The sequence below is a fragment of the Prionailurus viverrinus genome, chromosome B4 (assembly GCF_022837055.1).
Source record: "Prionailurus viverrinus isolate Anna chromosome B4, UM_Priviv_1.0, whole genome shotgun sequence".
NCBI lineage: Eukaryota > Metazoa > Chordata > Mammalia > Carnivora > Felidae > Prionailurus > Prionailurus viverrinus.
The window spans coordinates 110,857,372-110,929,460 of record NC_062567.1 but is presented as its reverse complement, the minus strand read 5'-3'; the positions used below and the strand labels follow the sequence as shown (position 1 = coordinate 110,929,460).

Below are 72,089 nucleotides of genomic sequence, written 5' to 3'. Positions count from 1 at the left end.
TGATATTGGATACCCAGGGAAGAAAAAAAAACCTACAACATATCAGACCATTCCCTACAACTGTTTGGACAGGGTGAGAAATAATTGGTATTTCCATAACAGAGTACATGAAATAGATTGTGGATGTTTTCTGCCACTCCTATGTATGACAACATCCGTAGAACAGTGATTTAGAACTTCCCAAGGAGAAACTGCTTAAGTTATTTTATAAACTATATCTTCTAGGAGTTAAATAAACTCCTATGCAATAGGAAAGAACATGAAAGTTATTTTTTATGATTTTTTGAGATTGATCTGTATATTTCAGTCCTCAAAGAAACCTAGAGATACTTGAAGACATAGAAGAAAAGTCTACAACCTGTCAAAGAACAGATCTTAGACCTAACATGATTCAACTCCATAATTCACAGAAAGCTCTCACAAGTTGGAACTAATTTCCATATATAAACAAAAAGAAGAGCAACGTTTAGAAAACATCCTTTGCCTTTGAGATTCACCAGCTTTCATTCTGGAGTTTTGGGGTTTATTAGACGGTAAAACTATAAGTGCACAGCAGAGGCAAATAGATTAGCTACACAGGTCGAACAATATGGATAGAACGCCTGTAAATTTATTGATTATGAAAAAGCTAATATTCTAGAAACGAAGTTACAGAATGTTGGGCTAGAAACACTTTCCTACCCAGAATAAATTACTCCCTATTAGGCTGCTTAGTATGATTGTCTAACAAACCTATTGGAAAACCATTAGACAACAAGCACGTGAATATTTAGCTAACTTAATTAGTAATCAGATTACTATAAATCATGACTACCAGGAAATGTCATTTTACATCTATTTGATTGAAACAAAACTTTGATAATATCAATTGTTGGAGAGAGACAGATCGATGAAGCCTGATGTAGATCCCAGTAGCTGTACTGTTTTATTCTCCTCTATTGTTGGTAACCAATTTGGAAAACGATTTGGCATTGTCTTGTGAAAAAGAACATTCACATATCCTGTGACCTATCGGTTCTTCCCCTAGATAAAAATTCAAGCGGCATACTTGCTTATGTGCACAAAGAGACATGTATAAGAATGTTTATAGAAGCACTCTTCATAAGAACAAAAAGAAAATTTAAACATCTGTAAAATGCAAATAATCACCAAGAGGAGAATAGATAAAAAGAAATCGTTAAAATTGTGACATTACACAGTAGTGAAAATGAATGAACCACAATATACAGCATGGATGAATCATACCTAGTTTTGGGTAAAAATAAAACCTTAGAAGTTGTATAGAACATAACTTTGTATATCACTTTCTTTTAAAAAAGTGAAAAAACAGCTCCATATAAAACACATTGCTGAAGCATATGCTATATGTCAGAAGACCATTATTGAAAAATAGGGGAATAAAATACAAAATACTTGGGTGCAAACTGTAGGCAGGAAGACAGGATGGGACGAGTGCAGAGATACATGCAAACACTTGTCCGTGTTCTAGTCCTTGGCCTGGATTTTGGGTTCACGGATGCTTATCAGTTCTTGAGATAAATGAATAAATAACTAAAAAAGTAAAAGAGGGTCACGCGTGGATCAGTGCTGATCGTGTGTTGTGACCCATGAATTAATTCAAATCTGTTTCCTGCAAGTTCATTTTAAAAGCCAAGCAAGACAACAAAGGAAAAGAAAAAAAAAGCTATTGATTTTTACTGTTAATTTCAAAATACTTTCAGCTGAAGAAACAAAAAGTACAGTGCATCTAATTATATTTGCGTATGATATATGAAAATGACATTTGCGTATGATGTATGAAAATGACATATGATATATGAACATGACATTGGATATTTGTGTTTGGAGGATTTACAACCTAATATCATTAACCGGTCACAGAGTGTGTGGCACACAGCTAGGCTCCTGACTCTTCTAAATCCTGATATTATTAGGGATTTGTTTTGGAAGAGAAGACAGGAATGTACACTCTGAGAGAGGATATTTCATGAGCATAATATATGGGTCATTCTGTCAACAGGGATTGGTTCTGCCACGTGGTAATGTTAGGTTTGTACCTTTTAATGCTGATTTTATTACTTATAACTTCATGTGAGCTCCACTACGATTCTTTTCTTTTCTGTATATTTTCTTTTCTGTATATTTTCTTTTCTTTTCTTTTCTTTCTGTTTCTTTTCTTTTTTCTTTTCTTTTCTTTTCTTTTCTTTTCTTTTCTTTTCTTTTCTTTTCTTTTCTTTTCTTTTCTTTTCTGTATATTTGTCTTTCAGCCTGTTAACAGAATCACCACAGCCTGCATGAAGGTGACATTATAATTATTATCGATATTAAGCAATCAGGATCTGTGGCTACCTGGACTAAATGAAATAGAAGAACTTGTCGGTTGTCCACCTTATGTAATTTAGATCATCTTGATCTAGACAATTGAAGCTTCTAAACTGAAGCTTAAAGCCATATCTCAATAGGTAGTTGTGTCCTTCTTAAATATAGTTCAGGTCCTCTAGTCTCCCATCTTGAATGGTGAGAAAGACCAGGGCAGTAGACATTTACAGTTGGAACAGACCTCAAGTGAAGGGTCACAAAGATTAGGGTGTGTGTGTGTGTGTGTGTGTGTGTGTGTGTGTGTGTATTTTGGGGGAGTGGGTGGGGCAGCACTCGACAGATATAGGTCAGAATAAGCATATCTGTCCATACTTTGCCCAAGTAACTCTATCATTAGAAACAGAACAGCACTTTTTTGTCTCCTTCGGGCTTTTATTACAAATTATAGGATTTTTAAAAATCTCTTTGTTTCATGTTGTTTTTTGTTAGTGTCCTATATAAAAATAGTGGAACCCCAGGGTGGGGTTGTCGCTCACCACTGTACAGCATATATTGCTGTGTCAGCTCCAAGACCAGAAGTAAATATTTGTCGAACGAGTGACTCGGCTCCCATTAGGCCGTGAGGCTGCTTTAGCAATCTGTCTCCTTAAATGGCTATATTTACTTGCTGGAAACATGCTTTCTACATTGGCTGCGACCTTTAATTTACATAGGCCCGCTGCCACTCTGCTGTGACACAGATCCCTTTCTGAGTGCTCTGCAGCTTTTCTAAACCAGCCTTTTCACATTGAGACACGTTGAAAAATGCATCCATTTTAATTCAAATTAAAGGTAGCGCTGCCTTGCCCTACCCCATGTCTCAGTTGCAGATCTTTGATTCTTTACTATAGATCTAACATGCTCCAACCTGGTGTGTGAGTTCCTAAGTCCTTAGCTTTCGATTAGAAATAGGGTTGCAATTCAAGTAGAGTCTTGCCTGCCTGTTTACTGGACTGTTTTAGAGATTGTTCAGACCCAAACAGCCAGAGGAGAGATGGAAACTTAATTTGTTTCAGGCTTCAATGCCTGGAGGCAAGGCAGACTCTCTGTTTCCCATGAGCGGACTACTAAATGTTATCAACTTTGGTAAGCAGCAGAGATTGCACAGGACATACGGAGATTTTCCAAGCACAGATTGCACTCAAATGACAGAGTTACCTGTCAAATACTGAATGAGACCCACCTATCCAGGGAGTTGAGCAATTCTTTGCTTGTTCAATACTTTAATCCTCAACTCAGTTAAGCAGAGGCCCCGGCATACCTAGCGAAGTACAGCAAACACTCCATGAGCCAACATGACGGGGCTTTTGCCTGCTCTCTTTGGCCCTCACCTGCACCAATCCCTACTGGAATAACGAGTTTTAAAGTTCTTTCTGTTGCCCTGGAAGCTGTTATTGTGGAGATAAAAAACTACAATCAGAGTAAATGCAATTGTTACACAAGACTGAAGCCAGCTGTTTGGAAGAATGAATTTCAGGCAAGAATTAAGTTTGCAATTTCAGCGTTAAGTGACTTAATACAAAAGAATTATTGTTTTGTTAACTATGTAGAAGGAAAGGTGGTAAACTTAGAAATCTCAAACAATTCAATTTAATTCAGTTCAGTAATCATTTATAGACACCAATCATCAAGGCTTGAAATGGACTATATCTGAGACATTGAATGACATTCCTCTCCTTAAGAAACGCACGCTTTGGGAGTTGACTGATTTGCACAGACCAATGATACTAACCCAGAGCCCAGCATGTAAAAGGCGTTTAATAAATCTGGTGCCATAGTGTTATTACTGTGTTATGTTATTATTAATGTGACAAAGTATTATATTACTAATACGTGTCAAAGATTATAGGAAGACCTGAATGTTTTCATTATTCCTAAGAGAGGTTTATTAGAGAAAACAATATGTGAACAGTGATCTTTGCCGATAGGAAGCAGCAAAGGACATTGAGACAAAGGGAATGGCGTGAACAAAGCATCCATGGCGTAAAATAACTTAGCCAGTTTAGTGGTAAGAAGTGTCCCAATCCTTCTTGGTGGACCAGGACACACTTGGCAGGAGAACTGTCCAGTTTAGGCTTAGTGCTCTTTGTCCAAGTCTAGACCAGACCAGGATAGCTTAAGGCAGTGTAGCCACAGGGAGGATGTGAAACACAGTAAGATCATGCAACCAAGGTAGACAGAAATCAATGCTTGTGGTCAAGTTTGAAGAGCCAGCTGAAGCCGTGGGTGGGATAATGAGTAATGTAGTAAAAAGGCAATAGGAATTGGAAGCAGGTCCAAATGTAGATCTAGAAATAGTTTCAGGGGTGGGGGCGGATTTCATTTGGATCATCCTTATGGCGAGAAGGCAAAGGACTAGTTAGAAGGCGTTACAAAGGTTAGAAGGCAAAGGACTAGTTAGAAGGCATTACAAAATCCAAGTAGATAATAAAGACTTGAAATAAGGCAATGGCACTATGCAAGAAAACTTAGGAGACAAAATGCATTGCACTTTATAAACAATGGAACATGATACTGAGAAGACAGATATGGAAAATTCTACAGTGGTACTCAGAGACAACACCTTACAGAATGTAGATGTAGGTTGAACCTGGGACTGATATACGTTGACCCAATAGCTAGAACACAGAAGTCTGGGAACTGATGGGTGGAAGTATCATTAATCTCTCATCATCATTCTTAATGACCAACCCACTTGCGGATTTATGTTTCTCATCACCTCTAAGTAACCTTAGTTACTGCCTGATTAGAAGTTCAGATTCTCAATGGTGGAATGTTTCCATCAGTGGACACATAAAGGATCCACTGAACTTAAAGCCTCCATGTCACTGGGAAGTCCTCTTGCTAGTGCCTCTGCAGGCAAAAATTCAGGAGAAAATGACCCTGACAATAAATAAAAATGGAATGTGATTGGTTCCAAAAGGAAAATATAAAAGGAGGCCCTAGAAGTCTAGAAAATGGAGAAATTGGTAAGATTCAGAAATGCACAGATGAAAAACCTAAAGATAGATGATGTGTAAAAGTGATAAGGACAAATGATAAAATCAGAAAGCTACATATTATTTTATTGAATGAAAATATTTAGAGATAACCTCTTGAAAGTGTCTCTGTTGGATAAATAAAGGTGCATTTGTATGTAACTAGATAGTACAGTTACTCAGTGATATTGTCTAATCATAATTTTAAATAACAATGTAGGAAATTAGGAAATACATAACCTCTGATAGCAAAATTCTAACATGTTTTTTTTTCTACCGCCATGTGGAGAATAACTTTTCTTACATATCTGCACCTCATTATTTAGAGTTCTGTTACCTTAGGTATTCAACTATTTTTTAGTTAATAATAAACTTAGAAGGGTCAAATAGATTCAACTTTACTGTCTTGACTTTGTGGCAATTCCCCCCTCATCACTGCCCAGATTCAGATTCATATTTCAGTCTAATTGTTTTTTTTCTTTAGAGAGAGAGAGAGAGAGCGAGAGTGGGGGATCAGGGAAGAAGGGAGGGGAGAGAGAGAGAGAGAGAGAGATAATCCCAAACAGGCTCTATGCTTAGTGTGGAGCCTGACATGGGGTTAGACGTGGGGCTTGATGTGGGGCTCAATCCCAGGACTCAGGGATCATGACCTGAGTTGAAATCAAGAGTCTGATGCTCAACCAACTGAACCACCTAGGTGCTCCCATATTTCAGTCTACATTTGAAGAAAGTCATATGATAAACCAGTACAAACTTCAGCTTAACTTGAGTTGTCCAACCTCTTTATGGATGGTTGATATTTCTGCTTCCATTCTCCAGTGGAGGTAATAATTTTGCTTAAGTGGTGTTATGTTGACAATCAGTATAGTATTATAACTAAAAGCATGAGTTCTGGGGTTAGATGCAACTGGATATCAAAATCTAGGCAAGACACCCACTGTGTTACCATATGCAAGTGAATTAACTTCTCTGTGCCTCAGGTTCTTCCTTTATAAAAGAGGGTTAATAATAGGATTATCTACCTCTTACAATTTTTTGTGAAGATTACGTGAGCTAGTAAATTATTGGCCCAATTTCAAGAATATGGTGAACTTCTGCTAGCATAAAGCCTCTAATTAATTCAGTAGTATTAGTATCTCTTGTAGTAGAAATTATAAGAATAATAACAATAGTAGTAACAGTTTTAAAAGGTAATTTTTGAAAAACAGTCAAATCACGACTTTTACAGAGATATAAAAGGAACACGTGTCAATTTTTTAAAAAAATATTTATTTATTTTGAGAGAGAGTGCACATGCAGGGGAGGGTCAGAGAGGGTAAGAGAAAATCCCAAGAAGGCTCTGTGCTGTCAGCTCTAAATCCAACACAGCACTCAATCTCACAAGTCATGAGATCATGACCTAAGCCAAAATCAAGAGTCAGACACTTAACCAACTAAGCCACCCAGGTTCCCTTGGAACATATGGTAAATTTTATTTAATTTCTTAATCAGTGAAGAAACCAAGCATATGCTATAACAAGTTCAAAAGGGAAACCAAAGAATATACACATTTATTTTTATTTTATTTTACTTTTTTCACTTTGAGAGAGAGAGAGAGAGAGAGAGAGAGAGAGAGAGAGGGAGGGAGGGAGGGAGAATGCTCAAATGGGGGAGAGCGGTAGAGTGGGGAGAGAGAGAATCTTAATCAGGCTTACTGCCCAGCATGGAGTGGAAATCAAGAGTTGGGCGCTCAACTGACTAAGCCACCTAGGCACCCCTACATACACTAATTAATTAGGAATATCAAAATGAATGTGAAAAAGGGGCCAAAACTGGCCTCTTCTGGAGGAAGGGTGGAGGGAGAATAATTGAATGCCTGCTGGGTAGAGCTTACATATCTACAGAGGAGATCTTCTTACGTTGCTATGTTATCTACAGCTTATAAAATAATAAAACAGCTCCATGGAATCAAAATTTTAAAATGAAGAGCCATGTGCTAAAGATTGTATACTTTTCCACTGAAGTACAGTTTTCTCCTACATGGTAGTAGCCGTAGTGGTAGTGGTAATATTTCTGGGTCACAAGTAACATGTGTGGTGTAAACATCACTAAACAGATTAAATCCTGAAAAATCTGAAAAAGAGCACGGTGTGTAAATTATTTGAGAGGTTCTGGTGGTGAGAACGCTGGTCCAGGCATCAAGCAAAACTGGATTCTAGTCTCACCTTTTCAGCATTTATCACATGATTGACCTTGGACAAGTCTTTTAATCTGGTTGAGTCTTATTTTCCTCATCGTGTAATTGGGCACTGGAGCAAATGCTTTCTAAAGCGTCCCTCTAGACTTACATCTGCAGCCAAGAAGAAATGACTGTTGATGTGAATTATAACGCAATGTCTTGTGGATCATCTACTGATGGGTAATTGAGACTTGGCTAAAAATGGGCAATGCCATCACAGTTACTGACCTAAACAATTCCAGTAAATGACAAGTCATTAGGGCCTTTGAAATGTCACCAATTTTACCGTGTATATTTAATGAAATGCTAATGTAATTTTGCTAAACATGCATTACTTATCATTACACATGATGGATTAGAGATATGAGTTTCCAATGGTAGTAAACTGTCATAGAAATAGTGATTAAGCACAATTATGGGAACACCCACCTTTTATATTAAAAAGTCATTTTTTCCCCAGCTTGTGTCAGTTAAAGTGGTAAGACACTATGAATGTGAGGCAAAGAATGTGTGTGGAAAGTACAGCTTAAGAACACTTATCTCAAACTCTATTTGCATGATGTCATCTGAGTGGGCAATGCCTACCTTATGTAACATGGCCACTACACATGACTTTCGTATGTCATTCCCCAATTCTGTATGCGAGACAACCTCAGCTATTTGGGCAAATGTTAGACTATAAATGGCTTTCTTTTATAAAATAATTATTCATTGTAAAGTAAAATTTTAATAACCTCTGCCCTGTATTTTAATAACTTTCTTTAAAATTTTCAGTTTTCCACTCAAATATGCATTCTTAGGCACTGTATTTTGCCTGCTTTTCATTAATGTGCTATGTAAGTCTTTTTCATCTAAACATTCTTCCTCTAACTTTATTCCTTTTGAAAATGTTTTTTAAACATGGGTCATTTGATCCATAGAAATTCTTGTCTGGATTTTGGGTAAATTGGTAGTTGGATAGAGATTTGACTAAATTCAAGTTCTTTTTTTGGAAGGGAGGAAAAAAAACAAGTTGTGATGTATTCTCCAATTGGAGGCATAAAATGAATGACCATCTCTATTTTTGTGATGGTGCCAACCATTGAAAGTCCATGGCTCAGACTCATGAATCTATGAGGACGGTTTGGGGCTTGATTTTCTGTAAGGAACTATTTAAAATGCATGCATAAGTCATTAAATCATTGACTGACTATTGGTTCTTGTTTCGCTATTATGTTGGTATTATTGAGGTTTGGAAACCTTACTTCTCTAACACTAAGTACAGTAGGTTAGTTAGCCTTGTCGTTTTCACTCCTCTGTGTAGCTCTATAAAGGCTCTGTGTTTTCTCAAAGATATTGAGAGAGTTCAATTTAAAACTGCTGAAAAATTGGTGTCTGAATTGATCTTTCACATTTATAACTGGCTAGGATCATTCATTCATAACAAGTCTTCCTAACAAAATCTCTTTCAACAGGTCTAACTGGGGCAATGAAGTTTGAGCCAAGTTCTGAAGCAAAGACCAAGTTTATTACTGTAATGAATGAATATGGTCTGGATTAGAGCACTAATTCGCTGAGCACTTACTTTGGGCAAAGGAAAGGCCCAAGCTAACTACACTAGTATTTTTGAGTTAAGAATCTTCTCAGCTGAAGGCTCTAGATATCACAAAATATAAATGTTAGGAGAAATGTTTACCATGAGCTATTCTTTATAGGATTTTCACTGATTCAGGTCTGATTCACTAGCAGATAGTATTCTATTTTATACTAATTGAGGGAAAAATGAATTATTTTTAGCTTTCTGACCTTAACTATGAAAGTACTATATGGAACTAAGACTTTTTCCAGGTCTGAAATAATACGACTGTAAGACAGGGTTTTTCAATTTGGGAGTGTTGATAACTTGGGCTGTGTTGTGGGGGCTATCCTGTATACGGTAGGATGTTTTGCAGCATCCCTGGTCTCCACCCACTAGATGTCAGTTGTGACAACTACATATGTTGCCAAACATGGCCAAATATCTAGCAGGTGAAAGTGATCTTCCTTGATTGAAGACTATTCTAGGAAGTTCTTAAGGCATAAATACTCATGGGGGAAAGAAAGAACCTGTCTGTAGTTTGCATATAAAACATCTAACCTTTTGCTAAATCCCGGCAGTGGTTTGACATGACTACATTCTATAACATACTAGAGGGAAGTAGATGGAGCTATGTGTACATGTCATCTTTATACAATTTTAGTGTCTCCAAATACTTGTAATTTTTGAACACTAGTGTCTTCTTGATTATATTACTCATACATAGTTGTTATGTAAAATGCAGAAAAAAGTCAAAGAAGATAAAAATTATCTGTAATCCTATCCTAAAAATCTAGCCAGCATTTATGGTTGAGGTTTGTCATAGCTTTTCATTACTCTACCCATCTACCTATATCATTTGAGGTTATATTACATATATAGACATGTAACATATAAAGTATTTTGCATTGTTTGGATCATTATATAATGCACATGGCCACATTTAAAAAATCTATTTTCCCATATACTTCTGCCTTTTTGAAATATTTTGAACCAAATCTTGGACACTGTTTCATTTTCATCCACAAATAGTTAAAATATATTTCTAAAGGCTAAAGACTTTAAAAGAAACCCACAATACCATTTATCTCATCAAAAATTAATAACTCCTATTCCAATGTATGTGTAAACATATAATGATAAATTATATGCATATACTACTGTATTAATCACTTATATACCTTATAAATCATGCAAATGCAAAAAATTAATAATTCCTTAAAATTATTAACGATCCGGTCACTGTGAAGGGAAAGGACAATGTGAATTCAGTGAGTGAATGAAAATGTACTGAATCTACATTTTTATGCTAACCTATATTTTACTGACAGAATGACTTTACACAGCTATAGTACTGTCATTTAAGGAAAGCCTCTGGTTTCTGAAAGGTGATATTTTTCGTATTCTAGCAATCCATACAAAGGTTCCTTGACAGAATGAGGGGGGACTCTTAAGAGTTCTTTCCAAGCTTGCCCTTTCTCATGAAGGCCCCCTGGTGGTCAAAGGACTTTGCAAATGTAAAATTGTGTGTGTGTGTGTGTGTGTGTGTGTGTGTGTGTGTGTGTGTGATTTTGAAAAGAGAGGAGGGAAGAGACGTTAAGAGGGTACAATGGAGTAAATGCTAACATATTTCCCCATAGACAGAAATACTCTGAGGTCCACTGGAAGCTGTTATATTAGTTATGGTCTTGGCTGTAGTGAAGCCAGAGATCTTAGTCAAATGCAGCCAGGTATAGACACCAGAAGACCCTGCCCCAAGTCCTTGATAGTCAATTCTATAGGTCTATTCGGGTTTTAATTTCCTATCTTATAGGTCTATAAGCTATAATGAATGAACTTTCAGGCCGCTTATAATCTTCCTGACTGTATAGTTCTATAAAATAGAAACTCTTTCATCAATAGCTCCTCAGAAGGCAAGGATTTGAAATGCTTGGAGAAGAAACAAGCAAGTTCCGTTCTCTTCTGATGAAATAATTGCAGCACTTTTTTCTAAAAATTAAATTTATAGGGGTGCCTGGGTGGCCCAGTTGATTAAGCGTCTGACTCTTGGTTTCAGCTCAGGTCATGATCTTGCGGTTTCATGAGTTCGAGCCCACATCGGGCTCTGCGCTGCCAGCACAGAGCCTGCTTGGGATTCTCTCTCTCCAGCCTCGCTCTCTGCCCCTCCCCCACTCACACTGTCTCGGTGTCTCTCAAAATAAACTAAAAAATTTTAAAAATTAAATTTGTAAATATTTATTCATTCAAAAAAATGTTGCTGAAAGCCTACAATAGACCAGCTATACTGCTAGATTTGGGGGTAGATAAAAGGAAGGGAGATCAGAACAGAAAATAGTACATGTAATCTGTCTTAAAAGAGTTCATAATTTGTAGATGAAAAGATTAAAGTGACTCACTTTGAAAAAAATTTGAATTTGACAAAATAAATACATCATGGGCAGAAATATGAGGGTTATGCTTTCACAGTGTTAACCTGCATGAAACAAGGTAATTAAGTGCGCAAACACATTCACACACATTCTCATGTGCAATCTGAGTTCTTTACCTATTGTGAGTCCAAATTAATAGTATTACATTGACTGAGCTAGGTGCTTTAGATGTATTATCTCATGTAATCCTTCTAACAATACTATGAGAGAAGCATTATTATTATCTGCATTTGATTCATTTATTTTTCAAACGTTATTAAGAAAATTTATTTATTTATTTTGAGAGAGAGAGAGAGAGAGAGAGAGAGAGAGTGAGCGAGCGAGCAGGGGAGGGCCAGAGCGAGGGGGAGAATCCCAAGCAGGTTCTGCACCTTCAGCTTGGAGCCTGAAGCGGGGCTTGAACTCACGAACCATGAGATCATGACCTGAGCCAAAATCAAGAGCTGGATGCCTAACTAACTGAACCACCCAGGTGCCCTGTTATTTACATTGTATATCTGAGTAAATAAAGATAAGTTGCTCAAAGGAAGAAGCCAGTAAGAGATGAGATTGACAGTTGCCGTTTTAGCTTGAGCTCTTAACTGTTCAACTATATATGGTCTGATCTCTTGGTTTGACTGTTGTGATACTCAGATCAAAGACCACTATTTAGGGGCTAATGCTGGTCAGAGAATACTACATTTTGACTTTCTTTAGTCCCAGGGTACTAAAATAGCAAGGCACTAAAAATATTTCCATTCTTTCAAGTTTTTTTTAAGAAAGTACTAAATACAAGAAGTTTACAAGCAACCAGATCTACTATTCATTATTATTATTAATAATAATTCTGTGTGTAGTAAAAAACACCTAACATGAAATCTATCTTTTTATCAATTGTTTAAGTGCACAGTATAGTAGTGTTAACTATATGCACATTGTTGTACGGTAGATATCTAGAACTTCTTCATCTTGCATGACTGAAAATCTACACCTATTTGAAAAGCAACTCCCCATTTCCCCCTTCCCAGCTCCTGCAACCATCAATCTACTTTCTGCATCTATGAGTTTGATTGTTTTAGATATCTCAAGTAAATGGAATCATATAGTATTTGTCCTTCTGTGACTACCTTATTTCACTTAACATCATGTTCTTGAGGTTCATCAGTGTTCTAGCATATGAAAGAATTTGCTTCTTCCAAAAGGCTGAATAATACTCCAGTGTATGTATATACTCTATTTTCTTTATCCATTCCTCTGTCAACGGACATTCAGATTGTCTCCATTTCTTGGCTATTGTATAGAATGCTGAAATGAATGTCAAAGCGCAAATATCTCTTGGAGATCTTATTCCCAATTCTTTTGAATAAATACCCAGAAGTGGGATTGCTGGATCATATGGTAACTCTCTTTTTAACTTTTAAGGAACCTTCATACTGTTTTCCATAGAGGCTTCACCATTTTATGTTCCCCCACATGGTCCACAAGGGCTCCAGTTTTTCCACATCCTTGCCAACACTTGTTATTTTGTTTCTCTTTCTTGCCTTTTTTTCTTTTTGTGTTTTATTTCTAATAGTCATTCTAACAGGTGACCTCATTATGCTTTTGGTATGCATTTGCCCGATGATAAATGATGTTGAACACCCTTTTATATAACTGTTGGTGATTTGTATATCTTCTTTGGGTAAATGTCTATATTAGTGATTATTTGCTTTGCATTTTGAAGCAAAGTTTATTCCTTTTCCATGAATAAAAAATAACTTAATTCCTTGTAAAGAGCATGCACTGAACATATGTTGTAAAAGATACATGAAGCCTACAAGGATGCACATCTCCCTTTTTTGAAAGGCAGTTTGCATCATAGAAGAAAACACGTCACGTGTTTTCAAGCCCGAATATAAGGAAAATCTAAAATAAGTTAATGATGGTACTGGTTACAATGGGGATATGGTGAGGGGAAGGGAGCCAACATTTATTAACCAGGTACCATCACATAAAAATCTGATTGGGTAAGGATCATCATCCAAGCTATCTGAGGCTCAGAGAAGTTAGGTTATGTGCTCGGGGTCACCAGCAGTTAGATCAAAGAATCAGCATTTGAACTGGATCCAAACTCCATAATCTTTTCTACTACAACATGTTGTATCTTCTTCTTTGGGAATTGAGGAAACTTCAGAGAAATTTGACTTTAGAGCTGACTCTCAAAGAACAGATCAATACTAGTGTTAGAAGGGAAATAGTCTCACTAACTCTTCTTCTGTCTCTGTGATCTGCCTCAGAAGTGAAGTGAAAATCTGAGAAATAACACAGGATCTGAAGAGAAAATGGGGGCAGACAGTCTCTGAAGTATGAATTAAAAAGCCCCCACGATCTCGCGGTCCTCGCGGTCCGGGAGTTCGAGCCCCGCGTCAGGCTCTGGGCTGATGGCTCGGAGCCTGGAGCCTGTTTCCGATTCTGTGTCTCCCTCTCTCTCTGCCCCTCCCCCGTTCATGCTCTGTCTCTCTCTGTCCCAAAAATAAATAAAAAACGTTGAAAAAAAATTTAAAAAAAAAAAAAGCCCCATTCACCCCAGGGGTACTGTTGAGCTTACGAGGGCCTCCTTATTTTAGAGACTGAGGTTTCTAATTAGTTAGTTAAACATAACCCTTTCTGATTGTTCTGACCTGTTCCCACTTCCTAGAGACCTTAGGCCCTCACTTCCACCCAGAGTAAATGCCCTAAAGTGAGCTTCTCATAACCATGAGTTTTTTTTTTTCTCTTGAGCATCAGCTATTTCCTAAGTGTCAAATGCAAACGAAATGTGTTGATTCTGAGGGCAATTCTTTGGGCTGCACATAATCAAAATTATGAATTCTGATCCAAAGGCAAGATCTGTAACATCACCAAGATTCAACAACTAAGGATATGTTGTAATCAAAATTTGGGATCTCTGAAAAGAAACCATCTTTGCCTAAGGGAGGCTGGCCTTGGGTGGTAGAGGGGCTCTGTGGCCCCTTGTAGGATCCTGAGTGTGTATTTACATCTGGAATTGTTGGCTGAGATGTTTCTAATTAGAGTCAACTGTAGGAATTCAGGAGTTTTATAATGTCTCCATTTACTCACTTTTAGCCAACAAATATTTACAGTTTGCAGAACATTAGTAGAGACAGCATAAAGTTGTAATGTATCCTGTCCTATTCAGAAGAGAAAGGAGATGAGGATTGTGTGGATACCCTTGGCCATGCTGCCAGGCCACCTAATTGCCTACAGTGGCCTCAGAACTGACCATAGCCCAAGGATGGCTCATCTCCTTACCTGAAACATAGGGAACAGATTCAGCCAGGTGGATGCCACTGTGAAAATGCCCAGTCATAGACTTTAGCAGTTTGTTGCCATCTTTTCATAAACTGAATGTTAAACTGACAGGTTGTTTCCAACTATCACTTAGAGCTGTTCTTATGAAAGTAGTGTTGTATGGTGGGAAGCACGGACAGAGACCAACAGATATTGTTCTAACTTCTGACTCTCTCACTGACTGTGTGATTTTGGACAGATGACTTTACCTCCTTGGATCTTTATTTTGTCATTTGTAATCTGGGTATATTAACACATGGGTTTTGCAAGTACTAAATTAGATATATTTTGTAAAAGTTTCTATTACATTATTTGGCACTTGATATGTGCCTAGTGAGTAGCATTTTCCTTTTCCACACTGTACAAGATGAAAGGAAATTTTAGGTAGTATATGTATACATTGAAGTAAAAATCAAAGAATTTCCTCCAAATGAAGATAAACCAATATATACTTGGGCAATATTAAAGAATGTATAATGAAATTGGGATTATTGTCAGAAAATAATAACAATCTGCATATTTGGAAATGAAGTGAAATTAAAAATTTGCCAGTGCATTCATTCAGCAAGCATTCTTGGAATTCTTACTATGTTTCTATAACTAAACTGAATTGGAAACTAGGTGGTGCGGATGATTAAGGTAACAGAAGAATATGATCAAAGTAATAACAATATGACCCAAGAGAAGTAGGCAGATAAAACAGAATTGGGGGTTTTAAGGAAGAAGAAATGAGTGAAATTAAGACAGACTTTATGGGTGAAGAAACAGTTTCCAAGCCAGACTTCAAAGTACAAATTGAGTTTCAAAGGATAGAAACGAGGAATGAGGCATTCCAAGGAGGACCTGAGAGAGGGAGGAGAGTGCCAAATGTGTGAGAGGCTGGCGGATGGGCTGGTTTAGTTGGAGGCCAGGTCAGATTCCCTGGTCATATGACTTGTACAGCTACACAGGGCCCTACCCTTGGCTTATTACCTTGTGGTTGCCATTTTGAAATCTGTAATTAGTTTTGGACAAGGGATCCTAGATTTCCATTTTTCACTGGCCCTCAAAAATTATGTAACCAGTCTTGACTAGAGAAAGTGACTAAAATGAAAATCCTGACATCCTGTAGGATCTTAAATGTCAGTGTAAATAACCTAAATTGTCTTGTGTCAGGGAATGAGGAGACCTTTGAGCAAGGGAGTGACATGACCAGGATTATGTATTAACCATGCAAACCGTATGTACATTGGGTAGCAAAAGACAGAGGCCAGAGGTGGGAAGGAAGTGGTTTTTGCTGGGATCACCATACTTCTCTGTTTGCTTAGGACTGCCCTGGTTTATGGCAGCTATCCCAGTGTAATTATTAATAGTACCCTCTTTCACTCTCAAAAGTATCCTAGTTTAGATGATAAATTACATGGTCACCCAAGTTATTTTGATAGTCAATGTAAATTAAGCCCTGAATTTGAATGAAGACAGGTGGTATAGACCAAGAAGCATAAATGGCAAGAAATGCCAAACTTTGAGTCCAAATTTCCCTTATAATATCAATAAACTCTGCAAATGCCTATGTGCTGGTAGTTGAACTTTTGGAATCTGTTGCTTGAGGAAATCCATGATGGCATAAAATTACTCTGAATCTAGTGTACCCTGAGATAAACTGGTATTTTATTAATCTCTAGGCATCTGAATATTTGTGTTACATATTGAAAGATATTCATCCTGTCTAAAGTCACTGCTTCCCATGCTTCTAGATGGGTGGACCTCTTGCAAAATTCCAGGTGTCCCTCCACAACTGAGTATCCATCCATGGCACTGAAGGGCAGACTCACCGATTTGTAACACTGAAGTTCTAATTACTTATCATGACATTCAAGGCATTTACCAATAAGGAGAGAATCTAAAGTGGAGCCTGTGTATTATCGTTTGAAGAATCTACCAACAGACAGCCGAGTGTCCGCTATGTGAAGAGGTGACGGTGTGTGTGTATGGGGAAAAGGGATGTGGACTAAGTGGATGTGATTTTATGAAAGTTATACTTCCATATAACTTCATTTCAATAAAAGAATGATCTGATGTTATCTCATTTATATACTGGGCATCCACAGGATATTTCCTTTGAGACATTTTTGAAATCCATAAACATGGCAGAAAAAACATTATGAAATTTCAGGTTTAAATCCAAGTCTTACAATTTACCAGTTCTGTGAATTTAAGCAACTCTTTGAAGTTTTCTAAGCCCCTCTTCCTTCATTTATAAAATGGGGTTAATGGTGCCACTCCACAGGTTGTCATGATGGTAAAGTAGATACAGTGAGTGAAATTCTTTAAAAATTCTAACTCTAAATAGGTAAATAAATAGTCAAACTCAGTGGTTCTCAAATTTTAGCATACATTAGAATCACTTAGGAGGCTTGTTAAAACAGATTGCTGGGCCCTGTCTCCAGGGTTTCTGATTTGACAGAATTTACATTTTAGCAAGACCTCGTGTTTACGGACTGAATGTGTGTCCCCCTAAAATTCATGTTACTATCCTTAAAGTGATGGTATGAGGACGTGGAACCTGTGGGAGGTAATTAAGTCACAGGGTGGGGCCCTCTTGAATGGGATTAGGACCCCTATGAAAAAGACCCCAGAGTGTTCCCTAACCCTCTTTCCAACTTGGGAGAATGCAATGAGAGATCATTAGTCTGAAAGCTGGAAGAGGGTCCTCAACTGATCATTTTGCACCCGGACCTAGCACACTAACCTCAGTCATCTGCTACCAGATAAATAAACTTTCTGTTGTTGATATGCCACCAGTCTATGGCATTCTGTTAGAGCAGCCTGAACAGACTAAGACCCCATGTGAGTTTAATGCTACTCCTTTGGGTGCCATACTTTGAGAACCACTGCTCTTAGAAAATTTAAATCTTAGCAGAGTTAAAACAATAACTCCCATCTGCGTAACGGATAGGTATTTGGGGGAAGGTTGCACACTATAAAATAAAAACGACATTGACAAAGAAATGCACCTGACTAGATATTCTACCAGAGAAAGAAAATCTTGGCTATGTGGAGAAAATAATAAAGACTGGTATGAATCATCTATTGGTCTCATGCAAACTAAAACCAAAGATTATATACCCAGCTTAATTTCAACTTTATAATGATTTCCTTTAATTACTGTATAAGACCAAACATGAAGATGCAGTAGTGTGAAATTAATACTGACAACACCAGGCTTGCCTGGGCTCTGCAGATTAACCAGCATTTTACTGCATCAATAAAGGAATGAGGAAATAAAATTAAAAACTGATAGTGAATGGAATTACTTATTTGAAGCTAGTGATTATGTCAAACTGTCACTCCCACAGATGGATTAAGCACAGAAAGACAACCAGATAAATTATAAACCACTCTACAAAGTCCGTATCCATCTAGTCCACAAGCTTGGTAACAATGGAAATCTGAAATCGACTTGGTCATGGCAGATTTGGGTTGCGTGTTTAGCATGTCATAGACTCCTAGCATCTTGAAGAGCAGAGATCAAAAAGACCTTAGAGGTCATGTGAGATTAGATTTCACTTTTTGAAGCATTACACTGAATTATTTAATTTAAAATGGAAAAAAACTAAAGAGGTTTCTTTCCTTTTTTTAAATCACTGACATACAATTTAGAGAAAAACAAATAGTGCCAAACAGCATACCTAATGCATGTAAAACATAGAAATTGCATTAAAATATAGCAAAGTTAGTTACTTGCACTTTTGAGTTACTTGCACTCTGTTTACTCAGGCCGTAGATTTTATTTAAGTTTCCCTTTGTCTTTGTTTTCCTTTCCCACTCTTTTTTTTCCTTTTTACCACTATTCCTTTATTATTCAAACTTAGGACACCCAAAAGTCTCCTTAAAATTCACTGGAATACCCTTTTTTACCAACTGATTTTTAGGCAAACTGTGTCTTGCTTTATTCAGTCCTGCCTTCAGCAGAAGTAAGGCTGCATTTTTCTATATAGTTGAAAGTAATTATAGAATCATGAAATATCGGGTCAAACATGATTTTAGAGAAGCTCTCCTAATTCAAATTGTGGCAGGACGTGGTTCTTTCTTGCCTATGCTTCTTGCATTTTCACTGTTGCAATGGAAAGCTTTCATTTATTTATTTGTTTTTTAAATCATCCTCAAGGATTAGGATTTTGCTAAAAGAGGTATTCGATGATTTTGTCTGTTTTGTAGCCGATCCTTTCTGAAGAGGGTAAAGATGTAACATATTCCTTTCAGCATGGAACTTTAATCAAAAAGTACTGAAGCATGATGGAGTCTGGACTCTGAAGAAAAGTAGAAAAGGAAAAAGAGAAGGAGATTATGGGACTACAGGCATCCAACTAAAGATTGACTCTCTGTCCACTCTGATGAGTTGTGGATGGAGATTAATTTCTTTCAGGTTATGAACAGAATCTGACCACCCTTCCAGCCAGCCACTGGGGCACAGTGGCTAGATTTTTAACAAACATGGTAAAACTATAAATCTTAACTAAATACATTTCTAAACCTGCTGTCACAGAGCCAAGTCCTTTTTGGCTAGGAATCCCAGTAGAAAAAAAAAAAAAACAAAAAAAAAAACCCATTACCATTGGAAATCTTTTTTAAGGATTTGTTATCAAACAATTTCCCCTATGTGCCAATTTATCCTCTGAGTCCTCTGACTTTCCCCTCTAACAATCTCAAAACCCAGGGAAAATCATCACATCTTCCAGTTAGAAGGGTTCTCCGGTCATCCAAGAAATGGCTGATCTGCTGTGGGGTTTATCTCTTCATTATCCATGACAAAAGTCCATTCAGATTTCATTGAAGCCTTTTGGTGATGGAGCTCTGAATGTGTTGCTTTTTTTTTTTTTTTTTTTTTTGCACAGTTTTATTGTTGGAGCATTCTTCCAAAGGAAAAAAAAAAATCAACCCCTAGGTCTGAGAAGTGGAGTTAATCTCAGACACTAGTGGATTAAGTCTGACTTTTATGAGATGCTGTGAATCTTATATAGTAGCTAATACACCTTAGGACATACTGTCAATAAATTCACACTACACCCTCACAATAATCTAGGTACAATTGTTATACCCATTTGATAGATGAAGGAATCAATGTATAGAAATATTAAGTATATTGCCCACATGGGATTTAAATGAAAGATCTAGTATTTACAACTAAGTGGTCTTATTGCCAGAGTCCACGGCATTAACCACTAGGCAAACGACCTTTGATATGCTGATGGAAAATGCTTTTCTGCATCATCTCTATCCCCTGCATGTTTCTACTCTCTTAATTGAAAGCTGCCACGGGATTTCCGATTAGACCCAGGACCTTTGATATATACAAAAAGGTGATCTTCTCTCTCTCTTTTATTGAAGTATAATAACATACGTTGTATTAGTTTTAGGTGTACAATACAATGTTCAACAATTCTATCCACTACTCAGTGCTTATCAAGGTAAGTGTACTCTTAATCCCCTTTATTTAACCCACACTCTCACCCACCTCCCCTCTGGCAACTACCAGTTGTTTTGCATGTTTTTTTATTTATTTTATTTTAATTCCAGTATAGGTAAACCAGTATTGTATTCGTTCAGGTGTGCTATATAGCAATTCAACAATTCCATATATTACTCAGTGCTCATCAAGATAAATACTTAATCCCCTTCACCTCTTTCTCTCATCTCCCCCCTCACCTCACCTCTGGTAACCACCTGTTTGTTCTCTATAGTCTGTTTTTTGATTTGTCTCTCTTTTTTTGTTGTTGTTCATTTGCTTTGTTTCTTAAATTCAACATATGAGTGATAGCACATATTTGTCTTTCTCTGCTTATTTTGCTTAGCATTATACTCTCTAGATCCATCCGTGCTGTTGCAAATGTCAAGGTTTCATTCTTTTATTATGACTGAATAATATTCCAGTATACACACACGCGCGTGCGCGCGCGCACACACACACACACACACACACACACACACACACACACACATATCCACACAAACACATACCACATCTTCTATATCCATGCATCTATTGATGGACACTTGGGCTGCTTCTGTAATTTTACTACTGTAAATAATGCTGCAATAAACATAGGGGTGCATCTATCCCTTTGAATTAGTATTTTTGTATTCTTTGGATAAATACTCAGTAATGCAATTACTGGATCATAGGGTAGTTCTATTTTTAATTTTTTGAGGAACCTCCATACTGTTTCCCACAGTGTCCGCATAATTTGCATTCCCACTAACAGTGCACAAGGGTTCCTTTTTCTCTACATCCTCACCAACACTTGTTATTTCTTGAGCTTTTGGTTTTAGCCATTCTGACAAGTATAAGGTGATATCTCATTGTGGTTTTGATTTGCATTTCCCTGATGATGAGTGTTGAATATCTTTTCATGTGTCTGTTGGTCATTTGTATTTCTTCTTTGGAGAAATATCTGTTCGTGTCTTTTGCCCATTTTTCAATTGTATTATTATTATTATTATTTTTTTTTTTTTGGTGTTGAGCTGTAGAAGTTGTTTATGTATTTTGGATAAATTAACCCCTTATTGGGTATGTCATTTGCAAATGTCTTCTCCCATTCAGTAGGTTTTCTTTTACTTTTGTTGATAGTTTCCTTTGCTGTGCAAAAGTTTTTTTATTAACCCCAAAGTTAATTTTGCTTTTGTTTTCCTTGCCTCAGGAGATATACCTAGAAAAAATTTTCTAAGCCTAAATATCAAAGAAATTACTGCCTATCTTTTCTTTTAGGATTTTTATGGTTTCATATTTCATATTTAGGTCTTTAATCCATTTTGAGTTTATTTTTGTGTATGGTATAAGAAAGTGATCCAGTTTTATTCTTTTGCTTATATCTGGTTTTCTCAGTACCATTTGTTGAAGAGACTGTCTTTTACCCATTGTATATTCTTGCTTTGTTTGCCATAGATTAATTAACTATACGAATTTATTTCTGGACTCTCTATTCTGTTTCACTGATCCATGTGTCAGTTTTTTTGTGCCAGCACCGTACCATTTTGATTACTACAGTTTTGTAGTATATGTTGAAATCCAGGATTGTGATACCTCTAGCTTTGCTCTTCTTTCTCAAAATTGTTTGGACTATTCAGATAATTTGTGGTTCCATATATTTTAGGATTATTTGTTCTAGTTCTGTAAAAAATGTTGGTATTTTGACAGAAATCGCATTAAATCTGTAGATCACTTTGGGTCCTAGGTATATTGTAACAAAACCCTAAAGACTTCACCAAAAAACTACTAGAAGTGATAAATAAATTCAGTAAAATTGCAGTATACAAAATTAATATGCACAAATCTGTTGCATTTCTATATACCAATAATGAAGTAGCAGAAAGAGAAACTAAGAAAACAATCCCATTTACAATTATATCAAAAATAATAAAAAAAAATTATGAGTAAACTTAACCAAGGAGGTGAAATATCTGTACTCTGGAAACTGTAAAATACTGATGCAAGAATTGAAGATGACACAAACAAATGCTCAGATATTTCATGCCTATGGATTGGAAGAACCAAAAAGGCAATCTTAATATTTAGGCATATTTCTTAATGTCATTCAGTAAATTAATTTTAATACAATTAAATACACTTCCTAATGAGGTAAAGGATAAATGAAAGTCAATGGGAGATACACTTTGTAGAATAAGCAGCTTCAGAGCTTACAAGTGATGCATTAACAGGTTTTTATTCAATGTCATTATAAGAAATTGATCTCAGATGCTAGAAAATGGAACTGCTTATGGAAATCTCAGACTCATCCATACCAAGCATATATTTTTCACAGTTCTTTCCAGCTGGCCTCCCACTTACTGTCAGAGCAATAAGAAAACATGCAAATGGAGAAGAAATGTTGTAAGCTCTTCAAAAAGCATTCAGACTCAACTGAGGGAGACGGATTTTTTTTAAAGCTTTTAACCTGTGCTTTCTGGGTGATCTGATGATAAACTAAAAAGACCAAAAGGATTTTATATGCAGAGGACTTGCTTTCTGCTTAGAACTAGCATTTTTTTTCTCTCTCACTCTCTCCGTAAGGTATATAATATAACTCATTATTACTATTCATGACTGTTTCTAAGATTCTCAAAATTGTTTAAAAGAAATAATTAGTATAATGTATTTTAAAATTCAGTGGAAATGAAAACAGAGGCAGCAATCAGATAAAGTAAACCAGGTGGTTAACGCTTAAAAAAAATAACAATAATTTTTGTCAAAGTTAAAGGAATCACAATGATGCAAGTAATACCAGAACCCTGAAAGTACTTTCTCAAGTCCAATTGGTGTTGTGAATTTTTAATGTAAATATGTAAACTCAAGATTTGTTAGGAAACTAAACAATAAATAGAGGGAAATAAATTTGTTCCTTTGTTATATATTCACCACAAGTCCACTGGGTAAGAGTTAAGAAAGAGAAAAAATAGTGTTGAGAATGGATGCAATTTTTCTTGCAAAGAGATGTCGATTTAGGTGGTTTGGACATTTTCTATCTTGGGGTTACTGCTGGACCTGGTGGAGATGTTTGAGGATTACTCTACATTTCCACAGTGATGGAATATTTCTAAGACAAAAATCTAAGAAACACAAAAAATAACTAAGACAAATATCTCTGAGATTCTGAAAGAAAATAATGCCTTTAAATATTTAGCCCAAATACAGTTCATTGCGAATATTAAAAACAAAAGCATATCTGAGAGTTTGTTTATCATCTAGTAATCTTTGCCATAAACTCTAATAAGGATAAACTATACTGAATCAGTGCTGGTGTGTTTGGCTCATCATGGTTAATTAATAATTAATTACTCATTGGAAATTAGAGATTGGTAACTAATGTCACTATTGAATATAAACATCATATCACATACATTGATGCTAGGTTTTTATGTAAGATCTTTTTCAGAGGGAGGGGTAAATAAATGAAAGCTCACAATATGAAACTGAGAAGACATCTGTCACAGTGGCCAAACCTCTAGTAGGCTGGATAATGATTATGAATCTATTACTGTTGATATATTGCATAAAGCTGTGGGAATAGAAAGCTTTTCAAATTACACAGAGAGTAATCAACAGCCAACAGCAATAGCCCTGCTCTCACACCTGCTGCGTGCCTCCCACGGGAACATGTGCATCTCCAAGCCTGGAATTATTGGCAAGACAGGAGTTTTCTTTCACCTTTCGTTTGGCTTTCAAATTATAAAATAAACCATTGGTCAGTCTCTCTCACAATAGGGATGATAGGAACCATGCTGTTCAAGCACGGTTAATAGAGGCATCCTCTGCCTTCTATTCTCAACATCTCGAGCTCAATTACTAAAGCTTGCTTTCTTGTGATCTCTTTCTCTCTTTGGTCTCTCTCTACCACACATATCACATATTTTGAGGTAATTCAAAGAAGTTCTAAAAACTCCTAATTTACATCAATGATAGGGAGAGGCAGATGTGGGGGTGGAAACTGGGGGGTTCTTTAGAATTATGAATAAAATTCTAAGACAAAATATTTTTTTAATTATGAGAATAGAAATTTTAGCTATTATGAATCAGATTGTAGGTTAAGAATCTGTTTAACCAAAATTGTAAGCCATCAAGTGCTGGTTACTATAGTTAGGTGGAAAACTTGGTGGTCTGCATTGATTGCAGACAAAATATGAAATGTCTGATTTCATGCCTAGCACATAATATATTGTCCATACTTTTTTTTTTTTTTTAAGAACCAGGGGAGGGGGCATGAGTTACTGACGGTGGCCGCATTACAGCAGGGTGTCTTCATCCCAAGCTGTCTTTCTTTTTTGTTGTTGTTGTTGATTTTTGGGGGAGGCAGGAAGGGGCAGAGAGAGAGGGACAGATGACCCTAAGCAGGCTCTGTGCTGAGAGCGGAGAGCCTGATGTGGGGCTCAAGCTCATGAACTGTGAGATCATGTGAGATCATGACCTGAACCAAAGTCGGACACTTAACCAACTGAGTCACTCAGGCACCCCTACGTTGTCCACTCTTGACAAACGGAGTTGTTAACATTGATCAGAGGTTAAGATAACTGGGTTTCCTTTATAATCTCTAGTAGCATTTGCATTCTACCTATACAAAAATGGCAACTGGTACCACTCGAGCCTATCAACTTGACATGAATTTGAAAAAGACACCCCATCCTCAACATATGTTATTACCTGCCATAAATTTGTAATCAGTATACAAATATATTATGACTAACATGTGAAGTGCCCTCTAGGCAGTACATCATTCATACAACCAAATGCAACTATTTTGGTAGGTGGCATATGATTGCTTCCCCATAATTTCAACTGATGGGTTCTTGGTCATCCTGCACTATGCTGTATTTACCTAGGTACATCTTGATCTTGTATTTTTATCTAGCCTGACATCTCCAGACATACCAATTTGCACATTACATGATTCTTACACCAGCAAAATTTGTGGCAGACTTCCTGGGCCATCTCCGCTTACTCTTATACTCACACTTGGGTTCTGATCCCACCCACTTCCTGATTCTTGACTACATCTCTTATTTAGGTCTTTGTTTACAGAATGTTCTTGATGGTAATCAAGCTATATTTCTTGTCACACACACATATACACAAAAGGTCACTCTGATGTAAAACTGGTAAAAATCAGAATAAAGAAGATGAAAGCATCCCTCTGAAAAATGATACCTGTCAAGAGATATTTGCAAATATTTTATTGCGGAAGCCTAGGAAATACTCCAATAGGATCACAATGGCACCCTTAGGTCTGGAATGTAACGAAAGCAATTGCTACTCAGAGGAGGCAGACTGCATACAAAAGGGAGAAGAACAAGAGTGTTTAGTTTATACTACACTACGTAGTGGACACTGCTCCCTTGTGTGGATGGAGAGGTCTGCCCTACCTATTTAGATAGAAATGTCCTTTTCTTAGAGAGAGGACAATTCACCTGTTAATGATTACCTGATGTGACTTTTTTTTTTTTTTTTTTTTTATCAAGCAGTTGATCTATAACTTAGTGTCCTGGGAAGTCTTACATACAGGATCAGTCACGATCTTTGATTCAGGCCTATTTGTCATTGTATTAAATCGGGGCTAAAGTTTTATTTTATTTATTATATATTTTTAAACTGTCTCCTATGAGTTAGCTTAATGTTAATTCCCTAGAACCTGAAATACCATATATAGATAACAGGATCAAGAGTAGCTTCTGATCAGAAAACCTGACAGTCTGACCCAAATACACTAAAATGATAGCACAACACTAGAGACCAACATCGGAGAATGTGTTGAGAGCAACTAGCAAGATTCTTTTTTGAATATTTGATATCTCAAGTGCACGATTCTTTAGATAGATGTCCACCACAGTCTCTGCCTAAAATTCTGGAAATTATCACTCCCCATGGTAACAGAAGGGCTTCCAACAGCCACCTCGGTTCTGTGCGGTGCACAACCATAGAGGAGATGGTGGAGTATGAGTTAGACATAATCACATAGCAGCACACTGTTGATTGGAGCAGGAGTTATCACCTGACTCAATCTGGACAAAGCTTCTTCTCCAGGAATTTGAAATTTGAACTGAAGGAATTTTAATTGCCTTTTGTGACCAGAATTTTAACAAATTGGGTTGTAAGCCACTGATGACCACGTGAGTTGGGAAGCAGAGAGAAAAAGAATAAGGTCACAGCTAAGCACCAAGGATAATTTGAGAAACAGGAAAAATCTTGTGACACTCCTAGAAGCTTTTCTATTCTTGATTCTCATCCTTCCACAGGTCTGGCCACCATCCTACCCTTGAGTCTGCAAGATAGTCCAGGAAATACACTTTTTCTCTTTCCTTTTCTTTCTTTCTTTCTTTCTTTCTTTCTTTCTTTCTTTCTTTCTTTCCTTTTTCTTTCTTTTTCTTTTTCTTCTTCTTCTTCTTCTTCTTCTTCTTCCTCTTCCTCTTCCTCTTCCTCTTCGTCTTTGTCTTCATCTTCTTCTTCTTTGCTTAAGTTAATTCATGTTTCCAGTACTCACTACAAAAGTCTTTTTATAAAATTTTTTAGCGTTTTATTTATTTTTTTGAGACTGAGAGAGACAGAACATGAGCGGGGAAGGGGCAGAAAGAGAGGGAGACACAGAATCTGAAGCAGGCTCTAGGCTCTGAGCTGTCAGCACAGAGCCTGACGCAAGGCTCGAACCCACAAACTGTGAGATCATAACCTGAGCCAAAGTCGGACGCTTAACCAACTGAGCCACCCACGTGCCCCCTTGCTACAAAAGTCTTAACTCTTATAAGTCTATAATACACCTGATCTTATTCATTAGCTCAAGCAATGGCATTTTTATTATAATGTATTCCAAGGTCATATGTATCCTAGGGCAAGTCACTTAAGATTCTTAGTAAAATGGTGTGAAACACTTCATAGATTTGTTATAGGAATGAAGTGAGTTTATATATAAATCCTGAATAACAGCACCAGGCAAGCATACATAACAACAAATACATTTGAATTTTGTAATTATTTACACTAATATGATTAACTATATTCTTTTTATGTTATCTTTTTATTTAAAAATGTTTCTTCATTTTTTTTTTTGAGAGAGAGAGGCAGAGTGCAAGTGGGGAAGGGGCTGAGACAGAAGGAGACACAGAATCTGAAGCAGGTTCCAAGCTCTGAGCTGTCAGCACAGAGCCCAACATATGGCTTGAATGCACCAACTGTGAGACCATGACCTGAGCAGAGGTCAGATGCTTAACCGACTGAGCCATCCAGGCTCCCCTATTCTCTTTATGTTCTTTCTATTCAAAAAAACATTATTAGGAATGTCTTTATGTTTTAGCTTAGCATATTTCCAAAATGGAGGTTTTGTTCTTTTTTTAATGTTTATTTTTGAGAGAGAATGAGTGTGAGCAGAAGTGCAGAGAGAGAGGGGACAGAGGATCTGAGGCGAGTTCCAGGCTGACAGCAGAGAGCTCCATGAAAGGCTTGAACTCACAAACTGGAAGATCATGACCTGAGATCATGGCCTGAGCCGAAGTTGGACACTCAATCGACTGGGCCACCCAGGCGCCCCCAAAATGGGGTTTTAGTCAGTACTTACTGAGTAAAAGTGTGAATATTTACATGTGTGAGTATTTACTCCACACATGTATTCATTCATTAATTACTATCCTCATCCATTCAAGCAGCAAGTTATGCGATACTTCATATATTCATGCATATCTGTTCATAGAAAAATAACTACTAAGCTATTGGTTAGAAACAATCTTCTTATGTTGTTCAACTTAGGATTTTAATTAATAAGATGCTTTCTCTTGAGTTACATCTTATCTGCATTAATCATCCTTTAGCTTCAGAGGAAAAAAAGAACTGGGGAAAGATGTCTTTGAAGATATTTCTGTATTATACAGTTAGATGTCAGTGTTTGTTTAATAAATAAAAGGAGTACAAAGGTGAGTATATTTTAAGCTTTATGATTATGCAGGTGATTGAATTATTAAGAAGATGGATAGAATCCCATTAGGGATGGCTACATATCTTCATCCTGATCATCCTTTAAAAAGAGGGTTCTTTGATGCCCATGAGAATTTGTTTTAACTGGCCCAGTGAGTATTTAAAGCTTATTCAAAAGGTCACATTTTTGGGCAAGACTTCAGTCATATAGCGCAGATGGGCTAAAATACAAAGGAATGTAAATATGTCAAAGTTTGAGCTGCTAATACTGGGATTTCTGGACTGATTTTCTTATATGCCACTTTAATTTTAAAGAGTTCCATTTGGAAATGTCACGAATAATTCTCCAGAGACTGACATGGACAGAAAGCCACCATTACTACCAACAACATACAACGGAACCCTGCCGCAGACAAATATCTTGGAGAAGCTTCTCCTTGAATAGTTTGAAATGGTTCTCCTAGAAACTATTGAAAATACCACTGAAATCAACATTTGCTTCCCTGGCTCACTGAGAGACTCGAGAAAGTCAAGCTATTAAAACAAACCTAGGCACAACAACTTGACATCAGTAGCACATAAGCTGCTATCATAACCATTGTTGGACATTTTCTAGTTTAGGAGTTTCTAAGACTCAATCTTATGCTTTTCTACCCTAATGCCTTCTTCATTTCTTACCCTCTAGATCTCAGTACCTTTTATAAGGTAAAAAATATTTTTATAACAAATATTTTATAGTATATATACTCTTTACCTTTCTGGAATGAAATGAATAGATGACAAAACTACCAACAACATAATTTAAAAGATCAATGTTGTATCCTAGCTTTCACATTTTTAAAAACCACAAGGGCAGTAATTCTACTAAAACAATGTGCACAACCAGAGCATAACATAAATGATTCCATGTGATGGCTGTACCTGAACGTCTGGGAAGATATTTAAGTTGAATGGGACAACTCTGAGCATTTACAGGACCTTTAACATTTATTGCTCTCACTCATGAAATGCCTTTCCACACTCACTATTGATATAACCAAAAAATGCCCTCCAAAAAATTCTGAAATTCCCCTTACTAGCCAGTACTACTCTTGTTGCTAACCATTACTTGTACCATTTCTAAAAGGAAATCAAATCATAATTCCAACGGACAAGTTTAGTTTATAATAAAACAATTTATTAATAGTTGTGTTTTCTATTATTTGCTAATATCATACCACCATCTTTTAAAATTCTACCAATAGGTGCACCTGGGTGGCTCAATCTGTTAAGTATCTGACTCTTGATACAGGCTCAGGTCATGATCTCGTGATTCACGAGTTTGAGCCCTGAGTTGGGCTCTGCCCTGACAATGCAGAGTGTGCTTGGGATTCTCTCTCTCTCTCCTCTCTCTGCCCTCTCCTGCTCACTTTCTATCTATAAATAAATAAATAAACATTAAAAAAGATGCTAACAATTCTATTAATAATTCCCAGCTTTCCAAAATACAGGGACAATTATTTCTAAAAAGTTGTTTATTTGTTATTTTTTATCTGAAAAATTGACAGTGGTTTTGGGCACAGGAACAATGTAATAAAAGAACGGATTTTAAGGAAATGTTAAACTCTATTGCAAAACTTTGGGAGATTATGCAAGTCTTGACGTACCACTGTGAGTTACAGAATTTTTTAAAGGGCATGAACTCTTAAGTGGAAACACGGGTTACTACTGAGAGTTTCCATGCATGGGTCTAGTCCTGTTTCCAGATAACCCTGATGGTAAAAGCACCTGAGAGGTCCACACATGAAGAAAAATAATCCTGATGGAATGTATAATCAAAAGATTCATAAAAAGAGACTCATCCCAGGTGTCCACGCAGTTGCTCTGCATTATAACCTGACATAATGGAGCATGATGAGCAGTTTTAACTGTAAGGTTGAGAGATGTACATTTAAATTAAGACTGTTTTCAGACTCTGATTTGGTTATGATTGCAAAAATGCAATTTCCCATCTTCTGGTTTAGGGAGTTGCACTAAAGTCTGTGTTTATGTCCATATTTCTGCCTGTATTTATAACTATTTATTTATTTTCTTGTGGTAGCACACGGGATATTTTAGTGCCTGGAATAAACAAAAATGACCAACTTCAATCATGTGGCCTCAATATGCTTTCAACAATATAGTTTTGTAACTTAAAGTTTAGTCAAAGTCAACTGAAGTTTTAACAGGCCCTGGACAACTCTTTCTATTAGTCAGTTATTAACTAATATACTATTTCAACAATTCCACACAACACCCTGTGCTCATCATGACAAGTGCACTCCTTAATCCCCATTCACCTACTTAACCATACTCCACCCCCCTCCTTTCTGGTAACCATCAGTTTGTTCTCTATAGTTAAGAGCCTGTTTCTTGGTTTGCCTCTCTGTCTCTCTCTTTCTTTTTTATTTTGCTCATTTTGTTTGTTTCTTTAAATTCTACATATGAGTGAAATCATATGGTACCTGTCTTTCTCTGACTGATTTATTTTGCTTAGCATAATACTGTGTAGTTCTGGGGCACCTGGATGGCTCAGTTGGTTGGGTGACTGACTCTTGATTTCAGCTCAGGTCATGATCTCAAGGTTCATGGGTTCGAGCCCCATGTCATGCTCTGCACTGACAGCATGGATCCTGCTTGGGATTCTGTCTCCCTCTCTCTCTCCCTCCCCAGCTCATGCTCTCTCTCTCAAAAATAAATAAATAAACATCAAAAAATATTTTGTAGTTCTCTCCATGTTGTTTTAAATGGCAAGATTTCATTATATTCTATGACTGAGTAATATTCCACTGTGTGTGTATATGGGGGTGTATACCACATGTTCTTTATCCATTCATCAGTCGACACTTGGACTATTTGTATAATTTGGCTATTATAGATGCTGCTGCTGTAAACATCAGGGTGCATGTATCCCACTGAATTCATATATTTTTATTCTTTGGGTTAATACCTAGTAGTATGATTGCTGGATCATAGGGTGGTTCTATTTTTAGCTTTTTGAGGAACCCCCATACTGTTTTCCAGAATGGCTGCATCAGTTTGCATTCCCACCAACAGTGCAAGAAAGTTCCCCTTTCTTCACATCTTCACCAACACCTGTTGTTTCCTGTGTTACTGATTTTTGCCATTCTGACAGGTGTGAGGCGATAGTTCATTGTAGTTTTGATTTACATATCCCTGATGATAAGTGATGTTGAGCATCTTACCATGTGTCTTTTGGTCATCTGTATGTCTTCTCCGGAAAGTTTTCTATTCATGTCATCTGCCCATTTTCTAATTGGATTGCTCATATTTTGGGTGTTGAGTCTTGTAAGTTTCTATATTTTGGATACTAAACCTTTATCAGGTATATCATTTGCAATACCTTCTCCCATTCTGTTGGCTGCCTTTTAGTTTTGTTGATTGTTTCCTTCACTGTGCAGAGGCTTTTTATTTTCATGTAGTCCCAATAGTTTATTTTTGCTTTTGTTTCCCTCGCCTCATGAGTCATATCTAGAAAGAAGTTGCTACAACCAATGTCAAAGGTTACTGCCTGTGTTTCAGGTCTCACATTTAGGTCTTTCAACTATTCTAAATTTATTTTTGTGTATGGTAACAGAAAGTGGTCCAGTTTTATTCTTCTGCATGTTGCTGTCCAGGTTTATCAACATCACTTGTTGAAGAGACTTTTTTCCCCCCATTAGATGTTCTTTCCTGCTTTGTTGGAGATTAATTGACCATATAATTGCGGGTTCATTTCTGGGTTTTCAATTCTGTTCTATTGATTTATGTGTCAATTTTTGTGCCAGTGCCATACTCTTTGGATTACTACAGCCTTGTAATAATAACTTTAAGTCCAGAATGGTGAGGCCTCCAGCTTTGTTTTTCTTTTTAAAGGTTGCTTTGGCTATTCAGGATCTTTTGTCGTTCCATACAAATTTTAGGATTGTTTGTTCTAGTTCTGTGAAGAATGCTGGTGTCATTTTGATAGGGATTGTATTAAATGTGTAGATTGCTTTGAGTAGTAGACATTTTCACAATATTTGTTCTTCCAATCCATGAGCATGGAATGTCTTGCCATTTCTTTGTGTCATCTTCAATTTCTTTCATCAGGGTTTTAGTTTTCAGAGTACAGGCCTTTCACCTCTTTGGCTAAGTTTATTCCTAGGTATCTTATTGTTTTTGGTGCAATTGTGAATGGGATTGCTTCTTTATCTTTCTGCTGCTTCATTATTGGTATATAGGAATGCAACAGATTTCTCTATGTTGATTTTGTAGCCTGAGATCTTACTATATTCATTTATCAATTCCAGTGGTTTTTTTTTTTGTTTTATTTCGTTTTGTTTTGGTAGAGTCTGATTTTCTATATGCAGTATCATGTCATCTGCAAATAGTGCAAGTTTTACCTCTTCCTTGCCAATTTGGATGCCTGTTATTTCTTCTTTTGTCTGATTGCTGTGGCTAGGACTCCCAGTACTATGCTGAATAAAAGTGATGAGAGTGGACATCCCTGTCTTGTTCCAGTGCTCAGTAAATATTAATTTTCTTAGTTGGCTCCTTAGCTTCATTAAGTTTTATTTTTAGGTATAATCCTGGAGGATAAAAAGGATATAGTCTGAGTGGAATACCTTTTAGGCCAGTTTGTAACCACTCTGGTTGGGGTACCATATGATGTATATAACCTGTGTCTATTTAAGATTTTGCATCAACATAGCATACAAGTGTGGAACAGTATAAAGTGGATCTAAAGGGTCATCTCTCTCTATTAATACATCTCTTTTCAGAAAGATTCAGCAGTCCCTCTAGTGATTTGTGATAGGAGTAAAGTCTCGTGGGACTATTTCTGAGTTAGTCCTTTCCAATGGAAAATGCTGATCTCACATCATGTGGTAAAAAGAGCTCATCCATCCAAGATTTCACCACTTATAGCCTTGGTTTCCTGACCCATAATTCCACATTCCATGTAGCTACTTGGAAAACAGGTGCCCACAAATGAATTATTCTAAAACAAGACAGAGATCAGACAAAGCAGTTCACCTAGGTTCCTACAACAACAACAAAAAAATGAACTGTAGGTTGCAGCTAACTTAAAGTGCATCATTCTTTATCACTGCGTACCTTAATGTGGGGAAATTTATGGATTCCATTTGGAGAAATTTTTCATTGGTGGTCATGGAATTATATGAAGTCGACACAAAAATAAATAGCAAACATATTTTACTTTTTTAAACTTCCACCAAATGAGTTTAATTTGCATGCAACCAAAATCCCTAAGACTGCATTGCATAGAGTAGCTTTGCCCCACATCAAAGATACTCTAGAGATCAAAACAAAATTGAGTTCTGAGGAAGGGATCCTCTTATTCTCCTTCTTAATATACATGTTTTTGTTTCATCTGTGGGTGGGGGTCAATAAAAGGCAATATAAAACTCTGTGGACACCATCAACATTTGAGTGACTGCATCTTAACCTTAGAAGTAGGTGTGGTAGTTAATGAAAACGTGGAAAGTATGACATCTGAGGAAGAGTCGGCGAGTGGAATCTGAGAGCCCGAAGCTGTACGGAAACGGGAGCACCTTTGTACTGTCTCAGCCTCCCTCTTGCAGAGGGTGCTATTGTGGACACGCGACTGGATTTATGTGGTGACATTTCCCCTTCCCTTTCAGTTTTTTTGTATGAGATCAACATGAAGATCACTGACTGCCCTTGTTAAGCCTGCCTGAGCCAAAGGACAATGACCTTTTCCATGTTCTATCATCTGTGGGGTGGGTTTGTCTGAGTCTTCTTGCTTTGTTTTCCCAGGGAAGGAAAATTCAGAGCCAATCAAACTGTAAGATCCTGGCTCGGTTAAAACCAGGCCGGGGTTACTTAAGCAGGGCGAACACTTTCATAAGATCATTTCTGTGACAAAGATCGAAAGGACGATAGAAAATAGCACAACAGGATTCCATTCACGTGGCAAAAGGAAATTGTGCAAAGTTTAATCCATTCCTATCACAGTCTCAAGATTGTAATCTCCCTGGACGCTGAGCCTAGGAAAGACTTTTTTCCACAATATGCATCATCAAGTTGCTTGAGAAGCGGTGCTGCGGGCTGGAGGGAGGCGGTGCAAGTTATATAACATGCAATTTAAGATAATGGCCTTCGAAAAGGAGAAATTAATATAAACAGATGAGGCCAACAAAGCTTCAGTCATCTAGAAGGTAGTTTCAATCACCACTGACGTTAAACAATATCACCCCCACTGAGCTTACACTATGTTTATTATCATTTAATTTCTTGCCCAAATCGGCACTTTCTTATCATGATGTCGCAGGGACTGCAAGCTCTGTTATGACTACAATTGGTAGAAAAATGCATTCATCTAAGTGAGTAACAAGATACAAAAATTGAGCTCTCCATCTTAACCTTTTGTGGCTTTAAACATTCTACTAAAAACATTAGCAAAAATGGAAGCTATGGCGCTTCCATAATTATCACAGCACTGTCTTTGTTCTTATAATGATAGAATCCATACTTTCAATTTGGAGGGCTTAATAATAGCAGCTGTCTTGTCTGCTCAACTGTGGGGTTTTAGGGCTCCCGTAATTATTCATTTTCACTCACTTGACAGTGGGTGTTTCCTTGTAATATTTCAGGCCACATCAGAAGAGAGCATTTTAAAATCCTTTCAAGTGTTCTGCTATACATAACAATATTGAATTATGCATTAATAAACCAAATTTAATTGACTTGGAGGTGCATAAGCCCTAATTAACACTATACCTCAATACTAAAAACTGATTGCCACAAATCAGCACACACACACAAATGCAGGCATAATGATTATACCGCTCATGTCTGAGGGACCCGATGTCTCTTGGTCCCTAAAACCACACAACACTCTATTTTTTCTTCACCTTCTCCCTTGCTCTTTCCTTCCTTATATGCTTCTCCTGCTTTTCCTTCTCCTCATTCTCTTATTTTTCAAAACATTTCATTTTGGAATTATTTTAGCTCTACACAAGAGGGGCCCGGGTCGAACAGAAATTCTGTCTTTCCTCAGCCCTCCTCTCATTGCTTCCTAAAGTTTATTAATGGGGAGCTGAAAAATAAAGGGGAGGAAACAGAAACCTACCCACAGAAGGTCCAAATGGCACTCCATCTTTCTGATATGCATCGAGCTCATTACGATAATAAATAAAATATGAATATTGGGAATAAACTGGGTAAATCATTTTTCATTATTATGTAGTCTAGATGAACTGGCTGTTTTGTAGTGAGAGAATATAACATGCATGCATATGTGCACCACGACCAACAGCAGTGTGCTTTATTAGGATGGGGGGACATTATATGTTTTTGAGTGTGTTTACATGTGCCGAGAGAGTGGTTGCAAAGATAAGGAAGGTAGTTTTATGGGCCGGGCTGTGGAGATGCTGGAGAAGATAATTGAGAGAGGGAGGTTTTTATGATATAATAAGGTGCAGAGCTCGAGTGAGAGCAGGGACAGGGTGAGTGGGGGATGGGCAACAGTTACAGGATGCTTTCAGGACCTTCATGCTGGCATTTGTAGACTCTTTAATGGTCTTTTATGTGAAGGAGCAGCTCCCAGGGTTAGTGCGGAGGTAAGGCTCCCATTGTGTGTGAGAAGTCCGTATTTAGTCTAAACAATCAATCCTGATTAAAAAAACAATAACAACATAGTATTATACATTGTGTACAATTTTAAAATGTACATTTACATTTTATAACTGAAAATGAATAAAATAAACTTTATTAAATCGTGTAAGTCCTTTCTGCTATATAAAGTTTTGAAAATTCATAATAGCAGGAGGAAGAAATGAACTACCATAGATAGCCACTCTCAATAATTTAATGCATTTTATTTTATTCTTTTTTTTCTAAATTGCATTAAATAATCATTCTAAGTTCCGTTTTGTTGTTTTTCTTTTTCTTTTGAGTCAATTTATTTTTCACATCCTGTCAGGAGACAGGGACTTCAGCTAGCCCACATATAGTGCCATATCTTTCTTAAAGCGTATAAAAATATTCTAGAAAATATGTCTCACTATGCAAAGGCAAGCAGGTAGATATAACTACAGGAAAGCATTAAAGAGTTCCAAAGCTAGAAGGTTTCTACTGATTCCCAAATACATGCTCTGCTTTGTTCCCTACTGAAGGACAGGTATGGTTTTATAAGTGCAATCTGGGAACTCTTGATGCTAAATGTAAACTCTCTACTCACCCATGCCATTTTCACTTTGAGCTATAGCTTTTTTTTTTTCCACAGCATCCATATCTATACTTCTCAAAGACTTTATCCATCTTTATCCTATAGATACAATACGTAATACCATGATCAGTCAAAGTATTTATTGGTTGAGTAAGTAACTGTATTTATGAGGACGGTGTATTACTCAGCTTTCTCCATAAAACAGAACCAATGAGGAGGGTGTAGAGAGAGAGAGAAAGCAAAATGTTTACTACAAAGGATTGGCTCATGTGATTATGGAGGCTGAAAACTCCTACAAATCTGCTGGCTGTACGCTGCAGGCCCAGGAGGGCTGGTGTTATTGTTTTACTCCAAACCCAAAGGATTGAAAACCAGGGGAGCCAATGGTGTAAATCCCACACTGAGCCAGAAGACCCAAGAACCAAGACAGCCAATGTCAGAGGACAGGAGAAGATTGACGCAGGGGAAGTACATTCACCCTTCTTTTGCCTTTCTGTTCTGTTCAGGCCCTGAGGATTGGCTAATGCCCACCCACGACGGGAGGGTGATCTTCTTTACTCAATCTACCAGTTCAGTGCTAATCTCCTCTGGAAACACCTTCCCAGTCAAAACCAGATGTGATGATGTTTTACCAGCTATCCAGGTATCTCTTGGCCCAGTCAAGGTGACACACAAAATTAACCATCAGAGCGGCTCAGTATTAAACATTGTCCAGAGAAACTGAAGCAGGGTGACAGGCTGTTCAAGGGTGCCAGAGTTACTAAACTATTCTAAGAGCAAAGATTGGTCAGGATGTCAGCCATGATCCCACTTCATAGCAGGGCCATTAAAACATTTAAAGCACATGAGTAACTTTCATTACGCTACTTGGTTTTTGTGTCTATGTCGTTAGAGAGTCACCTGAGATATAACAAAACCTGCTTTTCTTGGATATTAGAAGCAGAGTAGGAATCAGGAATTAGCCTCAAGTTTACCAGATGCTTGGCAGCATTCCGTCAGACAGCTCAGTAATTTGAGGACAGCTATAATGCTTAAACATAGCCATATAAATGAATTGAGAGGTAAATGAGAAATAAACATCATGTGGTATTTTTAGGGAGTGAGGAGCGTATCTCTGAATGACATCAAGTAGAACAGGGTGTCGTAGCTCCCAAAGTGTGGAAAACTTGGGCATTAGCTTGTAAACTATATCGTGACCTCAAGATGGGTCCATAAAATAAATAAAATAAAATAAAATCGTAAGATAAAATAAAATCATAAAACAAAAACATAAGATAAAGTAAAAGAGAGTGAAGCAATTTATATGACCTGATATAACTCATTCAGCTTAAAGGCACAGCAATTTATTGAGATTCTGTGGCTCTCTTAGTCTTTCCTTTTTAAATTTCTAAAAATTTTTTATTTTATTTAAAAGAAAAAATAATGTTTATTTATTTTTGAGAGAGAGAGAGAGAGAGAGAGAGAGAGAGTGAGTATATGAGCAGGGAAGGGGCAGAGACAGAGGGAGACACAGAATCTGAAACAGGCTCCAGGCTCTGAGCTGTCAGCACCAGAGTCCAATGTGGGACTTGAACTCAAGAACCACAAGATCATGATCTGAGCTGAACGAAGTCAGAGGCTTAGCTGACTGAGCCACCCAGGTGCCCCTAAGATTTATTTTAGACATTTATTTATTTTTGAGAGAGAGAGAGCAAGTGGGGGAGGGTCAGAAAGAGGGACACAGGATCTGAAGCAGGCTCCTCTCTGTTAAGGGCAGAGCCTGATGAGCAGCTCGAACTCACAAACTGACCTACAGTGAGGTCGTGACCTGAACCAAAATCAAGAGTCTGAGTCAAAATCAAGACACTGAGCCACCCAGATGCCCCGCTCATTTAATCTAAAAGCACCAAGAACATTTTTCTAAATCAGTGGTTCAAAATATTCATTGCAATTCAGTAAATGTCTATTTAGTACTTTTGATGTGGCAGGAACCATATGAGATACCAGATCTAAAATACTGAATAAGACAACAGAGCACACAGGTCTTTGGAGCTTATCCTCTAACAGGGAAGCAAGATCATTAAACATACAATTACAGTGAAAGGTGATTGTAGCTATGACAGAAGTATTGGATTAAGTAGAGAAACAGAGCACAGGTGTGCATAATTGGGGTGTTAGGAAAATCTTCCCAGGCAAAGTGACAGCCAAGCTATGACCTAGACTATAGGTAAGGTTTAACCCATTAAAGCTGGGACAACAGTGGGAGAGGTGGGGGCAAACAAACAAACAAACAAACAAACAAACAAAAAAAGCAAGACAAAATCTAGCTGAAGAGAACAGCATGTGTAAGAGTTGTGGAGATTGAGGGATGTGTGTCTGTGACCTATATTTTAAGATACAGAACAGTAAGAGATGAGATCAGACAGCTAATCAGGCCTTATTTTCCACGTAGTCTGTGGGAAGTTAGTAGGTGGCGTAAAAATAGTCAAATAAATTTAGGAAACCTATGTCATCCCCACAGGACTTCTCAGAGCCTTTGCTGTGTTAACATGCACCACAAATCTCCAATGTTTAGAGCTCTTGCAGTAAATCACTGCCTTACTATTGTTGCACTGTTGTAGCTGTCTGTGACCACCTCCCACTTTCTGCTTAATTTGGAGGGAAAAAGTAAAGGGTGTGAGGAAGGAGATCAAATGAAATTTAGAAAGCAGTCCATGATTCCTTGGTATATTTCCACGGGATGTACCTGTAGTGCATCCCTTCCACTGTGCAGTCCTGATTCATTCCAAAACCTTCATTTTTAAAAAAGTGAGTTATTGGTATACATATTAATCTCCATGCAAAGTCCATAGTAGATAGAAACCATCTAACGCGCCCCCCCCCCCCGCCCATAGTGACTTTTACCTCATTCCTGAAGGAGTGTTTTCCTATATTGGGTGCACATTTTAAAGGCTTTGATATATTCTATTTCTCCCGAAGCTTATTTATTTGGCAGCCACAGCTACCCCACCACAAAAGGAATGAATGAGTAAATAAACATATAAATAAATAAGAATATAGGCAGCACGTCCCACGAGCTGTACATCTTCCTGACAGAAAATCAATATACAGTGGGCCTGGAAATCGAGACCGTTGGCTAAATTTTTGTTTACCTTCCAGATAATTCCAGTTTCTGCTGTCATCGGGATGGTAAAGAGAGAGCTTCCCCACTTTCCCATCCCATAAATCCTTTATAGGTCATGACAAGCCATTTACAATTATGTTCATTCAAATCTAAATACGGTCCAAATGCAGGTGACAGATTGCAGACAGCTAAGTGATGGCAATGGTACGAATAAATTCCGTATATGATAATTATTTATTGATCTGCATGGTGCATTCTATTTGGACTGATACTAGAACAAAGGCATGAATAGGTTGAGAGGAGAAGAAGAAGAAGAAGAAGAAGAAGAAGAAGAAGAAGGGGAGGAGGAGGAGGAGGGGGAGGAAGAGGGGGAGGAGGGGGAGGAGGAGCGTGGACAAGAGCATCTCCCTAGCTTGTATCAGAGTTTAAGTGTTCTTGTTAGAGAAGTAAGATTTCCTTCTGTTCCAATTTCTTCCAGCACAAGGATGTTTAAAAATCAGTGGTTTCTGTTTTCCTATACAAATCCAGATTCAAGAAACTCCCTCGAAAATATGTATTACCACTTCAGCCACTACATCACAACCTCATTATTGGTGTTTAAAATGTATAAGTTCACAAGTTAAGATTAGAAACCTATAGTAACGTAAATCAGCGTTTCTTTAATTATAAATTAGCGAAGGTCCATAACAACGAAAGTCTGTTCAGTTCTTCCATTTCCTTTAGAAATGGAGACCTGACTTTTATTCTAAGCAAAGTTGTCTTCGTACAGTCATTGAAATAGTCCTGCCTGGGACATAAGGCTGAATGATGCCATTATGGCTCAGTCTGTTAAGCAGAACTCCGGCGGGCATCTCATAATTTTCATTAGGTAAGTACAGCAGTCTATGTTTAATAATAATAATTTATGTGCCCCATTTACCATTATATTAGACCCAAATATGAAGGGGCCCAAGACTTGGGCTTAGACAAGCTTGTTCTATTCTCTTCTAATAAGTCTGAATTAGGTGCCAGGAATTCTTTTACTTTTAGAAGCATTTCAGGTGGGTTTTTTTTTTATTTTTTTAAGTGTTCATTTTTGAGAGAGAGAAAGAGAGAGACAGAGCATGAGTGGGAGAGGGGCAGAGAGGGAGACACAGAATCTAAAGCAGGCTCCAGGCTCCGAGTTGTCAGCACAGAGCCCAACATGGTGCTTGAACCCACGAGCGGGGAGGTCATGACCTGAGCCAAAGTCGGACGCTTAACCGAGTGAGCCACTCAGGTGGCTTTTTTTTTTTTAACGTTTATTTATTTTAAGAGAGTGAGAGAGAGAGAGAGAGAGCAAGCAGGGGAGGGGCGGAGAGATAGATGGACAGAGGATCTGAAGTAGGTTCTGTGCTGATAGCAGACAGCCTGATGCGAAGCTTGAACTCAACAAACCGTGAGATCCTGACCTGAGCCGAAGTTGGATGTTTACCTGACTGAGCCACCCCACATTCCAGGTGGTTCTGGTGCAAGTGCTCTGTCAGCTTAGAGATGTTCACCTTTGTATACCTGGTACCCAGCACGGTGCCTAATACATCTCAGGTGGGTCTTGCCTTAGAATTAACACACTTTAGTTTATGCTCAGTCATTAGCCAGAACAAGCATGTAACCCTACAAACCTGCAAGGCGGCTGGATTGGTGACACTCCTACGTGGTCTAGGAGAAGAGAATTGATAGTGATGAAAATTAGAGATCACTATCTCTGGGCATCACGTATAAGAGCCATTATTTCATGTGTTTTTAAATGACTTTTTAGGTAATGCTAAAATACCATTCAAGGACTGTTTTACTCCAGCTCCCCTGTCATGGCCGCTAATGCAGCTCAACCAATCCATACGTATTGCTTTCATGGAAGAGTCCGTGATCACGAAATAGTCACAATATCTCTGTAGACATCCCCACAAAGACTTACATTAGTAAAGCATGATATAGTACTCAATACTGTACTCAAACAGTACTTGAGTACTGGGGCCTGAGTCTGAGCGTTAAAGAGGGTACTCAGTGAACTGATCACATCGTAGAAAAGGTTGGAAAGAGTGTACGATTGATGTTTGCATACTGAACAAACACACTTGTATATTTAACTCAAATAACTATTAATTCTTCCAGGATTGATATCAGTATTTTATATGTCAGAAAACACTGTAGACTGGAGGGTATCTGATGTATCTGTGATTTATTCAAAGAAGAGGGGGAGGAAGAAGGTTCATGTGTAATCATTTCTATGTGGGAATAGGATAGAAAGCCAGTGGACAGTTTTAAAAGTGGTCTTAAATACAAAATAATAGTTATATTGGCTGTTTTAAGATCAGTCAAAAAATGGATTTTTTAAGAAATCGAAACCTACAGTTGTTTTATTACTATATGTAGACTATAACAACTAGTTACACATTCCACTTAAACGCAGGGTATTTTCACTCTAGAGTTTTAAGTAAATGGTTAAGAAATATTTAAGTATTATAAGAGTAATGCATGCTTTTAAATAAAGTGCAAATAAAATAAAAGGAAAACATTGAAAACCTCTTCTCACTCCTTCCTTTCCAAATCCCAGACATTACAATTTTGCTTCTTGACTTCTATCCTTCCAAACTTTAGGCATCTGTATGCAAATACCCCTGTAAGCGAGAGCCTGCACTGTTTTTGGCCACATATTATGAATGCATGTTGATCTCATGTAGACCTCAAGTAAAATGCAGAAGGAGGGGGCTCAGTAGTTCCTCAGTTTTATCCCTAGTACCAAACACAATGCTTTGTACACCACAGATCCTTATTTGCTCATCTGATGAACGAAAGACTCTTGCCTTTCTTTTTTTGAAAGACTCTTAACAGTACATGTTAGAGAGTTTTCAATATGAGCCGTATTGTTTTTAATGGCAGTATAGTATTTCATAGTACAAATGTGCTGTAATATTTGAAACGATTTTCTATTGATGGGCATTTTCAGGTCCTTCCTATTCTTTCACTGTTACAAACAATTCAGAAAAAAAAATGTTTGTGCACTATATTTGTTCACTAGGATGGCTATTTATGTAGAATAGATCCCCGGAATTGAAATGTTTAGCTCAAAGTCATGAACGTTTTAAATTTTAACAGACACAAGGAAACGAAATGGTTCTTCACCTTTTTTTGGGAGAATCACAGAATCATTTGACAATGTGATGAAAATTAATGTACCTTCTCTCAGTAAATGATACAAATGTCCCATACAATTTCAGAAGTGTCTAGGTATAACTCAACTCCTGTGTTAAGAACCTGTCCTTTGGAGTGTTATATTACCTACTGAGGTTGGTTTTGTCATAAATGATCTGTTTTTTGTCGCAACGCAGCCTGCCAGCTTTCCTTCAGAAAACAGATGTTCTACGAAAAGAGACTTATAAGATCTCGAGATACTGCATCTCATTTGTCTCATGCATGGTTAAGCTCAGTTTACCCAATTTCAAAGGCAAAGCTTCAGCGTCAATGTAGTAATGTGACCGTAAGAACTCCTACACTCTGTCACCTTAAAATCCTAGATTGAGCCATGATTTTATTTCCTGCTTCAAGTTCCTTAACTGCTCCAGTCACAGCGATGCTACCAAAAATTTTAAGAGAAAGGGGAACACAGTCTGTGTCCAGCTAGATTGCGTCAGGTTGAATTAAGAACTTTAATTTTGCCCAGCCCAAACATGAGAGTCACACTGAGTCAAAAAAGAGAAGTACAGGGGGGCCTGGGTGGCTCAGAGGGTTTACACGTCAGACTTAGGCTCAGGTCATGATCTCAAGGCTGGGCTTGTCAGTTCGAGCCAGACATCAGGCTCTGTGTTGAAAGCTCAGAGCCTAGAGCCTGCTTCAGATTCTGTGTCTCCCTCTCTCTCTGTCCCTCCTCCGCTTGAGCACTGTCTGTCTCTCTCTCTCAAATATAAATGAACATTAAAAAAAAAAGTAAAGAAGAAAAGGGAAGTACAAATGAAGACAGTAACTGACATATGGAGAATAGTATAGGAGAATGTTTGATCAGTAGACGCCCGGAACTTCCCAGGCAGCAATGCCCAACTGTACCAGCCCAACACAGGGGCAGTTGGTGAAAGCAATTATGGTTTTATAATTCTGAGTCAAAATCAAAATAAGAAACTCTAAGATGCTGGAGACACCAACTCCCCCCCACCAACCCCCCCTCCCCGCCCCCCCCCTCCCAGTTCTTCAGTTCTCTAAACTAGTTCATTTTTCTTGAAGGAACAACAACAAAGTGTAATTAGCCCTCCTGTCCGTTTCCAGAGAAAACCAAGTGTGGGCTAGAGGAAGAAACAGAAGTTTCACCTGCCCTCAAGAGGAAGGATTTTTTTTTTTTTTAATTTAAGGGACTGTGACTGATCCACATGAGAAAAAAAGTACTCTTGGTTTATTCAGCTACAACTGATAGAGAGGCCTTTTCTCATATTACTTCTGAAAGAGGAACATTTGGATATTGCAGAGAACCGACTTTGACATCTTTAGAAAGTGGAATCACTTGGCTGGGCTCATTTCCTGGCTCCTGTGTTTTCATAGCACAGAGTTTCAAAGACAGTGTAAAGCCAACACGCACTTAAAATTCTTGGTCTCTATCAAAACAAATCTGCCATTTCCTGCTTCACTTTTTTTTAGTGAGGCTCATTATAGTCCTAAATTTGAACCTCATTAGAGAATAAAATCTACACCTGTCTTTAGAGCATTCCTAAAAACGAACACTCTCCTATTTTATAGGAAATGTTACTGTATGCAAACTTGAAATCCATAATTAATATCACTGAATAGAAATGTTAACCAGACCTGAGGTTAAACTGTGAAAGAAAAAAAAAATGTGTAAGTTCTCTCTTTGCTGTCCTTTAAGCAACCAAATTGGCGCTCAATTCAGGAATAAACAGATTAATGCCAATACCCAATTTTAATCTAGACCCTTGTAACACGGAGGGTGCTTTCTGTATCGGTAGCATCGGTATCACCTCGGAGCTGATTAGAAATGCAGAATCTAGAGCCCTACGTAGATCTACCTATTCTTGATACGCATTTTTACAAGATCTGCGAGTAATCTGCACACACATGAAAGTTCACGAAAACACTGACCTGGGGCGCCTGGGTGGCTCAGTCAGTGAAATGTCTGACTTTTCCTCTCTGCTCAGGTCTTGATCTCCTGGTTCCGAGATGGAGCCCGACATCTGGCTCTGCACTGACAATGCGGAGACTGCTTGGGATTTGCTCTCTGTCCCGCTCTCTCTGCCCCTCCCCAGGTTGGTGTTCGCGCGCGCCTGCGCGCTCTCCCAATAAATAAAAAAACGATAAAACACACGCACACACACACACAAAACAAAAAACACTGACCTAGACCACTATTGTAAGGCTACCTAGAGACAAAAAACCCTTACAATAAAACACACGCCATTGCGTGACTAACGCCAACTACCACAGGTACGGTATTTCCGCCTTCTCCGCAGTTTTGCTTGCAGCGGATTCGGTTACCCCTGGCAACTGGCATCCGGAAGCGGATGATCCTCCCGACGCAGCGTCAGGTCCGGGGTAGCCTAACGCTGCGTCCCGACGCCTGGGTCGTTCGTTTCTCTTCATCTCTTCTCGAAGGCATTTTATCATCTCACATCATCGCAAGCAGGGTGAGTACAGGACGAACAGTTATTTTGAGAGAGATAATACCATCTGCGGTTTCTGGAATGCACTGGGGGGGGGCTTAGAAAGAGCGCCCCCCCCCCCCCATAAGGGGGCGACCACTGTATGTATAGGCCTCGAGATCACAGCACTCCGCCTTAATGATCTCAGTAGGTCAGCTAGGGAAGAGCGTGACCTTGAGGAAACCGAACCAGAGAAGGAAAGTCAAATGCACACCCACGTTCTTCACAGCTGTATTGAAATCCATGGGCAGAGGGGCGCCTGGGTGGCTCAGTCGGTTAAGCGTCCGACTTCGGCTCAGGTCATGATCTCACCCTTCATGGGCTTGTGTTGGGCTCTGTGCTGACAGCTCGGAGCCTGGAGCCTGCTTGGGATTCTGTGTCTCCCTCTCTCTCTGCTCCTCCCCCGTTCATGCTCTGTCTCAAAAATAAATAAACGTTAAAAAAAGAAATCCATGGGCAGAAAACATTACTGCCTAATGACCGAATGAAGGCAAGAGTATACATAACTAAAACCTCCAATTTGAGTTGCAAAAAATGGTAAAGGACCCCCAAACAATAACGAAAATAAAAATATAATAAAAACACTTTGTTTTAGATTAATATATTTATATTGCTAATTTAATTGATGAGCAGTTAAAATTAGCCTGTAATAACTTTTATAAATTTAGTCCCCAAATAATTATACTATTTTTATTTTCCTTACCCCCCCCCATACAGTCTCGGAGAAGAAATAATAAACCTTTAATTCATGCTTTTGATAAGTACTCTTCAATGCCAGATACTGCTTTGAATATTGGAGATATGTCAGTGGGCAAAAACAACAGCAACAACAACAACAAAACCAAAAAAAAAAAAAACCAAACAAAACCAAAACCAAAAAGCACATCTACCTTTGTGGGCCTTACACCCTTGTGGGAAACCGCTGGCAATAAAGCCAGAAAAAAAAAAAGTAAATTGAACAGAGGGTTGGAAATGATAAGTGCCAGAAAGAGTGAGTAGAGGGTTGCAATTTTATTTTTTATTTTATTTTTTATAATTTTTTAAATGTTATATCCGAGAGAGAGAGAGAGAGAGAGAGAGAGAGAGCGAGGGAGCATGAGTGGGGGAGGGGCAGAGAGCTAGGGAGACACAGAATCCGTAGCAGGCTCCAGGCTCTGAGCTGTCAGCACAGAGCCTGACGTGAGGCTTGAACTCACAAGCCGTGAGATCATGACCTGAGCCGGAGTTGGTCGCTTAATCCACTGAGCCACCCAGAGGCCCCGAGGGTTCCAATTTTACATAGGAGTATCAGCTGTAAGAGTACCATTTGAGCAAACCTTGAAGGGAATGAGAAAAGCAAGAGGAGGTAGAGACAGGCCCAATTCTTTTGGCCAGTGGATGATAAATGTCAGTCTCTTCTATGTATTTTCTATTCTTCTGCATTTAAGAAAGAGCAGGGGAGGAAAATGTTCTCCTAACTTGTAAGATGATTGATGATCTGCTGCTTTTGCAGGAGAGAACATCACTCTATAATCATATATATAATTCTTTCTGGGGAGCCGTATCTTCAGCCAGGAGTGAACTCAGAACTTATTCTTCAGTTGCATCTGAATGCGTAGAAATGACATTCATATTTTAAATACAGTCACATCTAGAAATTAAATATGTGGCGATAACCTTCTTGTGTGCTTACTATGTAAAAAAACTTTTTTTTCTTTCCTAAGCTTGGGAGGAGGTATTATTTTCCTTACGTTACAGATAAGGAAACTCAGGGTCTGAGATGACGAATCAAGCCCCAAGGTTAGAGAGCTGCGTTAGCGATTCAGGCAGGAATTACGCTTACTTCTTTCAGAACTCTCTCAGAAGCTAACGTTATGATTTCTTTTAGTAAGCCACCACCACAGTTTGTTCTCAACGCCTGATGTTAGATGCCTGTAATCTCTAATTTCATTACAAGTTTACTTTTAAAATGGACTGCACTATTTTCTTAGTACAGACATCATGCAGTACGGATAAACATAAAAAGTTGCCCCCCACACACAGCAGAATAATCATTTCATGGCAGCTCAATACTTAAACCAAATAAAACTTGAAGGTCCTAAAATAGTCTTTACAGTAATACTTTTTGCCAGTCTCTTCTATCTATAACCGCTGTTGTGTTCCACATAATAGTTGTTTCCGTTGATTTTTCTTATGAGTTAAGGATTGCTCTGTGTATTCCCAGCATATAATTGCATTTCATTATAATATTATTTTAGAGATGAGAAAAAGAGTTCTAGAGAGGTTAAACAGGACCTGTGTCCCTAAGTTCCATGGTGAATGGTGTGTCCTAATCTCTTGTCAGAGCTCTAGAAATGTCTATGTAAAAAGACTCTTTAAGGCAATTGGTGCAGGGAAGTTAATAGCCCATCAGAATGTGGAAAGTGTAAGAGGTGGGTAAGGAGTGACTCTCTTGGATTCTGAGAGCCAGGAATCAGTGCAGAAATCCAATCCCGCTTCTAGAAAGAGGGCTTGAGAACCAACTACATTGCATGTCAGTACAAAGCTACCATTTCTGGTAGCCCCAGAAAAGGACCTGGCTCGTCCAGGTAACATAACTGTATAAATCTATTCTTGCTGGGAGGTGAGGGACAAAACCTCACTCTCTCAGGGTCTGAAATGAGTGTCACTGGTCATCATAAGCAACTAGCAAATGGAGATGAAAAAGAAGCAAAAAAAAAAAAAATCAAACAGCACTGTGTGTAGCTCTAAGTACAATAAGCTATCGATATCAGAGACCCTGAGTCATCAAGAATACATTTAGGGGAACAGAGATGTGTGCAGCATATGATGAAAGCTTTTCATTTAAAATTGTTAAACCGAAAGTCTAGGTACTTGATCTGGCAAGTTTTATGAGCCCTACTGGAGAATGCACTTTATGTGAAATTCTCATTTCCTGACAGCCCTGGATAGATCAGGCCTAGCTGTGATAATGTTCGTCTCTGTGCATTATAATGAAGCTGCCATGGTAACTCTAGAAGTCACTTTAAAAATGTGCAATTTTAAAAGTTCATTTCTTAGAAAAAGATTAGCGCAGCTGTAACACTCATAATAATCTAATGAGATTTGAAAAGAACACTCGGGCAAAAAATAGATAGAGACTGCTCAGATTTCACAATTGCACAGTCCTTCTGTGAATGACGTGGTCCACCCATGACTTCCCTACTCGATGAAACAAGGGGGATATTAGGTCAGAAGCTTAATTAAATTTTGATGTGTATAGCCCAGCAGTAGAACTCATTCAGCTCTTACTTAGCTCAGGATGCTTGCTAAGTAAATCACAGAAGCACTTGCATAGAAAATTTTATGTACTTGTCATTTTCATAAAATAAGGAGCTAGGTATAATAAATGTTCCTAGCAATAGTTATTTAGGAAAGGTTGACTGTACCCTTTATGACTGGTCACAGAAATTCAGACTGGGAAGGAAGCAGATGTGACGCATGGGAATTGGGTACATTTCCAAAATAAAACCCTCCACCCTCAGCCCCACTCAGCCCGTAAATTTTTTTTGAGGAAAAAGACATAAATCAGTGTACAAAGCTTCTGTACCTTGCTATGGAAAACAGTTATCTTTTTTTCTAAGGGAAATTGTAACTTTTAAAAGTTAATTATTTTTTGGAGACTAAATCGTGTATAACTGATACGGAGATAGGGCATGTTCAAGGAGCTGCTGTTATCTCTGGGACCTCATGAGCATCAGAAACATGCATTCCTGAGGGCGTGAGGTGATGCATTTTTGAAGCGGCATATTTAATTCGAACATCTTTCTCTCTGTTTTTCTTGAAGTCTTATACTTTAGGATCAGGGCCTTGGCTATAAATTCAAATGAGCCAAATTTAATAAATCTTTATTAGTAGAAGGCTATTTTAGCCATCTGCTAATAACAGAAGAACCTTAATCTGTAAGTAGCATTCCTGAGCATTGCCGAGAACACTCTTCTACCAAGTTTAGGTAGTTTTTAACCTCACGATTGCCTTTTAAAGAAACTAAGGTACATGGACCAGGAGTCATAGAATTCCATTTCCTCGCTTAGCCTCACCTTCCAGAACACCCAATAGTGATTTGGTCATTGATTTCACCTACTTAGTTGATGAAAAGGACGATGAAAGCCTTTGATGGATTCCTCTCCAACCCCCCACCCCCACCCCTGTCACAATTCCTGCCACAGCCCGTTGAATTGGATGTTTGACATTGTGTGGATAGACCAATAGAAATATTTTAAGTCAACTGTTTTGACTTCATGTCAAATCAGCCTTGCCATCAAAACATTATTTTGGCCCTCTCAACAATTTCTAGATACGCTGCTGGTAGTGGAATCAGATAGAGGTGGACAAGTTTCTTTGAAACTGATTATGTTACATACAGTGGAAAAGAAGTGGAAAATCAAATTAGGCCAGTCATCCCATTTAATAGACTTAACAGACATGTTTGGTTGTCAGAGCACCAAGAAACGCTTGCTCAGCCTACTGCCCTGAGAACAGTGGCAGGCCTCATTCTACTTCATACGTTTGATTTGCACCTTTTGTAAGCACCATGCCTAGTTTCTTGGGGTGCTCGATGACTCCCATAACGTGAAAATGTAGTGGCTGCTAAGTTCTACTTAGCAGGTGGGAACAAGAACCAGTGAATTCAGAGTCACTGCTACTTCTGTGCCTGATTTTATGCATAAGCTGATAATGGGGAGAGTAACTCCACCCCAAGCTTCTATGAAGAGTAGCGACTGCCTTGTTCTAGATTGTGTTTTAAGCATTGGACCCGAGGGTGAAAGAGACAGAATGCCTACCCTGAGAGAGCTTGCATGACAGTGAACACATTGCTGTCCCAGTGGGAAGACTGGACCCTCTTTCCACTCAGACGTTCACATTCATCCATCCCCAGGCACCTGACTTTCCCCTTCCATGTGAAGGCTTCCCAAATCTTACATTCATCCACTTTCAACCAAACCAACCCTCATTAATGTTATCAGATCTTATAACTTATTTTATCCACTGAAAAAAAATAGACATGCAGAATCATGGATTTCTTCAAATTTATCTTAGACTAACCTCGCTCAGTTCCTTTGTTTCGATACTATCCTTATTCCTTTGCAAGGCTACCACTCATTTTTAATATTTCCTCCGTCACACTTATGCTCCAAAGTCTTTGTGATCCATGGACAAAGCTGGGTGTTTCATATCCCAGGGTCTCTGAACTTTGCCATTCAGCCTAGAACATTCTTCCACATTTGTCCTGCAGAGGCGCTATTACTCAACTATTATAACCCGTCTTCTGTTCCCTCTTACACTCTATTCCCTCTCTTTTTTCTTGTATCGTTGATTTCTCTTTCTCCATGGAGTTTATATCCTTAGCCTTCAAATATGTGTAAGTTCTCCTAAAAAAAAGCGAAAGACCTAAATCACTTTTCTTGAATGTTGCTCATCCATCAAATTATTACAGTCTTCTCTCTTTATCTTTGAAAGATGTATGCTCACCAACCATAGTTTCTTTAAAAATATATTACTTGGATCTTTTAAAATTATAAAATGAATATAGAAAATTTGGGGAAACATTTTTAAGAGTTTTAAGAAGAGAAATAAACATCATCCATAATCCCATTATCTAGAGGAAAATACTGGGATTATGGACAGTAGTAAACTGTTGACTTAAGTGAACAGCTTCCAGAGTTAGACTCAAGGCTTGAATCCTGGCTGTGTCATACATCAGGTGTGTGCCTAGGGTCAGGTAACCTTGGATCTCAGTGCCTTTGTTTCTTCTCATGCAAAATGTGTAACAGCAGCCCCTCAAGGAATTGCTGTTTAATTAAATAGGTTAATGTAAGTGCACATAAAACATTTATAATAATTGGAACTAGAAAAAAAAAAGGGATGGATCTGTTAGTACTTTTTTATAGTTGATGTGTGTATTTCTGGTCTTTTCATTGCACATATATTTCAGTAGATTTTTATTTGGGATCTGTACCAATTGTTTAACAACTTGATTTCCCATGTAACTGTGTTGTGTGTCTCTACCTCCTAAGTCTCGATTTCCTCTTCATCTTACTGCAGCAGGACACCAGTGCCACATTGTAGCACCGATGCAACAAACCAGCTGCTTTGTCCCAGGTAAAGGATGGTCTCTGTTAACATGCAGTGAGATCATCCCCAGCTCTCCTCCTTGTTGAAGCTTTTAATACCCCTGACCTTCCCTTACTGAAACTCCTTTCTTAACTTCACTAACTATTCTCTTATTGTTCCTTTGTGCTTGTCTTAGTTTCCTATGAGATGTATTGCTTTCTGCTGTTAAGTGCTAAACATTGTCATTTCTTCTCCAGAGCACCAAAGGTAGATTTCCTACTCTGTGCCCTACCTTTTCCCTTGTATATACTACACACCCTTCAAACTTGAGATTTCCAAAACCAACCCTATTTTCTTCAAAAAAAAAAAATCTTTATTCCATTGTGCATCCAATCACAGTGGATGGCATCATCGCCTACTCAGCCATCTAAGTCATCCTAAAACATTTTCTTTTCCCTGAAGGATATTCTCACCCAAAGCACTTTACGTGGGGTACAGCTTTACTTTTCTACATCCTCCGCACCTCAGAGCCCATCTCTCAAATCTGTTCTTCTGCATATCCCCACCAGGGGTGCCCAAACCAGTTGGTTTCCCCAGCCAGGAATACTGGAGTTATCCTCAGTTCATAACTTCACTTCCTCTTCCACTTCAGCAATGCCCTCTGTCACCTTGACCTGCTTCCTATCTCTTTATCTCCTCTGCTTTGCTTTATTTCAAGTCTTCACCTGTGCTAATGCAACGGCCTCTTGCAGTAGGGTGAATAGTGTTTCATAAAAATGCGTGTCTACCTGGAACCTCAGAATACGCCTTTGTTTGGAAATAGAGTCTTTGAAAATGCACTTAAAGTAAGGATCCAGGTGAGGTCATACTAGATTAGGGTGGCAGTATCCTATAAGAAATAGAAATAGGGACAGAGAAAGATGAACGTGGACGCACGCCGGGAACGAGCCATGTGAAGATGAAGCAGATATCAGAGTGGTGCTGCTAGAAGCCAAGGAATACCAGGGACTACCGGAAGCTGGACGAAGCAAGGGGGATTCTCTTCTAAAGCCTTCAGAAGGAGCCTGGCCCTGTTCACACCATGATTAGTGATTCCATTTCTGTTACTTTAAGTCACAAAGTTCGTGGCAGTTTGTTACGGCAGCTTTGGATACTGATAGAGCTCCATACCAGTTTTCTCCATCAATCCATTCTCTGTGCTTCTGTCAAAACTCAGATCATATTCTGTCACTAATCAGCATCTTTCAGTAAAATGCAAACGAGCCTCTTCCCAACCTACCCTGACTTCCTTTTCTTATTCTCCCGCACACTTTATAATCCTGACCACCCCTGAGCCCTGAACAAAGATTCTGTCCCCGCCTAAGTGCTTTCTGAATCTTGCTTCTCGGCTTGGAATTGCCGTGCCAGTCTTGTCTTCCTCGTTCTGTTAGTTCCTCATGACTGCCCAGCCTGGGCATCACCTCCTCTGTATGGTTTTCTTGACTCTACTTTGTCATGTTCATATCTTGCTTTGCTTCTATTATATTTATCACACACTATAATTGTTTGTTTATGCCCTCTAATTTATCTTTATAGTCCAATATTTTTGTCAGGGAGCCAAACACATGGTAGATTTCCAATATATGTTTGTTGAGTAAAAGAATTCACTTTCTTATAAATTGTATATAATTAAATGTATATTTCAATTCAAAAAATGTTTTGGGTCTTTTCTCCCAATTTTCTCCCTCATCTTGCTTTGCTGTCTTGGTTCAGGAGTTCATCCATCTCTCCTAAATGGTTTTCCTGCCTCCGTTACTGTCTTTCAACTTTTTTTCTTCTTCTGCCATTAATAGAATCTTTCTGAAATCTATCTGTGCTCATGTCATTCCCCTAGCTGCAAACTTCAACAATTTCCCATTAGCTTCAGCGTAAACAGCAGACTTTATGCCATGACTTATGAAGTTCTTCCAGTTTCAGTTCATCATGAATTCTCTGTTCCAATTTCACTAAATTTCTTACAGATCCATAAGCTCCATTTATGTTTGTGTCTTCGTATCTTTGTTCTTCACCTTTTTCCTCCAGGTGGACTCCTCATCCTCCTCAGTGGGGTTGAAGTGTCCCTTGCTCTTTGAGATTCTTCTCGGCTCTGGGGTAGCCATGAAGAAGCACCTTACTGCTTCTCCTATCTTCCTGTGGAACTCTATCCCAACATCTTCGTTAAAACTCAGTAGAGTGTAACATAGTTGGTTGTATACATTACATGTCTGTCTCTCTATTCTTGATCCACCCAGCTTATAAGAAACTGGAAATTTGGACCTTCTTTGTAGTCCTGATAGGTAGCAAAAAGTTCTGATATGCTGAGTAAACGTTGCTTCAAAGTTGGCTAACTCTTTCTCAGTGAAGAAGTTTGCTAATTTGTTTTCGGTCATAACATACAAATATGCAAACAGATGCACGTATAGAGTCATATTAGTTAATTTTATGTGTCTACTTGGCCAGGCCATAATATCCAGATATTTGGTCAAACATTATTCTAGATGTCTTTGAGAAGGTATTTTTTTTTTATGTCAGATTAACATTTAGATCAATAGAGTTCAGTAAAGCAGATTATACTTTATAATGTGGATGGGCCTCATCTAATCAGTTGAAGATTTTAATAGGAAAAAGACTGACTTCCCTTGAGGAAGAAGGAATTTCTGCCAGTTTTTAGACTGCCACTCTTCTCTGTATTCTCAGCTTGCTGGCCTAATCTGAAGATTTTGGACTTTCCACAATCACCTGAGCCTATTCCTTAAAATAATTCTCTATGTACATCCTATTGGTTCTGTTTCTCTGTAGAACCCTGGCAAATACAACATCTAAAACATATCTCTATTCTCCTGAAACATTTCATTGATTCAATATTCACAAAAGGTTTCCAACACACAACAACACAAAACAAGTTATAAATCAAACCCATGGGCTTAGATTTAGGAATGTTTGTTTGTGTTTGTGGCATGGTCCAGTAGCCCTGGAGTTTGAATTCTGGTTCTAGTAGCCAAGTGACCAGGGTCAAGTTATTTAGGCTTTTGGTTTTCTGACTTCTACTTACCTTGTGTGATGGCTGTTGTGAGGATTGGTGACTTACCATGAAAATATATAAAGTGCTTAAAACAGTGCCTGGCAAATAGTAGATACTCAGTGTATCTTGGATGTCATGTTTATGAAGACTCCCTCTGTTTGCCTAATTGCTTCAGTTCACTGTCTTTCCCTTATCAATTTACTATGAAGAAAAAAGGGATTATGTTTGTCTGCGGCTTCTGTAGTCTGAAAGTTGATATATAATAACGAATTCATTACTATAAAATGCAATTATTAAATTTTTTGGTTAGCTTATGTTGCTTGATGTAGTGATATTATATGTATATTCCCAGGGTGACATATTTTTGGTTGCTTCTTGTTTAAACAACACTGTCTACTTTGATTCTAGGATATAAGAAATGTGGACTGTTCAAACAGACTAGTAAAAATGAAAGATGTTTTCATTTATTAAAGCTATAATCAAGACAGAGGCATTAACTAAGTAATTACTTAAGGGAATAAAAATGTTGTTTTTGAGTTTGCCAACAATTTTCTTTCCTGAAAATTGAAGGGTTGCTAGAGTTTTGTCTTTAGCTATAACATATGCAAATACGTATATAATTATGGCCAACTTTGGGTTTTCCTTACTTGCAAAAGAAAACAGTGGTTCAAAATAAGAATAAACCTTAAAAGTAAATTTTGTTCAGTTTAAATCATGCACCACATGATTTAGGGAGAATTAGTGGATTTATTTTGTGAATATGTGTGTATGTTTTAACCCTTAGTCTAAAACAAGACTAAAATTAATCTTTGTGTATCAGCACATTCCTGCTTATTATTTAAGAAGGCGTTTTAGAATCCTGTTAATCAGGTAGGGGAGTCAATCAGAAAGAGAGGAGTGTGTGTGTGTGTGTGTGTGTGTGTGTGTGCACGGGGGGGGGGGTGTTTCACACACGAATCCCATAAGACATTGCTTCTTCCTCATTACTTTCTGTTTTCCACTGATGGTATTGAATTCCTCTTGCCCTTTCTTGATAAAGCATCATGTCCCTAAGGCTTGTACTAATGTTGAAAGAAAATACTCATTTCTTTTCCCCTTTGAGCATGTGAGAGATTGATTATGGAGACACTCTCCATCTTCTCTCATACAGTTCTCTCTTTAGATCATTACTAATAATTTGGCAATCAAATGCACTTGAAAGATATAGATAAAACAATCTTTATTCTTTTTATCAGTGGCAAAAGAATTTCTGATTTACAAGTGGATCAAGAAACATCCACACACTTCACTGAGATATATTAATAACTCTCCAAAAGACCTATAAGTATAAATGATACACGGAGCATAAAGCAGTATAAACTAAAAGGCCTATATTCCTGAAGTCATTTAAGTCATTATCTGCCTTCCAATCAGGCTTCATTAAATCAAAACAGATTGATGAGTGTTTATCTCTTTCTTGTAAATTTCCAGGAAGGAAGATGCCTCATTTAAAGGGTAATCATTACCTATATATGTACATATATGCATGTATATTTAGATATAAAACATATGTTACTTATGAAAATTCAAGTTAAGCTTTAACTTGATTTGACCTTGCATTAAATATTTGCTTCTTTTTAACTTCTCATAGTCCAGTGTAATCAGATTTGTCTCTATTGTATAGAAAGGAAAAAAAAAATGAGCACAAGCTTGCCTACATTCCACAGGGAGTTAATCAAAAAATTTTTTTTAAATTAAAAAAAAAAGATTTTTGCTTTTTTTTTTTTCAACTTTTTTAATTTTTTTTATTTTTTTTTATTTTTGGGACAGAGAGAGACAGAGCATGAACGGGGAAGGGGCAGAGAGAGAGGGAGACACAGAATCGGAAACAGGCTCCAGGCTCTGAGCCATCAGCCCAGAGCCCGACGCGGGGCTCGAACCCACGGACCGCGAGATCGTGACCTGGCTGAAGTCGGACGCTTAACCGACTGCGCCACCCAGGCGCCCCAGATTTTTGCTTTTTTATTTAATGCTAGAATTCTTTTCATCAGTCCAGCTTATTTTCTTAAAATGTCTCAATCATCTCTTACAAAACTATCCTCAGTGGAGGGAAATCCTCAGGTGGCATAATTTTTCTCTCTTGCATCCTTATCTTTTCCACTAAAAATCTTCTTTAATGTTTTCATAAAAACTTCTTAGAATCCCATTGCATTGATCCAGTGTGGTAACCATGGGTTAACTTTGGTCCTCACTGTCCATATTTCTTATATAAAAATCAGTTTGGTTTGAAATCTTTGTGCTTGGGTATTTATTAGTCTTGCTGACTAATGTAGATGCATCTGGTGATTTTCACTGCTTGCAAAGGACTTGAGAAACAAACCCAGACACCCTTTGAAAGTCGGGCGCACTAGATCCCGCAGTGGTTGTTGATCTCTGAGGGTCAGTTGAGTCTGGCTGCTTTCCAGAGCCTGGAATGAGAAACGTTCCCTGAGACTGCCATCGAGCCCTTCTTGTAAATGACGCACATCTTATCTTTAATTGGACTCTTCCTCCTTCACGTGCCTGCCTTCTGTTCCCATCCTGGCCTCTCCCCAGCTTTTCTGTCTTTTCTTCTGACGTAATAGTAACACCAGGGGATCTGAAATGGCATCATTTTATCAAACCCATTTCCCTGTGTCTGATGAGCAGAAGCTTACTTTTTGTATTTCTTCATGCCCGATTTGCAGTCAGGCCTTCCCCGTAATTTCTCTCACACTCCAGTTTCTATTCAGTGCAGAAGACGTTTTACTTAATGTGTTCGACAGATGCTGCTTCCCAATGCCATCTTTTTTGAATACCGAAAAGTGCTCTATTGTGGAACCTAGCGTATATGCTTAAATATACAAACACAGCACTACTTCTTTTCTTTATTGACTTGCACTGAAATCTGTGCCTCTACTAAATAAAACACTTCACCGTCCCAGTATCAGGGTGCCCATGTGCTGAGACATTTGTGTCTCCTTAAAATGCATCAGATCTTCCCAGGTTTGCCTCCAACAATATTTTAACAGATAACTCACTGCCAAAACCCAATCAGACACTTTCCAAATCTTCTCGACAGCATTATTGATGACAGATGGTTAGCCTCCGCATTTCACCAAACTGTAGGACAGTATTAGAAATCACACTGCCTCTATACGGTTATGTACACAAACAGCATATGTAATCCCTGTTCAACTCTTGACCCCTGCAAGAACATCAACATCTAGAAGGGTTCCAGAATGCCAGAAGAGCTATAATCGCACACGGTTTGATGTGAAAAGTTTACTTACTGGTCCCCTCAGCTACAGGGGAGTTATTTGCTTTTCTTTTCATAGGAATCCTAAGTGTCATTCTGCTATATTTATAACGTCCATTCTCAGAGGTTCCCAAAGAAAGGCAACTAATTTTCCATGAGTGAAAATGCTCTGAAAATAGATTACTCAGAGCTTGAAAATGCAATTTCTCAGAAGTCTGTTATTTCTAGTTAGGAGTTTTTGGCCAGAAATAAAATGATATATTGTTTTTCCCAATAATTATTTATGTTTTATTTCCTAATTATTATTTGTTTGGTTCTTTGTGAAAGTTAATCCTTAATCTCTAAGTATCAAAAACACAATTAATATTATGGAAAATGTATTACTAGTATAGCTCCTTATGTAAAAAAATAAAATTTGTAGGGTAGTTATAAATTTGAATTAATCTCTTGGACATTAAAATATGCTATCATAATAAATAGCTTACCATGGATGCTTGGAATGGTTTTCATGTTTCTAACTTCCTAAGTACCCTTCTATATCCACATATTTCCTTCCTAGATTATAAACTCCCTGAAGGTGAGGATTATGTCTGTCTTGTTTACTTTTGTCTTCCTGGTAGTCAGCATAGAATCTGTTGCCTTAATAGGTACTCAATAAATGTGTGATGACTGTCTGGTTGAATAAATAGATGGATAAATGGAAAGATGGATTTATCTAATTTGGATGTTAGATAAATTGGAAAGATGGATTATTGTTAAATAATATTACAGTGTTTATCTTTTCTTCTTTCCTTTTTTATTTTAGAGATACAGATAGTGTGAGCGGGGAGAGAGGGGCAGAGTGAGGGAGAGAGAGAAGGAGAGAGAGAGAGGTGGGGGGAGGGGGGGAGAGAGAGAGAGAGAAAAAGAGAGATAGACAGACAGACATAGAGAATCTTAAGCAGGCTGCACACTCAGCACAGAGCCTAATGTGGGGCTCAATCCCACAATGCTGGGATCACAACCTAAACTGAAATCAAGAGTTGGTTGCTCAACTGACTGAGCCACCCAGGCACTCCTACACTATTTATTTTTTCTTAAAGAATGACATAGTGAGAGTTAATATACATTATGGTTAAAAGGCCAGCTTTCGCTCTGGTTATACTTACCAGCCTTATAAAAGTGGAAGGTTTTTAAAATGTACTGCCTCAATTTTATGATCTCTAAAATGGGAGTAGAAATACTTCCTACAACATAAGAATACAAAGAGGCAGTGTTGTGATATAGTGCTAAGCACATTGGCTCTAGGGATGGGTTTCCTATATTTGAATTCATGTGGTACACTTAATAGTTATAGACCTTGCTCAAGGTTTTTGTGAGAATTTGGTAAGTTGGCACTGTTTTTTTTTTCAACGTTTTTTTTTTTTTTTTGGTTTTGTTTTTATTTATTTTTGGGACAGAGAGAGACAGAGCATGAATGGGGGAGGGGCAGAGAGAGAGGGAGACACAGAATCGGAAACAGGCTCCAGGCTCTGAGCCATCAGCCCGGAGCCCGACGCGGGGCTCGAACTCAGGGACCGCGAGATCGTGACCTGGCTGAAGTCGGACGCTTAACCGACTGCACCACCCAGACGCCCCCCTGTTTTTTTTTTAACATATATTTTTTAAGTTTGTTGGTTTCTTTCTTTCTTTATTTATTTAAGGAGTATGAGAGAGCAGGGTAGGGGCAGAGAGAGAAGGAGGGAGAGAATTCCAAGCAGGCTCCATGCTGTCAACACAGAGCCCGACAGGCCCTCGATTTCACAAACCATGAGATCATGACCTGAGGCGAAATCAAGAATCTGGACACTCAACTGAATGAGCCACCCAGGCACCCCAATACTTGTAAATTTATAGCACCTAAGGTTTAGTAAGCACTCAAAACAAATGTTAGTTATTTTTGGTATGTAATATTATTTTTTCTTTCTTGAAACAAATAAGGTTTTTTTTTTCCTTTCTGATTAATGAAAAAGAAAAGAAAATCAGTAATTGTAATTTAAGAGCTATAAAATTTGAATTCATCAGTGAAGTTACACATGTGAAAAAAAGGGCTTTAGAGCTAGGAGTGGAGATGGAAACATAACCCATCAATATAGTAGAACTTTACAGAAAAAGGTTAATTTGTTTTCTCTATCCATCTATTTATTTCATTCATTCAACAATACACGTCGAACTCTGGCTTTGTGACGGGCACTATTCTAGGTGCAGTAAATGTAGACAGTAGTTAGCAAATAAACACATAATAGCCTTCAACAGTTCTTAGAATCATGTATGTTTTTAGTGTTGTTTGTGTTTGTGTGTATAGAAAAAAATGATAGGCTAAGTAAGTAAATATGTAATAAGTTAAATTCATGAAGTAATTTATGTTTAGAAGATAACTGAGAGAGAGATAAATTTGGCATTTGGCAGTGTGATTTTCCCAGAGTGGACAGGGGAGTCCTCACTTATATGACGGGCTTAGAATAAAGATGTAGCAGAGATGAGAGAGTGGAACGTGTTGGTGTCTTTGGAATGGACAACCAGAGTGAGAAGCTATTGGAAAGAGCCTGATGAGGAACACCAGGAGGTGTTCACCGCCGATATTGGAGTGAACACATCCAGTAACCTGAAGGAGGCCAGTCTTTTTGCAAGCAAGCTCGACAAGGAGGAAGGTAGTAGGAGATGAAGTCAGAGGGGAGGGTGGGAGTGGACTGGATTGTGTGGGGCCTCAGAGGCCAATGGAATGATTTTGCTTTCACTTGTAGATCTGAAGGTTTTTAGCAGGAGGATGAAATTATCTGATCAACATTTTAACAGGATTATTTTAATTACTTTATTGAGAATATGCAATAGAGAGGGCAAAGGTGGAAAAAGAGTACGGAGACTTTTGCGATAACCCAAGTAGGAGATGATGTGCTCTTGGACCAAGATGTTACACTGAAGACTGTGAAAAGTTGACAGATGTCAAACTTACTTTGAAGTTAATTAGATGTGAGGGAGAAAAGTACAGAGAGACACTTTTTGAAAAATCTGGAGCTACTAGAAAGATAGAGTTGCTCTGAACTATTTAGGAAGGCTGAGGGGGTAAATGAGATTAGGTGGCCTGTTTCAGACCAGTGGGGAATTTGAGTAGGCAGCCACATCAACATATCTCAAGTTCAGGGTAGAAGTGTGGATTGGCAATTCACAGTTGGAAGTCATCACTGTACTGAGAACTTGAAAATGCAACCGCAAAAATAGTTGAAGAAACTTTTTGAACAGAAGAAAAATAGAATTCAATCAGTAAAACACAATTATTAGCTACAAACTGGAAAAAAAATAATTTTCAGTTTATAACACAAAGGTTAAAACCCTAATATATAATTTCTTTAAATAGAAAAGAAAAATACTAATAATTCGCAACTCTACAAAAATAATGCAAATAGCCCCAAAACCTGAGTAAGATGCTTAAACTCATTTATAATGACAGAGTTCTAAGTGAAAATCACAGTGAGGTAATATATCAAGGACTCTGTCCATAATAAATGTTTTGGCAAGGCTTTGGGGAAAAAGGCACTTTCGTTTATTGCTTGGTGGGAAAGCAAAATGTCATTTTAACAGAATTTGGAAATACCCAGTAAAATACATCTTTATTCTTTTATTTAGCAATTATTTCTAGCAATCTACATGAAGATACCCTTGCAAAAATACGAAATGATGTACAGTACAATCTTGGTTTGTGAGCCTAATTCATGCCAGAAACATGCTTGTAAACCAAAGCACTTGTATATCAAAGCGAATTTCAAGAACCATTGGCTCAGTTGTGATCATGTGACATTCAGTGTCATATAATATTGCAAGATATTGCTCATTTATCAAGTTAAAATTTATTAGAAATGTTTGCTTGTCTTGTGGAATACTTGCAGAACAAGTTACTCATAATCCAAGGTTTTACTGTATATACAAGGGTATTAATATTGACAATATTTATTTTTTATCTTTTAAATATTTATTTATTTATTTTGAGAGAGAACAAGTGGGGGAGGGACAGAGAGAGAGAGAGAAAGAGAGGGGTGGGGGGGAAGAGAATCCCAGGCAGGCTCTGCACTGTCAGCACAGAGCTCAACATGGGAATTGACCTCGCAAACTATGAGATCATGGCTTGAGTGGAAACCAAGAGTTAAGATGCTAAACTGACTGAGCCATCTACATGCCCCTAATTTGGACAATATTTAAAATAACAAAATCTAGAAACCACCTGTGTGTCCATCTGTGGTAAACTGGCTTAAAATAAATTATATTTCTCCATAATACAGCGCTAGTCCTCTGTAAAATGTAATGAAGAAGACTCATAATGAGGTGACTCCAGAGTATTTGTTTAAGTGAACAAAAAAATGCAGAAAATTCTCCCAACCTATAAAGTGGGAAAGAGGAGAAAATAAAAAGGAACCAGGAGGGAAGTAAAGACTTCTCTAGTTATACATCACATTATGTTTTTATTTTGTAATTATTTAATATTTTATAAAATTAAAAATAAAGCACATTGAGATAAAAATAATTGCTAAATGTGGAATAAAGTTTAAATAAAATGATTCAAATTTTATATTGTGTGTAGAATAATCATGTAGAAAAAAGTTACTTCATGTTATTTAAAATGCGTTATTTTTACTGTGTAACTCTAATAAGAAATATTTTAAAAATAAACATCTATTTAAAAAAAATAATTGGGGGCGCCTGGGTGGCGCAGTGGGTTAAGCGTCCGACTTCAGCCAGGTCACGATCTCGCGGTCCGTGAGTTCGAGCCCCGCGTCGGGCTCTGGGCTGATGGCTCGGAGCCTGGAGCCTGTTTCCAATTCTGTGTCTCCCTCTCTCTCTGCCTCTCCCCCATTCATGCTCTGTCTCTCTCTGTCCCAAAAATAAATAAACATTGAAAAAAAAATTTTTTTAAAAAAATAAAAAAATAAAAAAAAATTGAATTCAGTAGACTTGTGTTTAGTAGTTCTATTATTATTTTGAATATATTGTTAGTTTTATAGAAACCAGTATTTTCAGTGAATGAAAAAAAACATATAAAATCAAATTAATTTCAAACCTGTAATTTGAAATGTAAACTACCGTATCACTATAAAATCATCACTAATTTTTATTTTTGTCAAATAATTTTTTAGCTTTTTTGTGTATTTTGTCCAATACTTTTTAAAACTTTTTTTAAAAGTTAATTGATTTACTCTGAGAAAAAGAGCATGAGCAGGGGAGGGGGAGAGAGAGAGAGAATCCCAAGCAGGCTATGCACCGTCAGCACAGAGCCCGACAGCAGGCGAGGCTTGATCCCACAAACTCTGAGACCTGAGTCCAAATCAAGAGTCAGATGCTCAACTGAGCTACCTGGGCGTCCCTAAATACTGTTTTCTGTAAAAGCATTTTATTAAAGGGGCACCTGGGTGGGTCAGTCAGTTGAGCTTCCAACTTCAGGTAAGGTCATGATCTCGCCGCTTATGTGTTCCAGCCCTGCGTCAGACTTTGTACTCACAGTTCAGAGCCTTGAGCCTGCTTCCGATTCTGTGTCTCCGTTTCTCTCTGCCCCTCCTCTGCTCTCTCTCTCTCTCTCTCTCTCTCTCTCTCAAAAATAGATAAATATAAAAAAAAATAAAATGATTTTATTAAAGAGATTAACCTTATGTCTGTGATAGAAATTGCAATTTTTTTCCATTTTATTTACCTTTTTCTTTGTACTGATATTTTTGTCATGCATATTTTCTTATTTTTATGTACTTAAATTTATTATTTTTTAAATTAAGATTTGTGTGTTTTTTATTCACCATTGAATAGGCTTTTCTTCCTCTAAAGTTATAAAGGAAATTATTCATGTTTTAATCCAGTACTCCTATGGTTTTACTTCTGATATTTTTATACCTTTGGAGAATATTTTGGTGTTTGATTAGAAGTATGGATCCAATTTTGTCTTTTTTTCCAGATCGGTGTGCAATTCCCTCGAAACCATGCACTTTTATCCTTCTATTTGAAAATGATAACTTTATCATATGCCAAATTTCCATACCTATTTGGATTTATTTCTGGACTCCATATTCTGTTCTATTGGTTTTTCTATTAGTGTATCTATTGTTTTATCATATAATCTTTGTAATATGCTTCAATATGTAGTAAGGTTATTATCAATAATTTCTCTATCATTTTCTCGTAGTTCTCCAAAATATTTTTATTTTTAAAATATTCCCTGATGCATTTTAGAATCCCCTTTCTTAGTTCCAAAACAACAATAAACAACCCCCCACCACAACTTCCCAAAAAAAAAAAAAAAGAACAGGCTTTCCTTTTTCTTGGTCAAGTATACTCTTTTTGTCTTTCAGAAGTTTTAAAATTTTCCTCACAGGGGCACCTGGGTGGCGCAGTCGGTTAAGCGTCCGACTTCAGCCAGGTCACGATCTCGCGGTCCGTGAGTTCGAGCCCCGCGTCAGGCTCTGGGCTGATGGCTCAGAGCCTGGAGCCTGTTTCCGATTCTGTGTCTCCCCCTCTCTCTGCCCCTCCCCCGTTCATGCTCTGTCTCTCTCTGTCCCAAAAATAAATAAAAACGTTGAGAAAAAAAAAAATTAAAAAAAAAAATTTTCCTCACAAAGGCTGTGAATATTTCTTATTAAGTATTTCTAACAGTTATTTATATTGCAGAACCACCCAAGCTTAGTGTTGTAAAACAACCATTTTGTTAGGCTCCTAGATTCCATGGGTCAGGAATTTGGAAAGGAAAGAATAGCAACAGCTCTCTCTGGCTTCTCTGTGACATCAGCTGAAAAGAGTTGAAGGCTGGGGGTGAATGGGTGACTGGGGGCAGGAAACATTTGGAGGCCTCTTCATTCACATGTCTAGCCATTGATACTGACTCCTCTCAGGACTCTAAGCTGGGGCTGTCACCTAGACACCTATATATGGCCTGTGTTGCCTGGGCTGCCTCACAGCGTGGCAGCCCGGGATATCTTACCTGGTACTCAGGGTCCTAAAGGCAAGTGTCCCATGAGAAGCAGATGGAAACTCTATCACCTTTGATAACTTAGCTTCAGAAGTCATATGGCATCACTTCCACCATAGTCATAAGCCCATCCACTTTCAAGGGCACAGACATAGATCCCACCTCTTGATAGAAGTGTCTAGTCACATTTAAGAATATGTGGGATGAAAGATATTGCTGAAATCATTACAATGTGCTAGAGTATTTCTCTCTGACATTTCTTTTTCCTGTTGACTTTATAGATTCTTTTCTTTCATCTTATATCATAACTAGGCATTTATTATGAATGTTACTGATTTCTATATATTACTTTTATACCATACAGTTTTTTAAAATGTTTATTTATTTATTTTGAGAGAGAGAGCATGCGTGAGCAGGGGAGGGGCAGAGAAAGAGGGAGAGAGAACAACTCAAGCACTCTCTGTGGTGCTGCACACAGCCCAGCCTGACATGGGGCTCAATCCCAAGGCGCTGAGATCATGACCTGAACCGAGAACAAGAGTCAGATGCTTAACCAACTGAGCCACCCAGACACCCCTATACCCTACAACCTTATTTAATTCCATCACTTTTTTTTATGTTTGATTCTCTTCCATTACCAGTTACACAATTAGATAATTAGCAAATAGAGTTTTACCTCTCTCATTACAAGTTTTGAGATTTTTACTCTAACTTTTCCTTTGTATAATTTTGTTGGTTTTGACTCTCCCAGTATAACGTGAAATATAATGGTGACAGTGGACGTTCTTGAGATTTTTCTGACTACGGCAGAAATGTCATGTTTCCATTAATTAAAATGGTGCAATTGAAAAGAGAATATATCCCCCATAGGCTTCACTTTTTTAAAGTTGCACTATGATGATCTATAGATAATCATTACTATTATATTTTCGTTGTGAATTTCAATCTTAACTGTTATATAGTGTCTCTCTCACTTTTGCTCCGGCTCTTTCTCTTCCCTTCCCTTCTCTTTCTTCTTCTTCCAAATGCTTTTTGGTCTAATTTCTTCCTGATCTGATAGTAAAGTTACCAACCTTGATTCTCCTTTATGGCTCATATTTTCTTTCCTTAAACATCTTGTAGGTGTTTTTCCACTGTCTTCTGACATTAAAAGTTACTGTGAGAGAAGTTTGATATTGTCTAAGCCTATTCAGGCTGCTGTAACAAAATACCAGAGACTGGATAGCTTATAATCAACAGAAATTGATTTCTCACAGCTCTTGAGACTGGAAATTTAAGAACACGGTATCAGTGTATAGTTGGTTAAGTGCCCTCTTCTGGGCCATAGACTTTCTTGTTGTATCCTCATGGGGACGGGGCTAGGGATCTCTCAGGAGCTACTTTGATAAGGGCAATAATCCCATTTATGGGGGTTCCACCCCCATGACCTAATTATTTCCCTAAGTTCTCACCTTTTAATACCATCATATTTGGCATTAGGATTTAACATATGAATTTGAGGGGTGGGTGGGAAACAAACATTCAACCCATAACAGTTACTAATCTTATTCCCCCATGCCCTTATAAGGATATTGATGTTTTTGCCTATCCAGTGAATTTTTTCTTTATTCTTAAAGCCCAATAATTTTATTAAGATATGTCTTGGGACAAATTTGTCTTGGTACACAGGTTCAATGTATAGATTTACTTCTTCTTTTAGTTCAAATAATTTTTAAATGATATCTTTAAATTTTAATTCTCTAATTGTTTTTCTTCCTTGGAATCTTCAATTGCACATGTACTACATTTTCTTTACTTGTTTTCTATATCCATAATTTAATATTTATTTGTTTCCACCTCTTTGTTTCCTTTTCTTTCTTCTCTTTGTCAGACCCTTTGTGTAGTTTCCATGTCATCATTCTTTTCCAGTTATAAAAGAATTTTGTCCTTTTTACCCCTGAGTTATGTCAATTCTTTTTTTTTTTTTTACCTTTGCTGGCTTTCTGGCCATCACTTCTGACTGTCCGACTCTATTATCCTAGAACTCTTATATTTCTGCTTTGTGGTCTTCCTTCATAGCTGCAAATAATCTGTTATTTTCAAAACTTTTATTTATTGAATATTGGGTTGAAGTTGTTATCTGCTATACTGTGAAATAATTTTAGTGAGTGTTCCTTTCTGTTGGAAAGTTTCTCACATTATTTTTTCTAACATCATTTTAATTTTTTGTGCATATCTTTACCCTTTTGTTTTTTGGGTTCTCATATAAATGAGAACAATATGTTCCTAGATGTGAGTATGAGGTAGTGTAGAGTGAATAGGAATAGCTTCCCTGATTCACAACTCAAACCAGAATAGTATAGGCATTGATATGGTGTGGAAACCAACCAATTTAAAATAGACATCTCAGCCAACGATTATAGGCTTAGAGAAAAAAAAAAATTCAGGAATCAATTTCTGTTGGAAATCAGCCCTGGGCTCAAAAATCTTTTGTTATACTGTGGCACTTCTATGTAGGACCTTCCTTTGCCTCTTAGAACCTAACTTGGCTCTGGAGAACTTCCTCATCCAGTCCTGTGTCTCCTCCGCGTATTCTATTGGCTGTTGCTACTACCCAGGGGCACATGTCTTCTTTCCCAACGTGATCCACTTACTTTCAGAAAATTGATTTTTCCCGACATTCTCTAAATATATTCTCCGCATTTGTCTGGGCAAATTTTTAAGTCTTCCTTCTGCCCTCACTTGCTCATGGCCAACTGTCTTTCAGTACTGTTCCTGGCACTTTTCCCCACCATTTGGGACCCGCCCCTTTTGGAGAGTAGATACTTATTTTGCTTTTGGTTTCTGTGATCGGCCTCTGCAGTCAGCACTCGCGGCATGGCTCCTCGGGGGGCCTTCCTGCCGGGTTCTGCTGGTGTCAGTTGCTTTTGGCAGCATGTACACATAGTTTGAAGTTTGTGGGTTTTCTTTGTCTCCTATTTTAAGTGAAAATGGAGTTTGTGATTTTTTTTTTTTGGTTCTTTTCTTTTCATTATCTTGTTGCTCTATTTCTAGCAGAAGCAGACAGATTCAGAATTAAGCAGGCATCATGCTCTTCCAGAAATCATTCATATAATTATTTTGTCATAGTGAAGAATGTTCTCACTTAGGTCAGGTAAATAAAGAATGGACTTTTCTTGTGGGTATGTGAGACTCTCTAAAAGATGGATCCCTGAGCAAAATATATTCCCCACCGGTGAGTTTTCAAGATGTGCTCTGGACCTAACGGAGAGAGGGCAACTCAATAAGCTTGTTAGATAAGCAAATCTATGCATTCAGTCTGTCACTCTCTGAGAAATGAAACTGGGTAGAGGGAAAAGAATCAGATTTACATGTTACAAAATGCTGTTCTTTATTTTAATCGACAGAATTGGATTAGACTCCAGCATCAGCATGCATTTCCCATTGTTTTCTTTTTATATTAACTACAGGAGACTCATTAGAATTTCATGGATGTAATTGTTTCTGGGTTACATCCTCAATTAATGACTATAATTGAAAGATCGGATAGGACTGGCATGACGTGACTGTAATTTAAGTGTAAGACGTCTGGGCCTCTATTTACAATGCATTTGTTATTTTTTCTTCTACTGTGGAGGAGTATTTACGAGAGGCAGAAATAAATGCATTTCCAACAGCAATGTCTCAATCAAAACAATGTGCATATTGTGTGCTGGGTGTTGTTTTTCTGGGCTGTTCTGTGACTGCGCAGCCCTCAGCAGGATACATGTGCATAAAAAGAGCTTGTGTTCAGATCTTCTGGGAGGACTTGGGGGAGGAGAACATGCCTCAACAAAGGGGAGGTGGACCAGAAGGCTATCTCTGTCCTTCTCTATGGGATGTGTTATAACAACTGTTCAGAACCCAGCACCTCAGCCTGCATATGCCAAGGATTCCCTAATTAGTTTTAGCTTATGTCATGGGGAAAGAAAAGAAGCCCCTACCCCCATCTCCTAATTATGACTCTTCTGCTTCCCTCTTCTTATATTTTCCCTAAAAGTAGATATTAACCTTATTAGCTTTTTGAGCAGTACATCACTGATTATCTACACACAGGCTTTGAGAGCAGCTGCAAGGGGCAGCTGAACAATTATCTGGGGTTAGCCAGATTTGCTCCAGACTCTGGGATCAGAGAAGCCTGTAGACTGGAGCTCTTGAGTTCAGAGATGTCTGCTATTTCTCCATCCAAGGTCAGATGTGGACTGTGTAGCTCATTATGTCTCTTTTTCAGTAGTAATGACCTTTCTTTCTCTTGTGGGTCTATTGATCTGGAAGGATGGCAAAGACAGGCGCAGGATGGATGGTGTGATAGACGAGCTTGAGAAGCCAAGATGTGTGGCTGGACTAACCCAGCACAGAAAGAAAAAGAAAAGTGATACAATTCACAGGCAGGAATAGAGTTAGGAGTCAGAGCCAGTGGGAAGGGAGGGGCTGCTGGTTCAGAGGTGACTTCATAATAATGACTTGACAACCTGGTACCTCTTTTTGTAGTTTTCATGCTGAGACTGTGAACCGAGAAGTATTTCTTAATATATTGCCTCTGCTTCAGAAACACGAGGGTGCTTGCTAGAATGCAGATTATCAGACCTTATCCAGACCTGTAGGAATCACAATTTCTGGGCATGGTCCCAGGAAGCTGCACTTATTCTGATAGACACTGGCATTTGAGAATGACTAGGGAGGAGGGATGGAAAGTAGAAGAAATGGAATAGTAGTGACCAGCCAAGGAAGGAAGCTAGGAGAGAGTAGACCGAAGTCAGGCTCACAGATAAGGGACTGTGAACCAGAGTAACAAAGTATCTTTCTGTAAGTTATGCATCTAATAAGTGACAGAGCCATTATATGTATACTTCTAAGTCTAAGCCTCTTTGTACAAAGCTTAAGTCAATAGAGATAGGAAAGTGCTAGAATTTGAATGGTAGGTTACAGGAAGAAAGCAACGTGGCTTGGGATCCAGGCTTTGAATTTGTTATATATTGAGATATGAACATTTTTCAAGAATATGATATGGAAGGGAAAATAATGTTCCATTTTCTTTAGCCTTATATTCTAAACTCCTTATATTTGCCTCCTTCATGAATATTTTTGTACATGGTTGCATATAAACTATAAAATTATACCTGCAACTTTTTTGGTTGAATTGATATATATATATTTTAAATTTAGCATGGTTCTAACTCATAATTTTGATTTATTGATTAAAACACACTAGCACACCTTAGCTAATACTCAACTGATAATTTCTTAAGAAATCCATCTGTATGCTACTTAAAATCATCTTTCCAGTGGTACTGTATATACTGAACTTTTGATAGAGTGCTTTCATCAATTTTCTCTTCTTCTCAAGACTAATGCCTCTTTACATTGACTCTCTTGTGCCCCATTGTCCAGGACCTATTTCCATGATCTCAAACCATCATTTTACTGTATTGGCTTGTTCAGCATTGCTTTCAGGTTAAGTTTATTTCTTTTGAGAGAGAGAGAGAGAGAGAGAGACAGAACATTTGAGCAGGGGAGGGGCCGAGAGACAGGTGAGAGAGAGAGAATCTCAAGCAGGCTCCACACGGTCAGCATGGAGCCCAGTGTGGGGCTCAGACTCCAGAGCCTTGAGATCATGACCTGAGCCAAAACCAAGAGTCAGACGCTTGACCAACTGAGTCACCTAGGCGCCCCAGCATTGCTTTCATAGTGGTGCAGGCTGGCTTTCCTTCTCTCTTTGGTATCTCCCCTTGTCCTTTTCTTCTGAATTTTGCTCCTGAGCTTCTCCTCCAACCTTCATTTCTTTTTCTTTCTTTTCTTTCAGTGCAGAGCCTGATGGGGCTTGATCTCACAACCGCAAGGTCATGACCTGAGCCAAAATCAAGAGTCTGATGCTTAACCAACTGAGCCACCCAGGTGCCCCTTCCAACACTCATTCCTAACTGAATTTTGCTCATGGACTTTGGATATCTTGTCTTTAGTGGTCCCAACAGGCTCCCCTCTCTCTTCACCTACCAAATGTGACTACTTAATGAATGATAATGTCCCTTATTGACATGGTGTTAGTAAAATGTTTGATTGATGAATCAATTCATAAATGGTTTCAGGCCACCAAATAAAATTTTAAGTGGCTTTTAAGTATCCAAATGACAGGTATTAAGAAATGAACACATAAATATGATGCTTATTTATTTTATGGAGAAAATAAAACCGTGAAGTGTTAGAGGGAGAGAGACAAGAAGGTTCTTACTCTCTCTGTACAATGGATAGGGATGATCTCCCTGAGAGAGGGTGACTTGAATAATGAGAAGCAGCCAACAGTCAGATGGTCTCATTTCAACATATGTATATAAGGGAGAAGTATACAAATGACTCTGGGATGGGGTTGAACTTGAAGCCATGGGGGGATAGAGATAAAGCTCATAAAGAGGATAGTAGTAGCAGAAGAGATTAGAGAGGTAGGCAAGAGAAGAGTCTGCTGGCTCTTATAGATTGCAGCAAGGAGTATGAAGCATATCCTAAATGCAGTGGAAGCCACCGGAGGTGGTTCCAAAGGCAGAACCCGGATCTAGTCTCCCCATCCAGGTTCTGGGGAGAAAAAACTGTCTCTCCCCTTACTTGATGGGCACTCATTTGCCTTTGTGTGTCCACCAGTTTTCCTAGCTCATCTTGCTCCTTTTTGACTCTAGTTTCCTACTATAAAGAAAATACAGTTCATTTTAATTCCATGTTTCTCAAACTTATTTGGCCACAAACTTTTCCATGGAATTTAGCGTACCTCCCCAACCTTCTTTGGGGAGGCATTCTAGACATATAAGCTACCTGGGTCTTTTTAACAATTGTAAAATAGATATAGTCATTTTCTGTTGATTAGCTTTTGTATTAGGCTTTTCCAGAGAAACAGAACATCTATCTATCTATCTATCTATCTATCTATCAATCATCTGTCTATCAAAAGAGATCTTTTTTAAGGAATTGGCTCAGGCTATTATGGAAGGTCACAAGTCTGAAATCTGTAGGCTGGTCTGTGAGGCTGGAGACCTACAGAGTAGCCAGTGCTGCAGTTCAAGTCCAAACGTCATCTGCTGCAAAATTCCCTTTTGCTCTGGGGAAGTCAGTCATTTGTTCCATTCAGATCTTCAACTGATTGTCCCACCCACATTAGGAACAGCAGTGTACTTTACTCGAAGTCCACTGGTTTAGGGGCTCCTGGGTGGCTCAGTCAGTTAAGCAACTGACTCTTAATTTCAGCTCAGGTCATGATCTCACAGTTCATGAATTTGAGACCCTACATGGGATTCTCTTTCTCTCTTTCACTGTTTCCTCTCTGCTTTTGCTCTCTCTCTCTCTCAAAATAAATAAAGAAACTTAAAAAAAAATTTTTTAAGGTCCACTGGTTTAAATGTTAATCTCATCCAAAACATCCTTATAGAAACATCCAGATTAGCATTTGACTACATATCAGGGTACCATGGACCAGCCAAGCTGACATATAAAATTAACTATCATATTTTTCTT

At 38.0% G+C, this 72,089-nt stretch overlaps 1 long non-coding RNA gene across 1 annotated transcript; it reads right to left on the bottom strand.

The window, feature by feature from the left end:
• Positions 1-22,286: 22,286 nt before the first annotated feature.
• On the bottom strand, positions 22,287-45,230 carry LOC125171131 (uncharacterized). The gene is made up of 3 exons (XR_007154200.1): positions 44,991-45,230; positions 44,692-44,789; positions 22,287-22,361 (listed from the first exon to the last, which is right to left on the bottom strand). It is a non-coding gene; the product is annotated as an uncharacterized LOC125171131 (long non-coding RNA).
• Positions 45,231-72,089: the final 26,859 nt, after the last annotated feature.